The sequence below is a fragment of the Mustela lutreola genome, chromosome 1 (genome assembly GCF_030435805.1).
Source record: "Mustela lutreola isolate mMusLut2 chromosome 1, mMusLut2.pri, whole genome shotgun sequence".
NCBI lineage: Eukaryota > Metazoa > Chordata > Mammalia > Carnivora > Mustelidae > Mustela > Mustela lutreola.
In genome coordinates this window covers 83,812,706-83,884,794 of record NC_081290.1, presented here as the reverse complement: position 1 = coordinate 83,884,794, position 72,089 = coordinate 83,812,706, and the positions used below count along the sequence as shown (strand labels likewise).

General features: G+C 35.8%; 1 protein-coding gene and 1 long non-coding RNA gene across 2 annotated transcripts; one reads left to right on the top strand and one right to left on the bottom strand.

Moving 5' to 3' along the window:
- Positions 1-11,243: 11,243 nt before the first annotated feature.
- Positions 11,244-11,582, top strand: LOC131819485 (protein Churchill-like). Its single transcript, XM_059154634.1, has one exon. It carries the CDS (start codon positions 11,244-11,246, stop codon positions 11,580-11,582), a length of 339 nt encoding a protein of 112 aa, XP_059010617.1.
- Positions 11,583-15,280: 3,698 nt separating this feature from the next.
- LOC131819480 (uncharacterized) lies at positions 15,281-61,412 on the bottom strand. The gene is made up of 3 exons (XR_009349200.1): positions 61,306-61,412; positions 58,405-58,495; positions 15,281-17,104 (listed from the first exon to the last, which is right to left on the bottom strand). It is a non-coding gene; the product is annotated as an uncharacterized LOC131819480 (long non-coding RNA).
- Between the last annotated feature and the right edge of the window lie 10,677 nt (positions 61,413-72,089).

The following is a 72,089-nucleotide window of genomic DNA, read 5'->3' as shown; positions in this document are numbered from 1 at the left end:
TTTCCTGCATTTGCACGTTACCAGATAAGTGGCTTCAAAGGGCTTGTTTTTCCTTCCTTCGCACAGTAAAATTCTGAAATCATCAGCTCTGTGTTTGCTTTCTGAGAAAGAAGCTGACTTTGGCTTGTATTTAATTTAAGTGTCCTGCCCACAGCTATTAAGGCTGATTTGTAGTATATACTTTGCCAAAAATGCTTTCTATAGCATATTCTTTGAAAATATTACTACCAAAATATTTAAAACAATTGTAATATATTGATTGTTGTCTCTCTGTTTTTAGTGAATTAAATGCAAAATATTTATGATCAACCCTTTCAATAATTATAGATGAAACAATCTCAGATTTAATAACTATCCTTTTTAAATATTCTCTATGTTTGGCCTTTTCTCATGTATGCATAATACAGTCAGTCAGCCATGCCATCATTCAACAGAAATTAATGAGCATTACTTTGTTCTAGACATGGGCACACAGGACACTCATGGAAAAACAGGACACAGAAAGAAAGAAAAAGAAAGAAGCTTACAACCTTCTAAGGGAGAAAGAGAAGTAACTTATTAAAACACAGCACAGTAAGGGCTAGCGTTGAGTACGATGGGAGTTCAGGAAACTGCAAATCTCTTAGTACGACCACGGCTCAGACTTAACATAAAGTGGAATAAAGCTATCCATGAAGCAGTATAAGGATTAAGAGACATTACTGAAAGCCCAATTCTAAAGCATGACTCTGTATAGGTAGAAATCTATATAATAAATATAGACTATTCTTGTTTAATCTTACCATATCATGTCATTCTGATTATAACCATTCTGATTGTAATCAATGTTGTAACTGGGGCTCAGAGACATTTAACCAGCCAATTTTGTCGAGTACTGTGGTAGACAGAATAATTGCTCCCCAAAGATATCCACATCCTAATCCCTAGAATTTGTGAATATGTCACCTTCATGGCAAAGAGAATTTGCAGATGTGATTAAGTTAAAGATCTTGACATGGGGAGATTATCCTGGATTATCCTGGTAAACCCAATAAAAGGGAAGCAGGAAAGTCAGATTCATAGGAGACAATAGAAGAGTTGGGAGGAAGGGGCGCTGAGGTGAGGAATGTGGGCAGCCTCTAGAAGCTGTAAGAGCAAGGAAACAGATTCTCCCCTGGAACCTCTAGAAGGAACACTGCACTCTGGAACCTTGACCTCCTAACTGTAAGATAATGTGCATTATTTTAAACCACTAATATGCCTGGCATTATTATAAGTGCTTTGCATGAATGAAATCATTGCAGACTCACTGACTATGAATCAGGTACTGCTAAGGAATTTGTATTATATTTAATCATCACAACAATCCTTATAACATAGGCATTGACTTTATAGACATTTTACATGTATGAAAGCCAGGGCATGAAGAATTAAAGTAATTGCCTAAGGTCTGACAGCTAGTCACTAGCAAGCCTTGAGCCTGAACCCAAGCAATCTAGGCTATCTCTTGATTTTAAATGAGTTTGTTTTGTTTTGTTTTGTTTTGTTTTGTTTTTGTTTTTGTTTTGTTTTATCAGGTCCACACACTTAGTAAATCTCTAAAACAGTGTCCTACACTGTATTTCCCAAAGAAGGCAGAACCTGAGGGGAAAATTTGGGTGCAGGTAATTCATTTTAGGTATAGATCCTAAGAGACAGGAATAGAAAATGTCATAGTAGTGAGGGAGAGAAGAAGCTAAAAGTAATTTCAAGGATGCTTTATAAAGCTGGTCTAAATGATAACAACTGGGGTTTTATCCCACTGGTACCTCTGAGGAGTGTAAAGAATGCATTTCAGAATTGACTACTCTAGGGACAGCAGAACCAAATATTTACCCACATTCCCTATTGATCAAAGGTTTCCCACTTAGTTTTAACTCCTCACATTTTGAGGGCTGCACACCCATCAGGGTAGTTGAATGGGTTTCCATATCTCCCACATGGAGGCATCTGAGAAGCTGCATGGTGACAGATACTCAATGAAATTGAGATGAAGTTCTGTCAGGTTACTCCTGCCTCAGTTAGTTGCTATAGCAACGAATGGGGGAGGCATGGAACATTGGTTGAAAGAAGGTAACCTCAGTCAGATCTGGAATCTGATAGTCTTTTGATTCCTATTTCTAGATTCTTCCTAGTGTATCATCATGCATCTCCTCAAGTAGTCACTTGTTTTTGCATTGATATGATCTGATATTTTGAAAGATTAGGTTTCTGTGACAACAGCTGACCAAACAAAATGTATTCTTACAATATATTCCATGAAAGGTGTGTTATACAGTTTTATATGGATTATTTCTGCCTCACTCAATGAGTGTTAAATTCCCACAGGCAGATATAATAATATATAACACTCTTGTTTTTTCTGCTATGTCCAGTTCAACAAAAGACTCAAAATAGGAATTCAAAAAATATGTACTAATTAATGTTTATTTGAATTTCAACTTCTAGGATAGTTTTATTAATAATGGCAGGAATTTAAGTGAGCCCACTAAGGATTTTTGTAAAATGCTTTCTTCATTTTCTCATGATCCTTTCAAACCTGTTGCCATTCTTTCATCTTCTAATTTTAATAGCTTTATGTTTTCATCCAAACATAGCATATAGTTTGCTTTACATAACTGGACAGCAGAATCACCAAGGACCAAGCCTGCAAATCCTGAAAAATGTTTCTTTCCAGATGGACCACAATCAAAATTTAACAAAATAAAGGTTCAAAAAATTCCCAAGTATGATTCTATTTTTATAACTTTGTCATTTCTATAAAGAACATTTCTTCTCAATTAGACAAAGTGTACACTACAGCAGACCATTTCAAAAATGGCAGCATTAGAATATAAGATAATATGATTGAGGCTATCAGTTATTAATTTGAGTCCAGTTAAATAGCTATAATGGAAACTAATTAGTTGTGATATATTATTATGTAACATATCTGGCCAGTTAGTGAAAGACAGCCAAGTATTTTGTACATTAGCATCACAGGAACATTTCTTAGGATACAGCATTCTCTCTCTCTCTCTCTCTTTTTTTTTTAAAGTACTCTGCATTTACCTTACTTCCAAGACAAAAATAGTCCCATGAAGAAATACACATATTAACTTAATTAAGAGAAATACAGAAAGTAAGTTTAGTTATAAATAATCAAATTTGCTTGAGATTTTTCAATCTCTTCTTGGTTATTACACCTATCAGAATAGCATTAGGTTTAGAATAAAATAAAACAAAAAAGTGCCACTGAGAATCACTGGTATTTGGGACCACAAAAAGTTAAATGAAATTTTATGCCAAAGACTTTTATCAGTTGGAATACACTAATCTACATAATTGGCTAATTACTTTGAAAATTTATTCTTGAGTATAATTGAATTTAATGGTTAGTTACATGTAATTTTCTATACATATACATCAGTCATGAGTTATTTCTGTACATTTATTTTAAAATCATTTAAAGTTATTTAAATAAAAGACACTTATCTTTAATTTTGTCTACATGTAATAGAACTGTTTTCTAGAATACAACTATATACAAGTTTTAAAAATTAAGGTTTCATTAGTTTTTTTTAAGTAATTAACACTTGTTAAGGATAAGCCACACACTTAGTATTTTGGAGACTCTAGGATTTTGTGAGCCTCATTAATCATGATCAAGTACACCTTGAAAAAAAATCCTATGCCAATGAAAAGAACTATTCAACTATGGTAATAAATCATCAATTCACAAGGAAATGTGGGGCCTCAGTTTTTATAGGTTCATCGGAAAGACCTGCACACCATAAACACATATACTTGGTATTTGGTGTTACTGCTTTTAAAATATGGGGAATGGAAAAAAAAAAAAAAAACCTATCTTCCAAGTAAAAAGATGATTAATCCAAAATTCCAAAGTTTGAGAATCATAGACTCAGTTTCTTAATAACAAGCATGTATCTTTAAGAAGGGCTCTTTGGAAGCCTGATGCATTTGTTCAAACGACAGAGAACAGAAATCTTAAACCAATTTTTCAAAGGTAAAAACACAATCTTTGAAGAGCAATACTTTTTTAAAACTAAACAAATATTTTCTCATGTTTCATTAGGAAAAAAAGAGGCTCTCAAACTGCAGTTTCAAGTTGCAATTTTACATGAAGTTTTCTTTTTTTTTTTTTTAAGATTTTTTATTTACTTTTTGACAGAGATCACAAGTGGGCAGAGGGGCAGGCAAAGAGAGAAGAGGGGAAGCAAGCTCCCCGCCCAGCAGAAAGCCCAACGTAGGGCTCAATCCCAGGACCCTGGGATCATGACCTGAGCTAAGAGCAGAGGCTTTAACCCACTGAGCCACGCAGGCACCCCAAGAAGTTTTTCATTCATAATGATGTTATGTTTCTCCACTCACCTGTTAGGGTCCCACATTCTTCCTATTCCTACAGTGAGATTTCATAGAATGGCTCCAATTTCTGTACATATCAGTGAGCATTTACTAGAGAGTAAGGCTCAGTACAGCTTCTGTAATGCTGGGAACACCAGGGAAAATGTATGAAACATAACATATAGCAACTTATCCTGCCTCAGCCCACTTCTGGCTGGTTAAAATTATTACTACTATATGTGTCAATTCAATTATCTAACAGTTCTAAAAGGTATGTGAGTAATATCAGGCATGATATTAGATGCTGAAGAACCTAAGGTCTACTACACTGGGAAAAGAACAATGGAGAAGATCGAAACCCAAAGAAATGTAAAACAGAAACTCTCCCATAAAATAAAGACTTAGCCATCCAACATCCCATCAATAATAAAAATAAATGAAGTATTCGTATGTCATGGTAGAGTGTCTGAATTCTTAGTAGAAGAGTTTCTGACAGTATTCTGTGAAATTAACTCTGATCACTCACACTAAAAATCTCAAACCAGATGCATGATAATCAGCCAGGTTTAGATGGAAGATTTTTATTCTCATTAACCGGTTAACAAATAAAAATGTCAGTAATGCCATGTGATGTAAGGGAATAGAAGGCTATATTCCTCCAGTTTCAATAATTTCCTAATACATATTATTTGTTTTTCCTTCTTCCTACACTTTTCATTTCAAACAAATATGCTTTCATCACATACTTTTTTTCTTGAATCTACTGGAGTTTTCATTGTTTTAAAATTTTTCTATTATAATTATATATGTCCTCAGCTGAGTGGTATGCTAAAACCCCAAAAAGAGAAAAAGTAGAAAAAAAAGGTAGAAACTAGAAACAGGGCCAAGCACAGGAGGTAAATGCTGCTTCCATGCAGACTTATAATTTCAATTAATAAAGAGATATAAATCAAATGAAATATTGAAAAATACTTAATTTTTTGCCAATTTTATATAAAATGCTGACATTCAGATAATGTAAAATATTCTAATATGATGTCATTAGTGACAAACTGGTTATGAAGATTATGAAATCAGAGGATTTAAGATTAAACACTGTACCAAAAAAAAGTTGTTATGTTCTGAGAAAGCTTATTCAATGAAATAAAACTTGATGGAGGTTTTGAAAAGCAACCTTAAACCCTGTCAAAAGATTACCAATGATGATTTGTAAAGATGAAAGTTTTTCTAAACTGTCAATAATGCATCTGTAATCAATCCTGCTAGAGAAAAGATTGAATTACCCTACTATTTTCCTCTATGAAAAGTACTAAAAAATTGTTTTATTTTAAAAAGTGATCAAAGTGTATGCAAGCATAAAATGTAAGAAAACAGTATTATAGAGATCTGACAATTAATACAAATATAATATTATACTTCTGAATTTGGAAGATGATTATACTATTTGTAAGGTTTCTTAAGTTAATAACTTTTTGTGATTTTTTAATTATAAATAAATAATCACTTTATACATAATTCTTTATTTGTAATTTGGAATTCTTTTTCTTAGAATTCTCTGACTTGTAAGCACTTTAGGCTGCACAGCTCCTGGAGCCACTCCTATTTCAAAACTGAACATCAGTCCACAACTTGGAAGGAACAGAAACTAACACAGACACCAGGAAGAAACATCCAGCAGAGGAGACAAGAGTAAGCCAATGACTGAAGCTTAGAATTCTAGAAAGCGGCAGGGGGCTCAGGAACCTGGATTCCTTCCTGATTCTCAGAATGGCCTTTAACTTGAGAAGAAAATGCAGAATACTGTGGTGTAAAGGTGCCAAAGTCACCAAAGGCAAAAGATATCCACTTTTAGGGTAGTAAGATTACTTCTAAACCCTTTCCAGATGGCTCGAGAGGAGACTCTTAGGGCTATAGATGCCCTCTTATCAGAAGGATTAGGAATAGCAATTTCATTTTAACTTGAAATGTCCCAAGAGTACATCCTTGACCATTTGTTTGATGTAAGGTCACAGGATTTCCTCTGATTTTAAGTCACTGATTGATATATCACATCTTTTCAATAAACTATACTCATGCCACTGAGTCGATAATTTTTAGTTTCATTTTCTGTTAAGTAAAATTAAAACTGGAAGAATCTCTCAAAATTACTTGCTTGTGGAATCCTATATTTCTGACATTTTCCAACCTTTTATATTAGTGTTTTCCATATAGAATGTTCAATTTTTAGCCATTTTGACCAAAATGGTCATATATATATATGTATATATACATATACATATATATGTATATGTATATATACATATATATATATAACATACAACGATAGCAATATTTATATATTTTGCAACTAATTTGATTTTTAACACTTTAATTTTTGACTCTTTAAAACATAATCAATTTAACTCCCATAGGGGAAAAAAATAACTTTTTCTGAATGTCTCTTATATAGATTTAAATAATGCTTAACTAAACACATGTGCTTGCAATAACTACAATCTCTATAACAGGTTTAGTGAAATCTATAATGTGCTACCCAGACTAAAGACTAAAGGTCTCATTCTTCCAGTGTTTGGGAGTATGTAGGAACAGCCCCCAGCTGCCAGCCCTCCTCAGGAACTGTCTCTGCTAAAAAGAAAGCCACTTTCTGGGGTAGCCCACAGCAAATGATCCATCAACAAGCAGGAAATAAGGTCTGGCTTGGCCTGCTGGCCCCCAACTAGAGAAATCTCTCAAGAGCCATTTCAGACTCACCTTTCTCTGGAAGTGGACCACAGGTTTTTTTGAGACTTATATATGTAAGCAGCCCAGCTTCTCCATCTGCTTGAAGCCTGCTTCCTTCCCTCACCTTCTACAGGTGTTAATTGAATAACATTCCCTAACAAACTTCTGGTAGGCCAATCTCCATCTCAGAACCTGCTTCCCAAGCACCTTAACTGTGGATAAAACAATTGTTTATTATAATAACTTAAAATATATAGGAACAAAGGTACATAAGAACATCACAGAGGAGCTAGCATGCAGGAAGTTTGCACATGCTCTGGGCCATGATCAGTATGTTTTACAGAGAAGCTGAAGGAATTGGCAGGTCAGTTAAAAGATCCCTGAAGAGATCTACTGTCCTCTACTGAGCTTGGTCAGGATTGCTTCTAGCACTGTAGGAGAGGGAGTCTGGATGACAAATGTTTTCTAGTTATAATTCATCATATGAACACCAAGGCCGAGCAATGGAATCAATTAATTTGACTCTTTCAATGAGTGAGTCAGATCATCCACACAATAATCTAATTTACCATTGAGGTATGTCCATTATGTGGACAGGAAACTCCCAAATGGTGCAAGGACAGCATATCTCATTTTGATGTGACTCTCAACACAAACTGTCTCAGCAAAGAATGTTTCAAATGTTTCTTTGACCTTTTTATTTCCCATAGTACTCTTGTTTATAAGTAAACAATTGAAAAGTATAAAACATTATAGTGGAAAACCACCATAATTCAAAAAAGTGAGGAAGATCAAGATGTTTATATTCAAGAAGAAATGCATATAATTTTCATGAATAGTCCATTTAATTATGTATGTAGTAATTCATATTAGTAAGAAGAAACCAGGTATAAGGCACAGTTTTGGTATTTCCACATATTTCTAGGTCTATTGCCTGTTCCACACTCTTTGAAGAGATAGCGTAACAATCCCAACAGAATATTTTGGCTATCTACTTTAGCAAGGGTAAAAAACAAACAAACAAACCAAAAAAAACCCACTAAATCTGAAGGCTGGAATGTCATCTGATGACAGACTTTATTGAATGGACAAATCAGTTCAGTATATATTTTACTACAGGATCAAAGTAGGAAGTCACTGTTAAACAAATTCTCAAACTAGTCTTTTCTGTTTTTGCCAGCATGTATGTGTGTGTATATTTCTCTAGATAGATAGATAAATAGATATAATATATATCTAGAGTCTATCTGCCTGGGTATAAGCACATTATAATCTAAAGGTATATCTGAATTTCTATTCTTCTGTAAGTTAAAAATAAGCCTTAGAAACCAAGTAAATAACCCTATAGTGTTACATCATATCTTTGACTTTTGTGTAGACTGCAGGCATGACCATCATTCTCTGTGTCTATTAAAGTAGGGGAGTACCTGGGTGGCGCAGTCAGTTATGTATCCAACTCTTGGTTTCAGCTCAGGTCATGATCCCAGAGTGGGGAGAAAGAGCCCCACATCAGGCTCCACACTAAGTGTGGAGCCTGCTTGGGATTCTCTCCCTCTCCCTCCACCCCTCCTCCCGCCAACTCATGCACACACAAAATCATTCTCTCAAAAAAGAAAAACAAAACACTAAAGTACAAGTCCTAAAGAAACCATATAATCACCACATATATGTATTTAGATGAACAAGACAGCCTGCATAAGCAAAATAATGAGACACATAAGGACTAGTATACATTTTGGAAAGAAATTCCCAGTGGGTTCAGCTAATTACTACTTTAAAGCAACTGCCTATATTCAGATGCCAACTGAAAGACTAAACCCGGGGCTATGTCCATATTATTTGCCTCTTTAACACCACAGACAACGTGTCTATGATGGCACTCGCAGCAGGACATCAAATATTCAGCAAAGAATGATTTTGAGGAAATACAGTGGCTTTGGGGGGAAAAAACTGAGGAGTAAAATCTCAGAATGTTTTTTCTTTAGGCTATTTTGTACTTGTGAATGAAAAGCCCACTGTCTTATGCCCTCCCTCAACACATATACGCACACAAACACACATACACGCACACTTCATACTGATGAAATTATTGCCAAACCATGATGATTGTGGTTTCTGAAAGTCAGATGTTGTCTTGACTCATGACTAATTGAGATGACTAAAATAAATTTAGACAAACACTTTACACTATAAAATGAAAAAGAAAAGCTTTTTATATATGTTCCTCTAAGCCAAGTGTATGTGTGGAATATGCATGGATCAAGAGAGAAACTTTTCCACAAAGTAGCCTTTAATTTTCACTTTACTTCAAAACAAGAATGAGACTCTCTCATGCAGAAAAGGGGAGAAGGACATTTGAAGCAGATGGAACAGGGAATGTAATACACAGAAATGCAAAAGAGCAATGGACATACAAGGAACAGCACATTGGCTCTTCCAAAGGCCATAGCTCTGATCCAACAATCACATACATTCTCTGTCATCATCTGTTGTCTGCAGCATATGCACCCCTGTGCTTGGCATGTGCCCCTACAAACACTCAGGTCAACCTTTCACCAAGACCAACCTATCATGCATAGCAGCTCAAACCTGATGCTGAACTCCAAAGACAAAATCTCAGAGGGAAGTTTCAAAGATGAATTAAGAAAAATATATCAGGGGTGGCTGAGTGGCTCAGCCAGTTAAGCCTCTGCTTTCAGCTCAGGTCATGATCCCAGGGTCCTGGGCCTGAACCCAGCATTGGGCTCCCAGCTCAGTGGAGAGTCTGCTTCTCCCTCTGCCACTCCCTCCTACTCATGCTTCCTCTCTCTTTCTCTCTTTCTCAAATAAAATATTTTTTAAAAAGAAAGAAAAATATATCAAACATTCTAAATTAATGAGTGCTACAGACTATAGCAAAATGGAAAAAACATTTCTGTATTTCATATTTCCTATTTGAAGTTCCCCAACATAACCCTGCTTTGTTGTACCTTGCTGCCTTTCTGTAACCTGTTTCCTCTGGAAAACTGTTCCTCTCCATGCTTCTACCCAGTCAGATGTAATTTTCTTTTTATGCCTAACTCAAAATGTTACCTGCTCTGTAAAACCTTTCTCCAATCCTGTTCTTTAATGTTTGAACGACCTAGACATCACTTTATATGTTTATTGTGATTTGTAATACTAGTTTTCAATTTTTCCCTCATCCTGCCCCTCATTCTCTCCTCTGCCCCAAATTATGACATTCTAAAGGACAGAGAGTGTGATTTATTCTTTTTCTATTTCTTGTACTTGGTATAGTACTTTACAAACAGAAGGTTCCCAGTAGATGTATGACAGATAAATAATTTCTAGACTTGTACTTGTTGTTGTGATTTCTTTTACTTAAATTTTAAAAAACAGGTATCTCACTTGGTAAGGATGATAGTGCTGGCTGACATAGAACACCTCACCTGCTGCTCCAACAAGGATTAATTTATGAATGATTGGACTTAATTCTCTAATTAAGAGCTAGCAGAAGTCTCTGAAATTCCACAAGGAGTGCCATTGGAATCACATTTTTGCACTATGGACAAAAAGTTCACTCTCACCTGTATCACTTACCATCCCTCTGGATGACAGGACAGAGCTGTAGTCTTAATTTCACCATATATTACTTCAGAAAATATATTTATAGTTTAAATGGTTCATATAACCTCCTCAAAATTGCATACAAAGACAAACACATACATTTAAAAAAACAAAAACAAAACAAGAGAAAACAAAAACCTCTTTGCTCTTCAAGTTATTTAAAGACCCTACCTCAATAGTAATTCAGTTTCAGAACATAAGCTGGCTCCATTAAAAATTATCAGAACAATAAAGTATCTTCTCTTTCTCAATTAGGAAATCTCTCCCTGTAACATGAAGAGAAACAAGTCCAGGGATTATAAGTCCAGGGATAAATAATATATCCCACCAAATAAACAAACAAACAAACAAAACATGTGAGTAGATACCAAGTCTCTCAGCTAAAAATTATTTTAACTGAAATGTACAGATTGACCATTCCAGGATCAATGGCATCCCTGAATAGTCAACTATCAAAAGCAGGCCATGTTTCATCTTTAAGGCTAGGTATCATGAATTTTAAAGTAAGAAGAAAAACAATCATGGATAGATGTATGTCTCATATAAATGAGGGGATGTGTGGGGGCTGTGTGGAGAAGGAGTATCCAAATCGGGGTAACATCTGCCTGGAAAATGGATCTTTCTTGCTGAACTTTACAGGCTGTGCAGTGTGTAGTAAGCGGGATTTTATGCTGATCACCAACAAATCTTTGAAAGAGGAAGATGGAGAAGAAATAGTTACCTATGATCATCTGTGTAAGAATTGTCATCATGTAATAGCCAGGCACGAGTACACAATCAGTATCATGGATGAATTTCAGGAGTACACCATGCTCTGTCTGTTATGTGGCAAAGCTGAAGATACTATCAGTATTCTCCCCGGTGACCCTCGACAAATGACTCTGTTATTCTAAGGATCATGCTTCTAAAATGGCAGCTTTTAAAATGGCAGCTAGTCTATCTAAGAACTACATATGATACATCTGCCATTACACCAAAAGCTATCCATAAAGAACAATGCAGTATAATACATGGTCACTCTTCTCACCAAATTTTGGTGAGAAAAAAAAGTCAGCTCATAGAAAGAAATTTGTCATTAAGTCATAGACACTAACTCAAAATTCAATGGGAATTCTGAAAAAGAAGCTGATCAGTCCAGAGAGAAAGGCTCTGAGGATGATAGAACAGGGTCTGAGTTCAACCTTGATAAATGCAGAAAGTTTAAGAATTAAGTAAGAAAGGAAGAGAAGCATGCCTTCCAGGCAGAGTAGATAACTTGTGCAGTAAGTTAGCACACACAGCTATGTTCTTATTGGCTAGAAATGAGTGACAAAGTTAAAAATAACATTGGGGGGACTAGTGGTGTGAATATATACCCAGATCCTGTGACTGAGGTTAGATTTTATGTTCCTCCATGTTTCCCTTCCAAATGGAAATGTGTTTTCACTTTATATGAAAGGGAAAGAAATGCTTTGATAGATGACACTCTTAGAGAGATGTCAAGGCTTCAGACAACAACATCGAATACCATCTAGTTCTCTTGATATCTTGTACCCTGGTTTCTTTTCTTCCTTCATGTTAAATTACTATGGACATTTGCATGAAAAGGGGACCTTTGTTCCTCAGAGTTCATCTGCTCCAGTAGCCATTTACTCCTCACTTCATTGTCACTCTTCTTCTCAGCAAAGAGAGGGTGACAACTCAAAGTACAGAACAGTAGCAAGGGCACACATACTCCCAAGGACCAGAGACTCTGTTGTCATGTAAATCAGCTCATAAATAAAAGGGAAGAGAAGCACAGAGAAAAGATTTTTAGAAGCAACTAAATAAAATGGTTTCCATGGGGGCAAGAGTGGCTCTTTAATATTTATCAGTGTCACTGAGTCCTTTTTGCAACAGTAATTCATCATCATAAATAAAGCCTATTTCCATAAAGTTTCTTGGGTATTGCATCACAGTAAGGGTACTCCCCTAAAAAAAGCCACTAGTAATGGCTCTCCTGGTTTCAAAATGCTAGATTCCTGCTGATGGAGAAGATGAACAAAACAAAAGACGATAGATGCAAAGAGAAACATAACTTTTTCACAAGAAGAACTCAAGTTGAGCTGTGGAACATAATAAGGACACTTAATCTTTAAAATGGAAACTTAAAATCACACTAACCCTGGATGTCATGGATTTATAGGAAACCAGACCCATATGGACAAAATGGTAAAGACTGAAATTTGATCCATTTCACTGAAATTCTCTTCGTACAACATGAATTTCATTATACTGAAATGTGCAGCAAGGAAACATGCACAACAGACTGTGAGAAAACGTTTGCTTATCTCTTTTCAAAGTGTTTAATGTGTTATGGATAAGAGAAAAGCGTCTTAAAAAGTTGCTGTCAGCGGCTACCCATTGACTGACAGATCCTTTAGCAAAAGCTGAAGGAGTGAGTAACCCTGGAAGCAGTTCATGCATGCATGCAGCAGCGTCAGTTTTAAGTGAGACCTGGGTCCATTTCACCCACTGAACTCCTTCTAATGGTAAACAATTTCACCATTGTATAATAAAAGAACCACTAAGGGAACCTAAAAACTATTGAGAAGACAAAGGAAGCTGAAAAAACAAGGCTAAGCGCTTTAAAGTTATATAAGGCACCCTTTCCTTCAGAAAGGAGCTCAACTTCTCTCTGAGTCAAAGAATCCAGACAAGATGGAAAATAAAGACCATTATCTTACCTTTAGAGTCAGTGAGAGAGCAACAAGAGGAAATTAAAAACCAAAAGAAGTTTTTGTGTGCTATTGTTTGGGTTCCTCCCGCCCTCCATTATTGCCCACCATTGTATGGCCCTGCATAGTGTAGGATGGCATTCAACAGGGAGATGTACCTTGAAACAAGTGTGCCCCAACCAGCTGCCTTCCAGAGTCACCTTGAAGGCAAAGAACTACAAAATCAGAAATCCCTTCAGAGACTCTCCTTCACTGCTTTAAATTTACACTGAGAGAGCCCCATAATTAAAGAGTGATAATTAAGAAAAAATAGGGCAATGCCAGATTCATTTGGAACCTAAAATAATTTGTTTCCGTATCATCTTGCTTTATCCAAGGTCTTCCATCATTAGTTTAGCCCTTGTAATCAAAAGATAACACATTTTTATATCTCAAATCCAAAAGAACTAAAACTGGATTTATGGTCATTATCCATCAAATTTTTTTCTCCCCTGTTCTCTTGCTCAAGAAACCATTACCTTGACCATTACCAATCACCTAGAACAAAACCCCTAGTTCCTTCTCACCCAGTCAATTACTGATTCTTATTCATTCTGCTTTAGAATCTCTTTCAGAATGAAATGTGGAAATGCCACACACACACCTTCACACACAGTTTATGCCCTAATTAATTACTGAGAGCTCATCTACACCACTGAAACAACACAGTCACTTACTTTTATCCCCCAGATTTATTCCTAGCTAATAAATCCTGCACATGTTACCAAGGTACTTGTTCAAAATTTCCCACAGTCACTTCCCACTACCTACACTATAAAATGCAGTATTCGATCCTCATCTGATAGTCCATTCTCATATCCTACCCTCACACAGTTCCTCTGCACCAGCCATACTAAACTACTACTTGTTCCTTGAACTTGACTTGCTCTCTCTTATCTCCCTATACAATTGCATAATTGATCTCCCATTCTCCCCTAACCCTAACCCTACATGCCAATCACGTATCATATGAAACATATTCTCTTCTATGATGTCCTTCCTGATGTAGTCAGGACTCTCTCTTTCATCATCTCACTGTACCTTTGTGTCCTGTACTTCATAATGCTAAAAACAAAGACTCAGTCCACAAATAAATGGGCATTTGTTGTAAGAAGAGGAATATAAAAAGAAAGAGGGGCCCCAAAGGAATGCCAGAATACTGGTCAGGCTTCAAGGAGACAGCATTTGCTGTCCAGGAAAGAGAACAGCACTGAGAACCCAGGGCAGCTCCTTGACTTGTCATCTCTTCATCCCCAGAAACAAGAATATATTAAAGCCCCTTCTTCATATCCTGTCTTTATTATACCACAGTATATTCCAGCTTCTGTTCCCATTAACAATGGCCTTACCTCTTCTATATACTGAGTTCAAACTATTTGGAAAAGAATAACTAACTTATCAATGCAATTAGGCACCATGATCTCTACTGAGGACTTCTTTCCTACCACCCTGCCCCACAGGACACTGTCCAGCTTGTAGATATGCTGTTAGGGGTAGTTCAAGCCAGCTGAAGCCAGAGTTGCAAATCCAGTGGACAGCAGCATGGGATCCATGGTGAACAAATCTCATAAAGGGGCTGTGGAGTGACAGCATTCTGAGACTAGCCATATCCAATATAACCTCGTATATAGTTTACAAGAAACTTACCACACTGTGACTTAACACACTTATTATTACACTTGCTTGCTTGACTGCATGATATCTTCCTAAAAGATTGTGAGCTCTTTGTGAAAATTCTTATCCTCTATGCTCCAAATCTACTCTAAGAATATAGCAGGTACATAATAAATGTTTGTTGAATAAATGAATGATTTAAGGATGTTAAATGTTAAAGAATTTTATTTTGACATATTTGACATTGACATTTTATTAATAAGATTGTTTTAAGTGTCTGCTTTTATACCCCATTAGCTGAAGCATGTTATCCAAACCTGCATTGTAAATCTCCTGGATTACTATCGAGTGGAAACTCCCTTAAGTCACAGGCACAGAAACCCTACACCAAAAACAGCAGTTCCAGTCAGCCTGGAAGATGATGAAATCATAGACTATCAGGGCTGGAAAGGATCTGAGATCCATGTCCTCAACCTCTATCCATCAGTACACACACAGCAGGTATTATTTACATGAGGAACACACTTCTCCATAGGTAAAAGGGACCACAAGCTCTCCTCAGTTCACTGTACGTACAACACAAGTCCACTTCTTTCTTTCCCATAGATCCTTTTCACAGTTGACACACTTGATAATGCCTTGAGATCAGGAAACTTACACCTTTAGAAGATAAATAGTTTGTTCAAGGTCATGCAGCTCTCTAATGGCAAAGCAAGATTCCAGTCCTCTTCATCTGGCCATCATTCTTTACTAGTTCTCCGTTTAGCATTCCTCAGTGCCAAAGGCCCAAACTAATGTTTTAGTCTAATATTCTAATGCAAATGTCCAACTTAACCCTTTGTCACCAGACACAGGGCAAACATAAGTGTACACAGAGAATTCAGCAAATTGCATTTAAGGGAAAACACCCATTTGCATATAATGTAGAGGCAAGGGCAAGAGCAGAGACATTGGAAAAAGTACAACTCTAAGAAATTCGTATAATTCAGTGAATTAGTCATTCAGTAAATTGACTTCTGGCAAACTGACCTACAACCACTACCTAAATACACAGCTGTCAAACACACATAGTTATAGCTATGAGCTAACTCAGAAGTCTCCAATAAGCCGTTATCTGTTCATATAAAATAGTGCATGATACAAAGCACAATAATTGTTCTTTCCCAACCTAGTTAACATTCAGTTGTTTTATAATATAAAAAATACCAGATATCCAATTAATTTAAGCCCATTGTTTTCCAGGCTTTTAAGTTACAAATTAGCAAGTTTCTGCTATACATACATTTAGCGTATCTGTGTAATTGAGAACAGCATTTGGAGGCTTACTAATAGCAAGCACATGAAGGGGAATATGATATGCTGGTTACATTCATGGATTAAAACAAGAATCTGTAGTGTGTGAAGTATTTGGTATTTAAACTAAGAGCTAATGAAGATCAACATCAAAAGAAAATTTAAATTGATTACTATGAATTATATGTTTGCAGACTCCAGAGTAAAAAAACAAGGAAATGCAACTGAGAAATAAAAATGACCAAAATATTGGCCTATGCATACAACATTTTTCACTAATCTTACAGTTATTACTTAAATCGCCGAGCTAAAAGCTACATTTACACTACTTCTAACTATATGAGTACACATATGTTTATATAAATACACATGAATGCAGAGAAAATAATTGAGAAAAAATAAACCCCAGACTCTCTCCCATTCACTCTTACTTGCTGAGTTGAGGAAATCTAGTCTCACCCACTTCTCCCTTTGTTCTCCAGGAAAGCCCATGGAATAGAGACTTAACCTGGAGATTCATTACTAACCATGGTGGACATTTTTATGATTTCTGCCTCATCCTCCACATCATTGGATTGTTATTATTGTTTTTTCCTTTCTAAAACGTTCATTTCTGGCGTGCCTGGGTGGCTCAGTTGGTTAAGCTGCTGCCTTCCGCTCAGGTCAGGCTCTCAGGGTCCTTGGGATCAAACGCCACGGTTGGGCTCACTGCTCAGCGGGAAGTCTGCATCTCCCTTTCCCTCTGCTGCTTTCCCTGCTTGTGCTCTCTCTCTCTGTCAAATAAATAGATAAAATCTTTAAAAATAAAATAAAATAGTCATTTCTTTTTTGTGTTATTTACAATTAGCCAGAATATAGTACATCATTAGTTTTTGATGTAGTGTTCATTCTAAAATGTTCATTTCTAAGAATCAACCCCTGCTTTTCTACTAATTAATCCACTTACTTTTTTCTCTCAAGTGAGAATCCAGAGAAATTCCTTCAAAGCAGGAAATAACTAGGATACTAGGCCTCATCCATACTCCTCTCCAGGACACAGGATTTTCTTAAATTTGTCCCAGGACTGGACACTATTTCTGGACCCTGCATCTGACTTCTCTGAGAAAGCCACTTCCCCTCTTCTTCAAAAGAGTATCTACAAAACATGCTTACTTTGTACTATAGTTGCTGGATAAAACATAGATTTCCATTAAATCTGAAATTCAAATAAATGATGAATACTTTTTTTACTATAGCTATGTTCCATGCAAAACTTGAGACATACTTACATTTTTAAAATATACATTATTTACCTGTAATTCCAATTTAACTTTTATTTGATAAAGTTAACAATCCTAACTTATAGCCCTCCCTTCTTTTGAAAGCTTCCTCTAGGTTTTTCTCTCTTGAGTAACTCAAGAGTTACTCAAGAAAGAAGCCCTATGCTCCTTATTGTTTTATATTTCTTTGGGGGATTTCTTATGACAGATACAAATGTATGTGCATCATTACACATGAGCAAACACATGTAATCAAAACAGTTTAATGTCAATAACCACAAAAACATAGGGCTGAAGGAGAAGCCACTGTCAAGTGCCCCTCAAAAATTTTCTAATAATTTCCCATGTCATCCAACAGAAAGTTCTTCCAAAATGGTCCTTCATTCTCTAATTTATGTCACCATAGCTCTTGGGAAGATGGTACTAGGGATAAGACCTTCTTTAGTAAGGCTTACTGTGCAATCCGATTCGGTAGCTAGATACAGGCACATATTGTCAATCAGTAAATAGAAATTGCCCAGATTTTGACTTGACATAGTAAAGTCCTAAATATCTTGTTATAACATTTTGGCCTATCTAAAACTGTACACATTTTGTCAACACTCTAAATATAAAAAAGAAAAAAAGCCAATCATTCCTGTCTGACTCAATTTTTATTTTTCCCTTTGGCTTTCATTAAAGCTGTAAGAAAGGAGAAGAGGCAGAAAGAAAATGTTATAACACACACACACACACACACACACACACACACACACACTTCAGCTTAAAAGAAAAAATATATTGGAAAATCAGTAAATCATGGATTTTCTTAGTGAATATATGGAATAAAAATTATTTCCTAAAAAAACAAATTCTCTTTAAAGAGATAAGCCAAAATGGCCTAGAAATAATGCCTGCTTTCTTCTACATTTTTCTAAAGATTATTGCTCCAAGATGATGGCTTCAATGATGGCAGATGCTCCCACCGCTGGCTTTCCTACACCCAGAATGGTAGAGAAATTATTCAGGACAGGAAAGAAAGGTAGCTTTCTTTCCTATTTTCTCCTAAAGAAAACGAAATGCCTAATGTGTAAATAGGACATAATTGCAATACTTGATGTCCTTTAAGAGTCCAGGTTATGGGGATGCCTGGGTGGCTCAGTTGGTTGTACGACTGCCTTCGGCTCAGGTCATGATCCCGGAATCGCAGGATCGAATCCCACATCGGGCTCCCAGCTCCATGGGGAGTCTGCTTCTCCCTCTGACCTTCTCGCTCATGCTCTCTCTCACTGTCTCTCTCTCTCAAATAAATAAATAAATCTTTAAAAAAAAAAAAAAAAGACTCCAGGTTATGTATTTATAAGTTTTAAACTGATTCTTCTTACGGGAGTAGTGACTTAAGGGAACACTATACATACATGTAGAGAATATAAATCTTAGGCATGTGACAAATTCAAATATGTGAGAAATAATCAACATTTCTATAAAGCAACTTAATTTACATTTCAAGCTGTCATCCCCATAAACCGGAGGAAATTTATGGTCAGGCAATAAATAAGTTCTGTGGCCGATGCCAATGTTTAGAGTTACTATACCAAAGGGCTGATGTAGCACCAAGGTATTGGGGAGCTGTGGTTTCCTACAGCACCTGTTAAACAAATTAGTGGGTCTGATACACGAAGATTATTACTGAGATGGATTTCTTGTGACTCTCTCAGCCTAGCCTCTTCATGTCCAGCAGCCTCTGATAATTTTTGCCATGCTTGGAAAGCTTTTGCAAGGTTGCCTGTTGTCTCGCCAAAGTGGATACCCCAGGAATCTCTATTCCCTAGATCCAACCCATATGCAATAAAAAATCAAGACAGTTCTGCTATGTTCTTGGGCCATACACCCCTTCTATTTTCCTTCTCTAAGTAAATGTTAAAGATACTTCAGAGAGAAATCATTTTCATCTCATGATCCTTTAAGAGAATTATTTTATAACCAGTAATTGCCACCCATTAAGTCCTTAAAAACATATGGACTATTTCTATTGTCTTGCCACAGGCCTCCCTGAGGTCAGGCATTACATAATCACAGTCTACAAGAAGGTGCAGGTAATGGGATGATGAGGGAAATGCAGAAGACAGAACCCTCAGACTAGTATCTCAAAATATCACAGAACCAGATATCTAAACTCAAACTCAACCAAAAGTTCTTAGTTTCAAAAAAAGAGAAAACAAACCATTAATGGTCTAAAGTCCAGACTTAAGTTGTTATGTTTTTTTAAATGTTTCACATCCAAAAGTTCCACTACAAAGAATATTTTCAAAGACTCAGTGTTCACCAAAAGATAAGTTTCAAGAACACACAAGAATAGGATATTTAATCCATATCATCACCTTTTTCATAAGGTGATGATATGGATTAAAAAAAAAGATAAGTATATCAAAATATTGTCTTACATAATTAGCCAAAATTAAATGCAGAAGTTCCTGTTGTTATAGGTACTAATGAGCAGAAATAACATTTCTCTTTTTTGTTAAGGACAGAAATGATGGTCAACTTGAAAGCAACACTTCATTCTTTACTTTCTGACAGATTTACAAACCGATAAACATCACACCAATGTTCTTTTTAGTGCACTTGAACTGATGAATTTTTATTCCAAGAGACATAGCTCTTTTGAATAGAATATAAAAGTTATCTAAGCAAATAAAGTTGGCCAGGATGAAGCTATAGATTTTTAAGTGTGTGATGTTTTATACTTACCTAAAAATAGAGAAATTGACCCTACTTCATAAATAGCTTCATTTTGGCTACCCATGATAGAACAGCTTTCTAAAGAGTAGTTCCAGGGGATGCATTTGCTGAGGAAGAATGTGAATGAGTAGTCTTGCTCTGGATGTGCAGGTGAACAGGAGAGACGCAGAAGGCTTTTAAGTAGCTCTGAAGGACCATCTAGTATAATATACTGATCCAATGGACCAGATCCTATGATCATCTAGCAAATGGAACTTTTCAAAGGCAAACTCCTTCAACATGCTTTGCTGGAAATAGCAATAGTTTGTCTTTGCCTAAGCCTCAGATATGCCAAAATATAAAAGAATTAGATTAAATTCTATATAAGGAGTATGAAGAAGAAAACTGAAAATGAAAAATCCTAAAAGAATAAAGAATGAAAAAAAATGTCCATAAGCTTCAGTTATGATAAAGAGAGACACTAAAAGGAGGGAAGAGCTGTTTCACATGACCTGTTTAAATACCAACTAGGATAGGAGGTTAAAGCTCTTTTCTAAGGAACAATGCAACCCTGGCAGCAAAATGCTCAAAATGACCTAATGAGCCTCTTGAATTACTCCATGATTTGAAAGTCTTGTGCATCTGGTGTGTGTCCACCAAGGCTGGGGCACATGTGATGGGACAACTCATCACGGCATTGCCTGGTACCACATGTGAGTATGACAAAGCATGTTTGAAGATAATGAGTCTATTTTTAAAATGTGAGATTTACTATGACTCCTAATCCTACTTTGGAAGTCTGCTTCTTTATTCGTACCAACATGTTTATTTTAATTTTTGTTGTATTTTAGAAACATGACATTATTCCAAGGGAATAAAGAGAAAGAAAATATTGAGTCAAAAGAGTTTCTGATCATTTGCTAAAGCTTATAAAGAAAGGAACAGAGACACAATGATTAGTGTAAGCACACATTACCTGATGGGAACAAATGTGTTTGTTTCTTCCAAACTCTGTCAAGATGACTTTTTTTTTTCAGCATAACAGTATTCATTATTTTTGCACCACACCCAGTGCTCCATGCAATCCATGCCCTTTCCAATACCCACCACCTGGATCCCCCAACCTCCCAACCCCTGCCCCTTCAAAACCCTCAGATTGTTTTTCAGAGTCCATAGTCTCTCCCCTTCCAATTTCCCTTAACTCCCTTCTCCTCTCCATCTCCCCTTGTCCTCCATGCTATTTGTTATGCTCCACAAATAAGTGAAACCATATGATAATTGACTCTCTCTGCTTGACTTATTTCACTCAGCATAATCTTTTCCAGTCCTGTCCATGTTGCTACAAAAGTTGGATATTCATCCTTTCTGATGGAGGCATAATACTCCATAGTGTATATGGACCATATCTTCCTTATCCATTCGTCCATTGAAGGGCATCTTGGTTCTTTCCACAGTTTGGCGACCGTGGCCATTGCTGCTATAAACACTGAGGTACAGATGGCCCTTCTTTTCACTACATCTGTATCTTTGGGGTAAATACCCAGTAGTGCAATTGCAGGGTCATAGGGAAGTTCTATTTTTAATTTCTTGAGGAATCTCCACACTGTTCTCCAAAGAGGCTGCACCAGCTTGCATTCCCACCAACAGTGTAAGAGGGTTCCCCTTTCTCCACATCCTCTCCAACACACATTGTTTCTTGTCTGGCTAATTTTGGCCATTCTAAGTGGTGTAAGGTGGTATCTCAATGTGGTTTTAATTTGAATCTCCCTGATGGCTAGTGATGATGAACATTTTTTGTACTCAGCTTGGCCTTAGAGAAATGTGACATTGCCTTAGCAGCCTGCAGGTTAAGTCATACTCTTCCTTGGTCACAAGAAGGTAGAATCAAGTAGGTGTTGTGTTTTGCCTTTCTGTGAAACTCCCCTACATATCTATATTGGCACTGCATTATTACTATACCCATTTTATCTCCTCCAAACTTTTCTTCACATTGCAACCAGAATGCTTTTTCAAAATTGCAAGCCTAGTGAACACTCAAAACATGATCATGAAACAAATAATCAATAAGCAGGACTTAATTAAAATTTAAAACTTCTGTTCTGCAAAGATACTATCAGAAACATGAGAAGAAGACAAGAAACAGACTACAGGAACATATTTTGCAAAAGACACATTTTATAAAGGACTATTATCCAAAATATACAAAATGTCCTTAAAACTTAACAATTAAAAAAAAAACCTGATTCAAAAATGGATGGAAGACCTAAACACATACTCACCAAATATACATATAACAAGCATATGAAAAGATGCACCATACAATACGTCCTCAGGAAAATGCAAATTAAAACAACAGTGAGATACCACTACACACCTATTAGAATGTCCAAAATCCAAAACACTCACACCACCAAATGCTGGGGAAGATAAGAAACAATAAGAACACTCATCCACTGGTGTAAACACTAAATAGTATAACACTTTGGAAAGTAATTAGGTGATTACTCACAATATTAAACATATTCCTACCATACAATCCAGCCCCCTAGTAGGTACCTAAAGGAGCTGACAACATATGTCTACACAAAAAGCTGTGCATGAATGTTCATAGCAGCTTTATTCATAATTGCCAAAACTTAGAAGCAATCAAGATGTCCTTTAGTAGGTAAATGAATCAACTGTGGTATATCCAGACAGTGGAATGTTATTCAGTAATAAAATGAAATAAGCTATCAAGCCATGAAATGATACGGAGAAACTTTAAATGTATATCACTAAGTGAAGGAAGCTAATCTGAGAAGGCCATATACTATATGGTTCAAACTATATGATATTCTGGAAAAGGGGAACTGTGGAGACAGTAAAAATATCAGTGGTTGCCACTGATTGGGAATTGGGGAGGAAGGAATAAATAGGCAGAACACATAGGATTTATATGATAGTGAAAATACTCTGTTTAGTACTATAATGATGGATACATGTCATTATCCATTTGTCCAAACCCATGGACTATACAACACACCAATAGCAAGTCTTTTTTTTTTTTTTTAAGATTTTATTTATTTATTTGACAGAGAGAGATCACAGTAGGAGAGAGGAAGGGAAGAGATCACAGAGAGAGAGGAAGGGAAGCAGGCCCCCTGCTGAGCAGAGAGCCCGATGTGGGACTCGATCCCAGGACCCTGAGATCATGACCTGAGCCGAAGGCAGCGGCTTAACCCACTGAGCCACCCAGGCGCCCAATAGCAAATCTTTAACGTAAACTATGAACTTAGAGTGATTATGATGTGTCAATGCAGGTTCACCAATTGTAACTGATGCCTCACTCTGGTGGGGAATGTTGAAACGGAGGTGGCTATGCATGTGTAGGGGCAGGGAGTGTATGGGAAATCTCTTTACCTTCTACTCAATTTTGCTGTAAAAATCTAAAACCTCTCTAATAATGGAGTTTTAATGACAATGACAAAATGCGAACCTAAACAGATCACCCATTGTTAATGTAAAGAAAATGTCTTTTCTGTACTCTTAGCAGGAAAGTCCCTGTATGTAACATGATTCTGCCCAAGGCCTACCTCCTCAGTCTCATGCTGCCGTTCCCTGCTCATTGTGCTTCAAATTCACCTTCTTTTTGTCCTTAAGACTTTATCATAATTTTAAATATGCACTTATCTGAGAATGTGTTGTTTTCATATGTGTTTGCCACTAGTCTTGAGACTAGTCTTGAGATCCATAACAATAACGATCCTATATTCTTAATCATTAAAGCCACTTGAAGGCAAAACAAAGGGGATACCTGGGTAGCTCAGCTGGTTGGGCATCAGATTCCTGGTTTCAGTTCAGGTCATGATCTCTAGATCATGAGTTTATGCCCTGTGATAGGCTTTCTTCTCAGTGCAGAGTCTGCTTCAGAGATTCTCTCTCCCTTTCCCTCTCCTTTCCTTTTGCCCCTCCCCCTCTTCGGGAGTATGAGAGTATGTGTGTGTGCTTGCTCTCTCTCCAAAATAAAAAAATAATAATGAGAATAAAAATAAAGGCAGAACAAAAACTGGATCCTGGGTTTCCTGCCTTCCAACACCATTGTACGTTTCACTCCATCCTCTCTCCTCTTCATGTATTTCTAAATCAATTCTGAAACCTTATGTAACTCTCAAGATATACTCTCCAGATAAATTTCCCTAGGTTCCCAGCCATGTTCTAGTTACTCTGATCTGCTCACTCTTTTTACAAAGCAAGCTCTTCCCCACTTCCCTAACATTACTCAAGATCTTCCCATAATTTGAAACATTTTGGATTGTTCAAAGCTAAACTGATACTTCATTTCTCTCTCAAATCTTCATTGTATACTTTGGTGAATTTTTACAGCACATTTGCTTAGTCTGACAAGTATTACATCATAGTTTTGCATGTTTATTATTTTAACTTCTAGGATCTATTGGAAACTACTTAAAGATGGAGTCCATGAAGTCTCATGATTCTGTACACCCCACAGATCCCAGCCCAGTGTTGAGGAGTACATGACTGGCTGATTTCATAAAAAGCGTTTCCAGAGGTAACCTTGCTCTTATCACATCTTATCCCAGGAAGAAAAGCTTCATAAATCTTGGGCAAATCTTCTGTCCTCTGAAAAATTAGGTAGTTTCTTCCAAAATTGCATTGTCTGTGTGAATCTTCCCCTGAGTTCAAAGAAGATTCAGCATGTTGGGCTTTTAGTGGCTCCTTTTGAGCAAAAACATTCTACATTTTGAATTTATAGTATATATTGCTTAGAGCTCAATTTAAAGAAAAAGATGGAGAGAAAAATTCAACACTGTTAAGGAATCTGACAAAATTTTACATATTCCAGTTGTGAAAACAGTACATGCTTCCTTTCAAAGGATGCATATCTGAGTATATTCTTTGGAATGATGCTGAATAATTATGATAACATAATTTCATGACTGGTCCACTATATAATTCTCCTAATGATAATGTAGTTTCCAAATGATTGTCTCCATAAAAATTATTTTATTGAAAAGTATTTTAAATTTCTTAATTTTAACAACAATAACAATAAGTGGATTGATAGTTCAAAACTTGTGGGTTTGGTTGTCATTATTTGGGCCTGGGTACCACTATACTAAAACAAAACAAAACAAAACAACCTCATCTTACTGTCATCTATTTGAATAGTACATATAGAATACACAAATAGAATAGAATAACCAAGAATTAATCTTCAAAGGGCTGATTATCCAAGAAATTTCTTGGATATGAACAATAACACCAAGGAGAGCAATAACAGTACCAGTAATCTTTTACTGAATACCCAATCATCAGACTTTTAAAAGTACACCTTTTTAAGCCTCTCAGATATCCAAAGAAGTATAGATATTATCCTCCCCATTTTACTGTTAAGAAAACAGATTCAAAGAGTTCAAACAATTTAACAGGAAAAAAAGAGGTCAGAATTTGGATACTCAAAAACCAGTCCTCTTTCTATGACAGAAATCAAGCAATTGATAGATCCTAAGAATTCAGAAAGCTTTTAAAGGCCAAATAGGCACACTGAGGATTTTACTTTTAATTTTCAATCCCCAAGCATTCAACATAATGGGGAACATGCCATGATACATGTTGCAAGTATATGAAAAGTTGAAGTTATTTCATTATAACAATCATTTTCTCTATTAATCACAATAATAACGAACATGTTTTTATACCAACTGACAAAATCTATGCAGAAGTGACACAAGTGTATTTGGCACAACAATAAGCTTTTCTTTTTTTTTTTTTTTTTAACTTGTTATTAACCTGTTATGGTAGATCTTCTCTGAGAGGATTACACATTTCCCCACTATTGACCTTAAGAGTCATATGAATCCTGTGGCAAGGAAATATGAACAGCATTGTCACTGGTTACTGTTGGCTGGAAGCTTTGAGAATTAGCACATGCTCTGCCATCCTCATTTTCTCCTCTTAGCCATGAGACTACAAATGTTCCAGACTGAAACTGCTCTATCAGCCTGGATCTATCAGCCAATGGATCCAATCCTCAATGGATATGCAGCATGAGTAACATACAAACCTTTATGGACATAAGCCACTGAAATATTACTTGTTGCTTGTTGCAGCAAAACTGAGCCCATCTTAACAGATACGCCTTTAGTTACTCTTTCTAAACCAATCCCCATTGTATTTGCTTTCTGTTGCAATAATGTTGTACAATAACCAACCCCAAAACTCAGCACCCTTCAATAACCAGCTCTCATTTCTCACTCAAATGTCTGAAGTTTGGCTGTAGATCTCTGTTCTTGGCTGGGATATTCTCAACCCACAGGACTATAGTCTGGGCTCAAAGGCCATTCTGTATGGCTCATTCTAGGACCAGCACCTGCCTAAGCCACTCTCTTCTCATGGTAGATGGAATAAATGTAAGAAGCCATTTAAACAATACAAGCACATTTAATCCCTCTGTTTTTATCACACTGCTAACAAAGCACTAAGTCTGTGACTGAGTCCAAAGTCAATGACTGTTCCTCAGGGAAGACTGCAAGGTAGCATGGTACAAAGGAGTGAAGATTGATTGCACTTTTCCAGTGTACCACAGCCCACCCACTTGGCGACAAATGTTCACTTTCACACATAAAAAACCTTATCCCTCTAAGGCCACAAAGTCTCAAAAACAGAATTAGACATAAAGTTCCCAAAATCTTGTTATCTACATTGGATCCACATGTAGTTGCTCTCCACGTAAAGAGCCCTGAAGCTATAAAGACAGTATATCTACTCTCCTACTCCATACACCCAACATAAATGGTGGGAATAGGACAAAATAACTGCAATAAACATTACCATTTCAAAAGGGGAGAGATGGGAGGCAAATACCAGCCACTGGTCGAGAGCTATTCTAAGTCACTCTGGACAGTTCCCCCTACCCTGGCACAGAAAATGTGTCTTAATTAGGCCCAAGTCCTACTTATTAGGAAAAATTTCCAAGTCCATTATTTTCCTTGGCTATGGGATCCATTCTTAGGATGTCCTTCCTCTTCCTTAGCCATATCTGAAGAAGGCATTGGGGAATATCGTCTCCGTTGATATGCAGCTTTCTCAGGCTGCTTCCTGATTGTAGAATTTGGAGGATCAAACAGTCCTTTTATTCTTTTTTTTATATTCTGTTATGTTAGTCACCATACAGTACATCATTAGCTTTTTGGTGTAGTATCCTATGATTCATTGTTTGTGTGTAACGTCCAGTGCTCATACAATCTGTGCCTTTCTTAATACCCATCACCAGGCTCACACATCCCTCCACCTCCCTCCCTTCTAAAAGGCCCTTTTAAATACTGAAGGGTCACTCTCTTTAATCCATGCTGATGATAATTTTTAGCTCTCTCAAAAACTTTTTTTGGTTTCTCTATGGATCTCTGTATATTGGATTACACTCTATTCCATCTGGCAAAAGCCCGCACTACAATTCTTTTTGAGACATCCTTCTTTCTCCGGACTCACAAAGGCAGTACCAGTGAGTTAGTACAGAGATAAGTGGTGTATTCAAAGGGAAGGAAACAGCTGAGTGACTGCAGAAGAATACAAAATTGTCAGATATATCTAATAACCTGACTTTTTAAATCAAATCAAATCAAAGCCTTTGCCTTTAAGTGGGAGAATTATAATCTTTTAATGCAATTGTAACTTTAATGTGATTATGACTATATATTTCAGTATATTTGGACTTATTCCTTCCATCTTGTTTTTTTTTACTGTTGTTGTTTTTTAGTAAACCATGCCTCTGGATGCTTCCCATGTACCTTTCTTACTCTTGCTGGATTGATTAAATCTCATTTTGTTCTGTTCTTCTGGTGATTTGGAGGATATACATATTAATGTTAGTACACCAATATTCCTCCTTATATTTGTAACATGAATGCTTAAACATTCTATTAAGTATTAATTCTAAAACTACCTTGACTGGGTGGCACAGTCGAGTTCAGTGACTGACTCTTGGTTTTGACTTAGGTCAGTAGGGTCATGAGATCGAGCCCTGCATCGGGCTCCACATGCTCTGTGCAGAGTCAGCTTGAGATTCTCCATTCTTCTTTCTCTGACCCTCCCACTAGTGCTCTCTCTCTCTCTCTTGCGCTCTCAAATAAATAAATCTTAATAAATAAATAAATAAATAAAACAGTATCTGAAAAATAGTATGTGCTAAGTAAATCTTTTTTTTTAATTTTTAATTTTTTATTTTTTATAAACATATATTTTTATCCCCAGGGGTACAGGTCTGTGAATCGCCAGGTTTATACACTTCACAGCACTCACCATAGCACAAACCCTCCCCAATGTCCATAACCCCGCCCCCCTTCTCCTAACCCCCCTCCCTCCAGCAACCCTCAGTTTGTTTTGTGAGATTAAGAGTCACTTATGGTTTGTTTCCCTCCCAATCCCATCTTGTTTCATTTATTCTTTTCCTACCCCCTTAATGACCCATATCTCCTCATATTAGGGAGATCATATGATAGTTGTCTTTCTCTGCTTGACTTATTTCGCTAAGCATGATACGCTCTAGTTCCATCCACATTGTCACAAATGGCAAGATTTCATTTCTTTTGATGGCTGCATAGTATTCCATTGTGTATATATACCACATCTTCTTGATCCATTCATCTGTTGATGGACATCTAGGTTCTTTCCATAGTTTGGCTATTGTGGACATTGCTGCTATAAACATTCGGGTGCACGTGCTCCTTCGGATCACTACGTTTGTATCTTTAGGGTAAATACCCAGTAGTGAGATTGCTGGGTCATAGGGCAGTTCTATTTTCAACATTTTGAGGAACCTCCATGCTGTTTTCCAGAGTGGTTGCACCAGCTTGCATTCCCATCAACAGCGTAGGAGGGTTCCCCTTTCTCCGCATCCTCGCCAGCATCTGTCATTTCCTGACTTATTGATTTTAGCCGTTCTGACTGGTGTGAGGTGATATCTCATTGTGGTTTTGATTTGTATTTCCCTGATGCCGAGTGATATGGAACACTTTTTCATGTGTCTGTTGGCCATCTGGATGTCTTCTTTGCAGAAATCTTTAAGTAGTCATGACTACAATTTTAAAACTGTTTAGTTTAATATCACATTTTATCAGTATTCCTTGTGCCCTACATATTCCCTTTGTATTTGTGTTTTTCTTTCACTTTTCTTTGCTACTTAGTACTTCTTTTAGAATGCTTCTGTGTTTACTAAACATCCTGAGCCTTTGCAAATCTGGAAAAAAAAATTAACTCCTTACCCCCACAAATTATAAGCTAGCTTAAGAATTAGAATTATGGATCTGAAATTATTTCCCTTTTAGGGGTGCCTGGGTGGCTCAGTCATTACACACCTGCCTTCAGCTCAGGTCATGATCCCAGAGTCTTGGGATGGAGCCCTGCATTGGGCTCCCTCCCGGTGGGAAGCCTGCTTCTTCCTCTCCCACTCTCCTTGCTTACATTTCCTCTCTCTCTGTCTCTCTCAGTCAAGTAAATAAATAAAATATTTAAAAATTTAAAAATAAAATAAATAAAAATTATTTCCCTTTTATACTCTGAAGATATTTCTTAATTTCCTTCTAATCTCCAATGTTTCCAATGAGAAACTGAACATTAATCTGATTTCCATTTATCATAAGAAATACATTTTTTACTTTCTGAATCTTTAGAATTTTTTATTCCTTAGTTTTGAGATCTCACCACATTAAACCTATTTGCAGGTGGGTCTTTTCTTATTCACTTAGCTCTGTACTTACAGGCCATCTGAAAATTCATATCTATCTTCATCTCTGGAATTTTTTTCTATCATTTCTTTGATTATTTATCACTTTCAGAAACTTCTATAACATTGATATTTAAATTCACACTTATTTCAAGTTTTTTTCCCATAATTTTCATCTATTTTTCCCTTTATACTATATGCTGAAATTATTTTGCTTACTCTCACAGCTCATTCTTATTTGAGTCATGTGGACCTGCTATTAAATCTATCTATATAATTCTTTATCAATTATACTGTTTTACTCTCCAAGATTTCTTGTTTCATGGATGAGATAAAATTTCCCATCCCACTGGGAGTATTATTTATACTTATTTCCAAGCCCTTTACTGCATATATCATTGACTTTCTTTTTTGGGGTATTACATTTATTTAGTTCACTGCCACTAATGCATAATTATTCTTAGATGTATGCTTATGATTTTATTTGATTATCTTTTTTCATCTGTTTATAGATATTATTTCTATTTACTATGATCTCTATGGTGCCACCATAGTAAAGAAGCAAGACAATCTACCTAACAATGAAATATACCAGAAAACAATTTTATAGGAGTGAACGCTATCTTTTTTTTTTTCTTTCTTTTTTTTTAGATTTTATTTATTTTGTGACAGAGAGAGAGATCATGTGGGAGAGAGAGAGAGGGAGAGAATCTCAAGCAAACTCCTTGCTGACCAAGGAGCCCAATGTGGGCTTTGGGCTTGAGACCTTGAGATCATGACCTGAGCCAAAATCAAGAGCCAGACATGTAACCAACTGAGTCACCCAGACACTCCCAGGAATTAAGGCTTTCTGTCCTAACTGGGAATTATAACCCACCAAGGACCAGACCTCATCTGTGACCCAAATCTCACACTCACTATTCTAGGAAAAAATACCAGTGGCTTGGAACTCTGGAATTAGTTGTGAAACAATTCAACTGCTTGTCCCAGGAAGACATCCCAATTAACTGCTTTCACTTTTCCTCAGGGATTCTTCTGTCCCTTAGATCTTAAGTTCTTAAATGTAGAGGCCCCTTAGGAATACCCCCATATATTTTGCATGATCCTATTGTGCAGTTTGAGGACTGTAGTTTCCTTAGTCAAATAATTTCATGTTTTATTATAGCCATTCTCTTTGTTTTATGGTTATTCTCTTTGTATTACATTATTCTCATTATTCTCTTTGTTTTACAAGTCCACAATAAGTCGTTATGGACTTATTATTTTCAAATATCTAAGTATTTTCTAGGAAGTTGAGGTGGAGAAGAATATAAAATCATGTGCTCATTTCTCAGTCTTGATCCAATCTCCTCTACAGTCTCATTTACTTTATGCATACTAATTTTTCTGTCTTTGATAGGTCATACTAAGAAAAACTTTAGATCCACCCAAATCAAAACAACACAAATTATGTATCAGAATTTCAATGGATGAGTTTTATTTCTGATAAATGAGGCTTTGTCTATACACAACCCAAACAAACCTGTCAACTCAAGGGAAAGAGAATCAGTCAAACTCATTTTAAGAGACAATGTTTTGATTTTAGATAGTTGCAATGGTGCCATGTAGACACAGACTGAGTTGTACTCGACCTGTGAAGTAAATGAAGCAGTTAGAGACTATGTGATGTTCTTCAGGTAATATAGCCAAGTAGCCATTTGATCAAGAATAGCTCCCAATAAGTACTTGCCCTCTGAAAATTCTTTTGGATTTCTTTTTCAGCTCATTCAGTCAATTTATGACTTTGTGCAGAGAGCCAAGAGAATGTATCATGCACCACCCTGTGAACTAAGGAACATTTAGTTCACATACCCTCCAGCTCTTGCTTTAACAAGCAGCAGTAACAGCATAGCAGAAATTATCTCCAATCCTATTAATTCTCCTTAATATATAACATGTGGCCAGGCAACATGATCTTTCTAAAGCTGTGTTTTCTAGAACACTGTGCTTATTAAAGTCTTCTTTAAGAACATATTATGAATAATCAATGATAATCTGCTCCTCATCTCCCCTAAAAATGCTCAAAATGTAGAATACCATCTTTGCTGGAAATGTGTCTCCATTTTTAAACTATTATATAAAGAAGAGTTTTGATTTGGGATATCTTCAATTTTGATGCGAGAAATTAAGAAACTATTTGAAAAATAATGCTCCTGGTTTGGTGTAGTGGACATCTGTGGTCTCAACATCTGTGCTGGAGCAGAATCTCAGCATGGACAGAAAGGGAATATCCTTGGAGTCAATTAGATACATCAGGATTTTTGATGAAAAGAAGCAATTCTTTCAATAACAAAGGCTGTTATTCTTCTTTCAAATAACAGCATGAAAGCAATTCTTTCACAGAGAATCAAGCCATATTGCTGAAATACCCACAAAATCTATTATTATCCAGTATCCAAAGAAGAGAGTTCCTTCACCACTAAATAGTAAAACGATATATGGATTCAATCTACAAAGTTTTCTAAATTAGAAATGATTTCTTCAGAGGAAATATAGGAAAGAGAATACATTTCAGAGAAATGAGACAGATCTATAACACATGGGAAGAGCCTTGTGGCACTAATAGCATCAAGCTTGTTTGTTACAGAGGGAACATGTTGCTACCCAAAAGGACAGCAAAGCCAGGGAGAAATGACAGAATGTTGCTTCATGGGCACTGTTTTTTTTGTTGTTTGTTTGTTTGTTTTTTTAATGCTCATATAATGAAACTTTAATCAAGACTTACAGGCTAATTTTCTCATTTGTAACCCTGTGTGGCAATAACAAAACATGTGCAAGATATAGATAATAGATAGATAATCTCAGCAGTATGAGTTTGCATAGACACATGTTCCCACCTGAAATTATTTTCCTTTTATTAATGAATAGCACCACACTCTGATCATAAATCTATTTGTTTTTTAGTGTTAAACCCACTAGGGAGGGACTGTATCCAAATGACTGGTAGACTATACCCTCTATATTGATATACAATATAAGAACAAGAGGGGAAAATGAGAGCCAGATTCTTCCAGCTCCTAAATTACTCCTTCATATAAATTAAGAAGTTTTGCAAGTTCAATCCCATATAGATATTTTCCATTATCTACCAGACCTACTAGAGAAATACCAAGCATTAGAAGTATTTATATCATTATAAGTGTCACCAAATCATATTCAGCATTCAGGTGTTTGGAAATTCTCACTTCAAATTTTGATTTTTTAAACATCTCTTAATGATCCCTTATACAAAATGAAGTGTTTTTATGTTATTGTCCCTCCTTAAATTCAGCCTTCTCTAGTCTATTATTTTTCTGTTCATTCAAATTGCTTCTTCACATGAAAGCTTCCTTTGAAGTTTGTATTTCTTTCTATGAATAGACACTTTAAACCTGATAGCAGGGCTTCTGGATCTACAAGTGCATATAGTTTGTATTACTTTTACTCTAGAGTCTAAAAATATTCTCAACTGAAGCCATATAACCACAATAATCTCTAGAAAAATATCTTTTATCAGTCTCCACTGACAAAAATATATACATATATTAGATACATATTTTGAAGCAAATTCTGTCAGTTTCCATTCTATTTTCCTAAATGCTTAATGTAGTAAATAGGTCACTTTTAGCATTGAGTTATATATTGATGAAATACTCTTGGGACTGCTATGATGACTCTGAGATAGGGGAAATTTGGTACTTAGGAGTTTCAGGAAAAATACCCTAAATGGTACCTTTATGTCCTAAATACACCCAAAGACATAAACATACTATTGAAATGAAAACTTCAAGTGGACAAATAAACATACCTAGGTCAATTAGCACCTACAGCTCATTTCTCAAAAGAATTCTATATGATAGGAGATAAAACCACTACCATTTCATTAGTTAGGGGAAAGGGAATGAGATTTAAAAATTGGCCTAAATGAAAAAAAGAGGTACAGAAAGACCAGAGAGCAAGAAGAATAACAGAAATGGAAGGAAAAGCAAGAGGGGGCTCATGAAAAAACCTGGCCTATAGGTGAGCTTTTCTGCAAATTGGCTAAGTCCACCATGTTGTCTGGATACTTCTTGGCAGGCACAGCAGCCAGCTGCAGTCCTTTCCTCAATTCTTAAAACAGACTAGGTTGACCACAGATTTTAATACACAGCTGAGGACACTATTTTCACTGTATATCTTTTCATTATTGGTAATCTCTAAATTTTGTGAGCAAAGGCAAGGAAGACCTACTTTTGCTCTGATAAGAACTATCTGAAACTACTAGCTCTTAGCTAGTGTACTTCCAAAGTCATTCTTTATACATTCTTCAGCAGTAAAGAAAAGCAACTAGATCTAGCTCCTGGTATTCAAATATTCTTATCTAATAGGTATGCTTAGATTCTTGACTAACCACATTTTTTTACTGTCCATTACAAACTACAGAACTTCATTCTAAAAATGTAAAATGCAGATGTGGCTTCTCCAAGCCAAATCTAAGTAGCATATTGGTGGCAGTCAGTTCAGTCTTCAGGGCATACAGTGCTGACAAAGCTGGCAACTGAATGAAGGGCCTTTTCAATGTGTGTGCTTTCCAGGCTAACTGAAAAATAATACTAGATATGTGAAAACTCCCTCATTATGTATGAATTTATCTCAAAGCATGGGTACCTATGAGACAAAATGGATAAACTGCAGCAAGACTGTTCTGGGGCATTACTAGAACTCTGTAATTCCAAAATCTCGGAAGAACTTCCATGCACCAGATAGCAAAACTGATGTTCAGAAAATATCATTCTCACAGGCATCCAGCTTTAAGCCCTACCAAGCCTGTGTAGATCAGAAGAGAGAGAGGACACTTAAACTATTGAAAATATGTTTGTCTCTCACATGAAAAAACAAGGTTGGAAAAGAACCAAATTTTCATTCTCCAGTAAAAATAAACAGTTTTGTCCACACTTTGTCTCTTCTGCTTGCAAGCCTTGAAAACTTACCCTCCAGCTCTGATTAGAAAAGTAAGAAAAATGAAACTCAGTCTCATAAGAGGTCCTAGATTCAAAGTTAGAAATACTCCAGGGACATCCAGCTCATGAATGCTCACAGAGTACTTCAAGTGCCAAGTAAAAGAGCAGATGACACAAAACACCTTCATTCTCTTTGTCTACTAAGTTAGCAAGTTACTTCTTATTGAGTCTCAGAATTTGGATTATCTCTTTACACTCTCCTTCCTTCCCTCCATACCACCACATGAACCCCATCTCACATCTCAGCCAAAATGGAAATTCTGACAAGGTGATTGTTACATGATAACTCCCTCTATATTGATATGGTAAATATGCATATTTTCCAAAGAGTGCCCCCAAAAGAAAAATCACATATGATACTGCCACAGAAGGTTTTCCTTGAAAGGTTCTTTCTCTTCTCCACTTACTACATTCAATTATATATCAATTCTTGTATCTTTTCTCTAGCAATGACTCTTTTTTTTTCTGTTTGCTCTATCACAAACACAGATGACTTTCACCATTTCAACAAACTAGTGGAATAGTTTCCTAGTTTCTTTCCTTCACTAGTACTTCCTCCGTTTAAATCTACTCCTTCCTATCCTGATCTGCCATTCTACAGGTTAGCTGCATTCCCCTGTTCACAAACCTTCAGAAGTTCTCTACTGCTTTTCAAATAAAGCTCAGATTTTTTTTGCTCAGCACTAAATGCCATCATGCTCTTAATCACTACTTTTTTTTTAAATATTGGAATGGATTTATTTATATGGGTTTTTTTGTTTTTTGGTTTGTTTTTTTTTTTCTTTTCAGCATAACAGTATTCATTGTTTTTGCACCACATCCAGTGCTCCATGCAATCTGTGCCCTCTCTAATACCCACCACCTGGTTCCCCCAACCTCCCACTCCCCGCCCCTTCAAAACCCTCAGATTGTTTTTCAGAGTCCATAGTCTCTCATGGTTCACCTTCCCTTCCAATTTCCTGGAGGACAATGGGAGATGGAGAGAAGAAGGGAGTTGAGGGAAATTGGAAGGGGAGGTGAACCATGAGAGACTATGGACTCTGAATTAATTACTACTTTTCCAGGCTTCTTTACATTTCTTTTACCCTACATTCCAGTAACCCTGGCATGTACACATATCATGAACATGCATCACTTTTCTGGTAATTTTTTCATAGTGGTGGGGCAAGATGAAGGGGTGAATTGCTCACTAACTCTTGGACTTCCTCTTAGAAATGTCTTAGTGGCCAGCACAAGCCGTATCTTCAAAGAAGCATTGAAAGACAAACATGGGATAAGCCCAATAAAAGAAAAAACTGAAGTAGTAGTGAGCATAGCTGATGATCACCACACTCTAAAATCATGAGCATTTGTTAAATGGAAATAGTTCATGAGAAATACTTAGAGATGAATCTAACAAAATAAGTGTGAAATTTTTGTGCTGAGTACTATTAGAAAATCCCATGAGAAATTTTAAAAAGCTTAAATAAATGGAGAAATATTGTGTTCATTCAGTGGAAAACTCAATATTGTTTAGAGATCAATTTTCTCTAAATTTACCAACAGATTTATCATATTCCCAAACAAAATTGCAACAAATTTTTTTGTAAAAATTTACAAGTTGGTTTTAAACTTATACAACAGCAATGGACATAGCATAGGTAAAAAACAATTTTGAAAAAGAAAACCAAATTTGTTGAATCCACACTACCTGACTTTAATATTTATATAAGGCGATAGAAATCAAGGTGGTATGATACTGTCATAAAGATTAGATCTACAGTTCAACAAAATGGAATGGAGAACCTAAATATAGATGTACACAAATATGGTCACTTTATTTTTGTACCAAGATAATTCACTGCAGATAGGATACTCTTTCTAAAAACTACGCCATAACAACTAGATATTTATATACCACAAGGGAAAAAAAGAATTTCCATGTTTACCTGAACCTTATGTAAGAATTGACTACAGATGAATTATAGACCTAAATTATTTTTTAAAAACCTGAACCATAAAGGGAAAAAATTGATAATTTAGACGCCTCACAAAAATTATGAACTTAAGCTCTTCAAAAGATAATTTAAAAATTAAAACATAAGCAACAGTCAGGAAGAAAATATTTTCAATACCCACACTGGATAAAAGACCTGAATTTAGAAACTATTCTAAAATATAGAATATATTTTGGGGCGCCTGGGTGGCTCAGTGGGTTAGGCCGCTGCCTTCAGCTCAGTTCATGATCTCAGGGTCCTGGGATCAAGTCCCGCATCGGGCTCAGCCTGCTTCCCTCTCTCTCTCTGCCTGCCTCTCCATCTACTTGTGATTTCTCTCTGTCAAATAAATACATAAAATCTTTAAAAAAAAAAGAATATATTTTGGACATATTTATATTTATATTTGTATTTGTATTTGTATTAGATATAAAATCTAGAATATATTCTAAAACTTTTGGAGTGACATCACCAAGATGGTGACATAGGTTGTTCCCAACTTCACTCTCCCTCATAAAAAGAACTAACAACTATTCAAGAACAAACCCCCACAGAGAATCCTAGGATATAGGGATGATGCTTACTTACCCCTCTGCACCACACAGACCAAGACTGCATTAGAATAAGAGAAACAGCTACATACTGACCACACTGCTCCTCCCCTAGGCCAGTGTACCATCATGGGGAGAGGTCTCCCCTGAGCCTCCAGTGGAAAAAACAAGCCAGTGGGTACAGCAAGTCCACCCCCCATGACTGTGTGCCACTTGCCAGAGTCCCTAATCTGATCTTGCACTACAGGGATTGCAAAAGAATCTGTCATGCTTAACTGCTGCAAATCTATGATAAAGAAGGAAGGGAGGCACCTGAGATAATCAGCAAATGGATCTTGTAAGATAGAATTAATATTTTCAGTACCCAACTTAATAATTCCAACCAGCAATTTTGCTTATCTGTAGAACCAAGTCAAGGGCACACTCTGACCAGAGAATTTGGCACATATGGGTCTGCCAGATGCACATCTTCAAATAAGTAGTTTTGTAGGCCTGAGAGCCTGGTTTGCCCAAGAAGCTTAAACATAGGGGCGCCTGGGTGGCTCAGTGGATTACAGCCTCTGCCTTCAGCTGAGGTCATGATCCCAGGGTCCTGGGATCGAGCCCCGCATCAGACTCTCTGCTCAGTGAGGAGCCTGCTTCCCCTCTCTCTCTGCCTGCCTCTCTGCCTACTTGTGATCTCTGTCTGTCAAGTAAATGAATAAAATCTTTAAAAAAAAAAAAAAAAAAGAAGAAGAAGAAGAAGCTTAAATATAGACTAATTCCACCTCAGAGAGTGTCTTCTAGCTCCATATGATCAAAACGGCTGGAAACAACTTTTGGAAGTTGTGCTGGCCCAGCTCTGCTTGAAACAAGAGTGAGGCAAGGAGTGACTGCCACCCCCCTACAGTGAGAAAAGCCAGTATGAGACATAGAGTATTACTGTGCTACCCATAGGCAAGGGCATAAATTTAGCCAAGGTTGAAGGTAACTCCCAGCTCCTCCTAACTGGAAAGCCTGTTTGGAAAATTAAGAGTAACCTAAAGGAGCCTCTCTCCCCTCCATGCAGGCAAGGGAGCTGAGACACATCTCCACTCACTGTAGAGTCTTCTGACCCCATCTGACCTGAAAAGCAGGAGATAATTTCTGCAAAGCAAAGTAAGTGATCCTGTTTCATCAGCTAAATTGGGGTACAGGTTGGTTTGAGTTAAGATAACAAAGAACTTTATTGACTTTAGAACTGCTTCTCTCACTGCTCAGGCAGGAAATTTAATTCATAGCCTTGCTTACTGAAAAATATAACCTTCAGCATGTTAAACCAAGGGAACTAAAACACATTGGAAAAAACAGCCCATTCAGTAGTCTTATGTTCACTGGTACTTGGACAGAGAGCAGAGCTTATGGCTTCCCGAATCTGCAGGGCAAAACTGGTGGCCTCACATGACCAGGAAATTCAGTAAACACACTGGACTGATTCAGGTGCCCAGGCAATGAGCTGTACAAGCTCTGGATCCCATCCTGATCCCCTGCCAGAACAGGGAAGCTATTCATACCCCCATCTAATAGTGAGTATAGTACCCAGTCCTAACATCTAGTAAGGTTTAGCATAGAATCCTAGCAACTGTGAAGTCCATCTTACAGTCTCACATGGGCAGGGAAACAAGCCAGCAATCCTATCCAACTGTTCTCAGTGATAGACATAACCCCCATCCCTAACCTGAGAACCTGAACAGCTGCCTCACCCCCAAAATAGACCATAATAGCAGGCCCCATGAGCCCAAGGACATTACTAGCAGCCACATCCAGAAACCCAAATTGAGCTGACTGGTGAAAAACTATCTCTGTCAAAGCAAATCTGTAAAGTCTAAAAAAGGATCCCAATTACTCAAATTCACAGATACCAATGTAAGGATTAGGGATCATGGAAAATCTGGTAAATATGACATCACCAAAGGAAACAACTGATAAAACTCCAATTTGATCTTAAAAAAAAAAAAATGGAGCTCTATGAACTGTCAAAGAATTCAGAATGATAAATCCTCTTAATAAAGTTTAGTTAACTATAAGAAGACACAGATAGACAACCAAACAAATTAGGAAAACAATGCATGAACAAAATGAGAATGTCAACAAGGAACAAGCAACCATCAAGAAAGAAAGAAATCTTAGAGGTGAAAAATATAGTAACTGCTGAAAAATACAATAACTGAAGAATTCAACAGAGGGTTTCAAAAATAGACTCAATCATGTTGAAGAAAGATTCAGTGACGTGGATGATAGGACATTGGAAATTACCCAGTCAGAAGAATAAAGAGAAAAAAGAATGAAAAGGGGTAAAGAAAGGCTATGGAATATATATATGACACAAAAAATAGCAATAATGGCTGAAAACTCCCCAAACCTGAAGAGAATGGATATCCAGATTCACAAGGCCCAAAAGATGCCAAATAGGTTAAACCTGAATAAGGGTATATACCTATACACCAAGACATATACTTATATTGTCAAAAATCAGGAAAAGGAAGAATTTTAAGGCCTTAAAGAAGAAGTACAGAAGTTACATACAAGAGAACCTCCATAGCTAAAGTAGATTTCTCAACAGAAAACTTTTCAGAAATTCTTTCAGGAAAAAAAGGAATGACATATTCAAAATACTGAATGAAAGTAACTGTCCATCAATAATTCTATACCTGGCAAAGCTGTCCTTCAGAACTGAAATTAGGGATAAAGACTTTCCCAAACAAACAAAAGCTGAGAGAGTTCATTACCACTATACTTGCCTTACAACAAATGTTAAAGGAGGTAAAATAATGTTAATTTACATCATAAAAATACAAAAAGTTAGCATATATCTCACTGGTAATGGCAAATATATAGTCATAGTTAGATTCTGCAAAATAGTAATTCATTTGAAACTCTAAAAAATAGTAAAAATAATGATAACTATAATAGTCTGCTACTATTCACACAATATTAAAAACATGTAAATTTTAACAGCAGTAACCTAAAATAAAAGTGTCAAGTTTACTACTTCTAATGAAGCCAACTTGCTTCAGTTAAAACAGGGTGTTATAAATTTAAGATATTTTAGGTAAGCCTCATGGTAACTATAAGTGATAATCTTACAGTAATTACACAAAAGAACATGATAAAGAAATTATAGTATACTGATACCAAAAAGCATCAAAACCCAAAAAAGCAGGATAAGAAGGAACAATGGAGCTACAAAATAACCAGAGAATAATTAACAAAATGCAATAGTAAGTACTTCCCCATCAATAATTACTTTAAATCCAAACCTCTTAAGGTGTGGGGCCATACATGACTCATTTTGTCCTTATTTCCTACCTTCCCTCCACCCTCATCCCTTGTGCATCACTTTTCCTTCTTTGCGCACACAATAAATATTTGTTGAATAAAATAAATAAATTAAATATTAAATTATCTAATTAAAGACAGAGAATGGCTGAATGGATTAAAAATGAGATCAAACAATAGGCTGCCTACAAGAGACACATTTCAGCCTTAAAGGCATATAGAATAAGAGTGAAGGCAAGGAAAAAGGTATTTTAAGCAAATGGTAAACCCCCAAAAAACAGTGGTAGCTACACTGGTATCAGACAAAATAAAATTTAAACTAAAAATGGTAAAAAGATACAAAGAAGCTCATTAAGTAACAATAAGGGGACCAATACATTAAGAAGATATAAGAATTGCAAATATTTATATGCACAATAGTGGAACACCTAAATATATAAAGCAAAAACTAATAGAACTAAATGGAGAAATAAAAAGTAATACAATAATAGTTGGAGAACTTAATATTTTGTTCTCAGTAATGGATCTATTATCCAGACAGGGAATCAATAAGAATACAAAATATTTTAACAGCCCTATAAACTAAATGGATATAACAGACATATACAAAACATTCCATCCAACAACAGACAAATATACATTTGTCCCAAACACAAATCGAATATTTTCTAGAATCAACAATAAGTTAGGTAAGAAAACAAATGTAAGCAAACTTGAAAAGACTGAAATCATACGAAGTATCTTCCCTGACCACAATGACGTGAATCCAAAATCAGTAACAAAAGGAAAACTACAGGGTCACCTGGGTGGCTCAGTGGGTTAAAGCCTCTGCCTTCAGCTTGGATCATGATCCCAGGGTCATGGGATCGAGCCCCTCATTGGGCTCTCTGCTTCACAGGAAGCCTGCTTTCTCCTCTCTTTCTGCCTGCCTCTCTGCCTACTTGTGACCTCTGTCAAATAAATAAATAAAATATTTTTTAAAAAAGGAAAACTAGAAAATTCATAAACATATTAAAATAAACAACACTCTACTGAACCACCCAATGGATCCAAGAAGAAATTAAAAAGGAAACTAAAAAGTTGCTTGAGACAAACAAAAATAAAACACAACATACCAGAATTTGTGGGATGCAGCAAAAGCAGTTTTAAGCAGCAAGTTCACAGCATCAAGTGCTTATATTAAGAAGCAAGAAAGATCCCAAATAAACAACCTAACTCTATGACATAACTAATGAGAAAAAGAAGACCAAACTGAACCAAAATTAGCAAAGTAAAGTAAATCATAAAGATTACAGCTGAGGGACGCCTGGGTGGCTCAGTTGGTTAAGCAGCTGCCTTCAGCTCAGGTCATGATCCCAGCATCCTGGGATTGAGTCCCACATCGGGCTCCTTGCTCAGCGGGGAACCTGCTTCTCCCTCTGCCTCTGCCTGCCATTCTGTCTGCCTGTGCTCGCTCTCTCCCCCCCCCCCCTCTGATAAATAAATAAAAAAAATCTTAAAAAAAATTTAAAAAAAAAAGATTACAGCTGAAATAAGTAAAAGAGAGGGGAAAAAAGACAAAAGATTAACCAAACTAAGAGTTGTTTCTTTTAAAAGATAAACAAAATCGACAAACCCTTATCTACACTAAATAATGTAAAAAGAGAAAGGACCGCAATTAACAAAATTATAAATGAAAAAGGAGAAATCACAACTGATACCATAGAAATTTAAAGGAATATAATAGAAGCAACTATATGCCAACAAACTGACAACCTAGAAAAAAATGAAAATATTCTTAGGAACCTGCAACTTGACAAGGCCAAATCAGGAAGAAATAGAAAATCTAAATAGAGGGGCATCTGGGTGGCTCAGACTGAATCAATAATCAAAAATCTTTCAACAAAGAAGAGCCCTGCACTAGATGACTTCACCAATAAATTTTACCAAGTAGTTAATGAAGAATTAACACCAATCCTTCTCAAACTCCTTCAAAATATCAGCACAGAGGAAACACTCCCAAACTCATTTTATGAGACTAGTATTGATCTGTTACTATAACTAGAGAAGGATGCTCCTAGAAAACTGTAGTTTTCTAATATGTCTGATAAAAAGATACAAAAATTCTCAATAAAATACGAGCAAACTGAATTCGGTAGCAGAGTAAAAGGATCACTCACCATAATAACATGAGATATATCCATAGAATGCAAAGATGGTTCAACACATGATAATCAATCAATGTGCTACATCACATTAATAGAATAAAAAAATCATGTGATCATCTAAATAGACACAGAAAAAAACATTTGACAAAATTCAACATCCATTCATAATAAAAACTTGTAACAAATTAGTCAAAGAAGGAACATATTCACTTAGAGTTCACACTAGAAGTTCTAGGTAGAGCAATAAGGTAAGAAAAAGAAATTAAAAGTATCAGAATTGGAAAGGAAGAATTAAAACTGCCTCTATTTGCAGATCACATAATTTAAAAAAATAGAAAACCCTAAATCTCAATCAAAAAGCCCTTAGATCTCATTAATTCAATAAAGTTGCAAGATACAAAATTAACATACAAACTCAGTAGAATTTCTATACACTAACAGTGAATTTTTGGAAAAAGAAGTTTAAAAATTGATAACATTTACAATAACATCAAAAACAATAATATACTTAAGAATAAATTTAACTAAGGAAAAAAAACTCTAAAAACTATAAAATATTGATGAAAGAAAACAAAGAAAATACAAGATAAACTCAATAGCAAAAAACAAATAACCCAATTTAAAAACGAGCATGAATCTGAATAGACATTTCTCCAAAGGGGTTTTACAAAAGACTAAAGGTACATCAAAATTCCAAAATCACTAGTCATTAGCGAAATACAAATTAAAACCACAATGAGATATCACCACACTCCTGTTAGAAAGGCCATCATCAAAAAGACAAAAGAGATCAAATGCAGGTGTAGATGAGGAGAAAGAGAGAATCCTGCATTGCTAAGGGGATAGTGACTTGGTATAGCCACTATAGAAAACAACACAAAGTAGTTCTACTTTTAAGTTCAAAAAGTTAAAAGTAGAACTACTATATTATCCAGTAATTCCACTTCTGGGAATATATCCAAAAGAAATGAAAACACTAACAAACAAAGGTATCTGCACCTTGTGTTCACAACAGCATTATTTAAAATAACCAAGACATGGAAATAACCTAAGTGTACATAAATGGATGACTGAATGAAGAAGTTGAGATACATATATATCATGAAACACAGCCACACACATGCAATGGAACATTATTCAGTCATAAAAATGAGGAAAGACTACCATTTGTGATAAACATGGATGGACCTTGATGGAAATATGCTAAGTGAAATAAGTCAGGCAGAAAGGTAAATGCCATATGATCTCATTTACATGTGGCATCTTTAAAAAAAAAATTATCAAAAAAGGGATCAGACTTGTGGTTGCCAGAGGCAGAGGGTGAGATAGGGGAACTGGAGGAAGGTGGTCAAAGATACAAACTTCCACTTAAAAGATAAATAATTACTGTTAATGTAATGCGTCAACATGATCACTACAACTAACACCACTATAGGATATATAGAAAGTTGTTAAAAGAATAAGTCCTGAGAGTTCCCATCACAAGATTTTCTTTCTTTTTTTTCTTTTTTCTTTCCTTTCTTTTTATTGTATCTATGTGAGAAGATGGATGTTTGTTGAGCCTATTATGGTAGGCATTTCATAATATATGTAAATGAAATAATGACACTATAAATACCTTAAACTTATACAGTGATGTATGTAAATTATTTCACAATAAAAATGAAAAGAAAAACTTTTACAACTTATTAAAGACCGAAAAAATATAGAGATGAGCAAAAACTTTCAGAAAGAATTCACCAAAGAAAGATATACAAAAAAGAAAAGAAAAACATAAAATGTTGCTCAATATATTAATCCTTACAGAAATGGCAGTTCAAACCACAATAAGACACCATTAACTTTCACTAGAATAGCTTTAAAAAAATGATAGTTAAAAGAAGGGTCATCTGTACCCCAATGTTTATAGCAGCAATGGCCACGGTCGCCAAACTGTGGAAAGAACCAAGATGCCCTTCAACAGATGAATGGATAAGGAAGATGTGGTCCATATACACTATGGAGTATTGTGCCTCCATCAGAAAGGATGAATACCCAACTTTTGTAGCAACATGGATGGGACTGGAAGAGATTATGCTGAGTGAAATAAGTTAAGCAGAGAGAGTCAATTATCATATGGTTTCACTTATTTGTGGAGCATAACAAATAGCATGGAGGACAAGGGGAGATGGAGAGGAGAAGGGAGTTGAGGGAAATTGGAAGGGGAGGTGAACCATGAGAAACTATGGACTCTGAAAAACAATCTGAGGGTTTTGAAGAGGTGGTGGGTGGGAGGTTGGGGTACCAGGTGGTGGGTATTATAGAGGGCACGGATTGCATGGAGCACTGGGTGTGGTGCAAAAACAATGAATACTGTTACACTGGAAAGAAATAAAACAAAACAAAAGAAAAATGATAAAACTAAGTGCTAGTGTGGATGTGGAGCTATTGGAACTCATATTCATGACATTAATTAAAGGAAATTTACACCTTCAGTCCTATAAAAATGTGTTTTATTAACCCAAATGAAGAAAAATAACTCCCATTTTTGAGTTTTACTATGTGTTAGCCAACTATCATTCTAAGTACTTTAATATAGTCTTCATAAAAATCTATGAGACACATAGAACAGTGGAACAGAGTAGAGAGCCCAGATATGGACCCTCAACTCTATGGTCAAATAATCTTCGACAAAACGGGAAAAAATATCCAGTGGATAAAAGACAGTCTCTTCAATAAATGGTGCTGGGAAAACTGGGCAGCTATATGTAGAAGAATGAAACTCGACCATTCTCTTACACCGTACACAAAAATAAACTCAAAATGGATAAAAGACCTCAATGTGAGACAGGAATCCATCAGAATCCTAGAGGAGAACATAGGCAGTAATCTCTTCGATATCAGCCACAGCAACTTCTTTCAAGATATGTCTCCAAAGGCAAAGGAAACAAAAGCGAAGATGAACTTTTGGGACTTCATCAAAATCAAAAGCTTCTGCACAGCCAAGGAAACAGTCAAGAAAACAAAGAGGCAATCCATGGAATGGGAGAAGATATTTGCAAATGACAGTACAGACAAAAGGTTGATATCCAGGATCTATAATGAACTCCTCAAACTCAACACACACAAAACAGACAATCATATCCAAAAAATGGGCAGAATATATGGACAAACACTTCTCCAATGAAGACATACAAATGGCTATCAGACACATGAAAAAATGATCATCATCACTAGCCATCAGGGAGATTCAGATTAAAACTACATTGAGATACCATCTTACACCAGTTAGAATGGCCAAAATTAGCAAGACAGGAAAAACATGTGTTGGAGGGGATATGGAGAAAGGGGAACACTCTTCCAACTGTTGGTGGGAATGCAAGTTGGTGCAGCCTCTTTGGAGAACAGTGTGGAGATTCCTCAAGAAATTAAAAATAGAACTGGCCTATGACCCTGCCATTGCACTCCTGGGTATTTACCCCAAAGATACAGATGTAGTGAAAAGAAGGGCCATCTGTACCCCAATGATTATAGCAACAATGGCTCGGTCACCAAACTGTGGAAAGAACCAAGATGCCCTTCAACGGATGAATGGATAAGGAAGATGTGGTCCATATACACTATGGAATATTGTGCCTCCATCAGAAAGGATCAATACCCAACTTTTGTAGCAACATGGATGGGACTGGAAGAGATTATGCTGAGTGAAATAAGTTAAGCAGAGAGAGTCAATTATCATATGGTTTCACTTATTTGTGGAGCATAACAAATAGCATGGAGGACAAGGGGAGATGGAGAGGAGAAGGGAGTTGAGGGAAATTGGAAGGGGAGGTGAACCATGAGAGACTATGGACTCTGAAAAACAATCTGAGGGTTTTGAAGGGGTGGTGGGTGGGAGGTTGGGGTACCAGGTGGTGGGTATTATAGAGGGCACGGATTGCATGGAGCACTGGGTGTGGTGCAAAAACAATGAATACTATTATGCTGAAAATAAAAAATAAATTTAAAAAAAATCTATGAGGCAGATATTATTATTATCATCCTCATTTTGCAGAAATTTGGGAAATGGAAGCACAGAATATTTAGTTCATTTGCCCAAGATAACACAGCTGTTGAGTGAAGGAGCCAGAATTTGAACCTAGATAGTAATCGCACCTGAACCATCTATACCTTGTGCTTCAATAGTGCTTCATAAAGAGAAAGCTGTTAGTAAAAGAGAAGCATTTGGTTAAAAGGAAATATATAATGAACACATACCATGTACTGGAAACCTTCCTAGGAACTGGGATAAAGATTGTTATCAATTCTCTTAACATCAATTTTGAAATTAAAATTTTAAGCAATTGGGAAAAAAGTGTGCTTTCCCTTTTGGATCTGCCAACAACCAGTTTGCATATCCTTAAGTAAATCACTGGATTTATCAGAACTTCAGTTTTTTCACCCATGAATGAAGCAGTTAGGTAAATCTTTAGGGTCATATTTGTTTTCTCCTATAACATTAAATGGAAAGCCCATACAGTTTGCAAAATTCTCAGAATTCATAGAAAATTTCTTAGTTTTCTGTATCTTTCATGGATTTCCCACTCTACATAAATCATGGAGGTGTAAAGGAAACTATAAACTCAATTAATTTTAGATTATTTTATGCAATTGATTATTTCATCTTTGTCATTGACTATACACACTTGCAGAGAAGAGTATTACAGTATAATTTTCCAGCTTTTGAATCAGATTTTAAATTATGAATTGAATTCTTCAATCAGTTTAAACTACAAAACACTATTTTCAGAAGAAAGAGGGAGGGAGACATTAAGAGATAGGAAGGAGAAAAATAACAGGAAGAAATAAACTCAGAGCTACCTCGACTTTGTTTTTATTTTCTCTGAGAGTGGGTGAAGAGAGGATGGATTTGGACAGAACAATGCAATACTTTCCTGTAAAGCTTAACACAAGATTAAGTAAATTATCATTTCTTCTTTTCAAACGGGAATGGCTCCATTCCAGGAAGTGCCAACATCTGTTTGAAGAGAACACTTGTTAGGCAAGTGGAAATATATGGAGATAAACTGCTTACTCAGACTGTTAGGACATAATGAAGAAATCATAATAAACTGGAAAATTAAGATTAGAATCTGGGCGTAATTAGCAGTTCTTAAGGTGCCAAGTGCTATATATTTGAACACAAACTTGGAAGTTCTTAGTTATTGTCAGCAAGTCCAGCTGGTGGTAGTTCAATAATCTGTTCAGAAACATTTACCAGGTAGAGAAAAACAAGTTTACTTAGGGTTAGTGCTTACAAGTGAGCACACACTGAAATTTCATCAGCATGTATAATTTCCAGGAATAATCCACTATAAATCAAGTCACTGTGAGAAGAATATGAGGATTTTTATATTACTTATTCATAATAGGAGGTGACTACTTTAAATATATGTAAACCTGTGTGAGTCATAAGTGCAAAGACAGTAATGACAACAAAAGCATTGTTATTTACCTCTTTATCATTTTCTAAAATTATGCATGTATTATCTTCCCTGTTTCCAACAAACTGAGACAGATTAGCCATTCAATCTCTCCATTTTAGAATGAAGAAATATCTCAAAGTAATTAAAGTTATTTGAGTCAACTGTAAGGCTTAAGGTCATTGTAAAATTAAAATTTTAACACTGGGAGGAAATTAGAGGTGTTATCCAACGTATTTCCCAACCATATTCCCACAAAATACACACACACACACACACACAAAATTTATTTAAGGCTACGTCTCTTTTCTGTATTTTCTAGAAAACCTCAAGTTCTGCTATGCCAACACACTAATTTCTCCTTTTCAATCAACTTGAAAAGAGACAAATTTATTCAGTCATAAGTTCTTTTCAAATGGTTAGTTTTCCAAATTCCAAATTGGAAAAAAAATACATTTTCTTAAAATATTAATAATTAAAATTTCATAATGATGAAAGATATTTGTTTATAAAAAGAAAAGAGTAAATTTCAAGACAACAGACTATAAGCCTTACTAAGGCTAAAATTCTAGGTTTTCAATAATTTCAAAAAACTGCTCCTTTTAGTCTTTCCAACAAAAGACTAAAGTACAGACAAGTCCAAATATCAGTAAGAAAATATCCAATTTCTCCCCTATAATGGCCCAATGTCGGTACAAAGGAATGGCCTAACTGGTCCAGCTTTAGGCACTGCTTCCTGCATTGATATGATGTCATTTTATAATCTAAATCCAGGTTGACCTGATAACGTGTCCATCTAAAATGATAGCAGCTTCTACCCAGAGTTACTGCTGCAAGCATTTTAGTGTTTTGTCAGAAATGTCTGTACCACAAGGAAGAGCCCCTGCTGAGTTCCCTATGGACCTTGTCCAGAAGATGAAGCTATTCATTGGAAACCTGCCCAAGGAGGCCACAAACCAGATCTGCTCACTCTTTGAGCAGTATGGGAAGGTGCTGGAATGTGAATCATTAAAAACTACCACTTTTGGAGAGGGGTGTGCCTGGATGGCTTAATCAGTTAAGCCCCTGACTTTTCCTTTCTGCTCAGGTCATGTTCTCAAGGTCTTAAGATGGAGCCCCACCTCCATTGCACACTGGAGTCTGCTTGGCATTCTCTCTCTCTCTCCTTCTGCCCTCCTCCACTCCTACGTGCACTCTCTCACTTTCTCTCTCTCTCTTTCTCAAATAAATAAATAAATAAATAGGAACTACAGCTTTGGGCACATAGAGGACAAGGTGGCAGCTGAAGAACCATAAGCAACCTGAGCCCTACAAGCTGAACAGGGGGAACATCAACGTGAAAGCCAATAAGAATGAGAGTAAGACCTCCACAGAGTTGCATGTGAGCAACACTGGTCCCACCTGTATTAAAAGTAGCTTCAGGGGCACCTGGGTGGCTCAGTGGGTTAAAGCCTCTGCCTTCAGCTCAGGTCGTGATCTCAGGGTCCTGGGATGGAGCCCCACATTTGGCTCTCTGCTCAGCGGGGAGCCTGCTTCTCACTCTCTCTCTGCCTGCCTCTCTGCCTACTTGTGATCTCTGTCTGTCAAATAAATAAATAAAATCTTTAAGAAAAAAAATAGCTGCAGGCAAAATCTGATGCATATGGTCCAGGTCAAATGGACCATATGGCTCAAGTCAAATACAACATTGTGATAGATTTTGCCTTTCCACACAGATAGAGGATGCAGTGGAGGCCATCACCGGCCTTGACAACACAGAGTTTCAAGGTGGGATGTGTGCGGGCTAAAATTTGGAGCTGAAGTTGTATATAAGAATACACACACCCTTCATGGTATTCTGTCTCTTGGACATTCTTGGCTCTATAAGTTCAGTCCCTCTGCAGCTGTGGACCTTAATACACCTTGCTAAACTCAGACCACCTCTTCCTTTCCTCCCTTCTGCCCATTTTTCTGGTCTTCATGTTCTTCAGTACTTCTGTAATTTCCCATTTATGTTCTGTTCTCCCAGCAGGCGTCATTGTGTACAGAAACTGTGTTGGGGGTTGTGCTGGCTCCCGTCTCCTGCTGCCATTGGACGTTGGACTTGGGAATGACTTTGGTGAGAGTATCACTGCTCTTGAGTCTTTTTGGTCCAAAGGCTTGGCTTGTGGTGGGTAAACACACAGAGTTGGATCACTTTATTTTTTTCCAGTGAAATAAATGGTTTTTCAACATAGAAAAAAAAATGATAGCAAACATCTGCAAAAGAATTTTAGTTGATAAGTTTGTTAACCACTTACTAGGTGTCTTAGGATGTTAAAAATATCAGGGACACAAAAGAAGTATACGATGTGGTAAATGTTCTCTGGTACCTTACACTGTAGTTGGGGAAAAAATGGCATATGTAAATCAAAAAGTAGACAATAATTAAATCCTCAACAGATTGGAAATAATCACAAATGTAATCTGAGTTCATATAAAGACATAGCTGTTTGACAATCCTCATTGTTTATTAAGTACCACATGTAAATTTCAAATCAGTTTCTTCCTAACACTTTCAGAGTAATCAGGGTTTAGAGACCAATGTTTTACAAGCAGAAGACTTCAAGCACAGCTACTCTTCTCTTAACTGTATTACACTTTTTGTAATCTGTTGTTACAGTTAGTTCAAATTATTTGAGAGAATTTGAAAGCTTTATTGATTTCTCCTCAGCCTTGGATCATTTGTGGTATATTCTGTATGAGACAAAGATTTTTGGTTACTGATGTTCATACAAAATATCTTATTTAACACCACTGCCAGAGTCCGATCAGGTCACAAATTCTGAAAAATCAGACACAATTTGGAAAAGCACATATTTCTTAATAACTTTTGTATAATTTAGATATTTGGCTTATACCACAGAAAATAGGATATACCCCAAACTGCTGTTAATATAGTGCAATCATCATAAATCACAAGTGACATTGAAAGAAAACTGATTTTTTGTAATAATAAATAGAGATTTTTATTTTTAGTGAAGGTGGGAAACTGCTTACTACTTCTTTAAAATATTTTCAGATCACAATCATATTAGCCTCAATCTAGGGGGTGGAACTTTGGAGATTTAAGCAAAATTTCATTAAAATTCTGAAACACATTCATAAATACTTCTTAAGAAATATCCTTGCCTTGCTCACAGGTCATGATGCAGTGGCTTTCTCTATCTCATGGACAAAAAAATATATGCTGAGCCTTGTCTTAGATCCTTAATTTTCACAAAGAAATGTCAACTGCATTGTGTATTTCTTGGATTCTGAGGTATTTGTAGACAATCATTCATCTGTGACTATAAAGACAGACTTGACTCATAAATATATAAAAAAGTTAAAATGCAGATGAAAAACAAAATGTATAACATATATGAAACACATTGACTATATTAAGAATTTTTAAATACTGTATGAAGAATTTTTTTAAGATAAAGCTTTTATACACCAAAGGAAACTGTCAACAAAACAAAAAGGCAATCTTCTGAATGAGAGAAGATACTTGCAAATGATATATCCAATAAGGAGTTAATATTCAACATATATAAAGAACTCCTACAACTCAACACCAAGAAAACAAACAATACAATTAAAAAATGGGCAAGAGGGCCTGAATAGAGATTTTTCCAAAGAAGACCTACAGATGGCCAACAGACACATGAAAAGATGTTCAACCTCACTAGTCAACAGGGAAATGCAAATTAAAACCACAATGAGATATCACCCCATACTTGTCAGAATGACTAATATCAAAAAATAATAAAAATAAATAAGACATAACAAGCATTGGCAAGGATGTGGAGAAAAGGGAATTCTTGTGCAAATGTAAATTTGTGCAGCCTCTATAGAAAACAGTATGAAGTTTCCTTAAAAAAAATTAAAAATAGAACTACCATATGACCTAGCATCTCTACTAGTTATTCATCTGAAGAAAACAAAGATATTAATTTAAAAAGATACAGGCACCCCTATGTTCACTGAAACATTATTTATAAGAGCCAAGATATGGAAACAATGGGACACCTGGGTGGCTCAGTGGGTTAAGCCTCTGCCTTCAGTTCAGGTCATGATCTCAGGGTCCTGGGATCGAGCCCCGCATTGGGCTCTCTGCTCAGCGGGGAGCCTGCTTCTCTCTCTCTTTCTGCCTGCCTCTCTGCCTACTTGTGATCTCTCTCTCTGTGTCTAATAAATAAATTTAAAAAAACCTAAGTGTTCAATGATAGATGAATGGATAAAGATGTGGTGTGTATATATTATATATGTATATAATATATTTATATATATATAATATATAAATAAATTATATATATAAATATGATTTACACAGACACACTGAAACATTATTCAGCCATAAAAAAGAATGAAATCTTGCTGTTTGCAATGACATGGATGGAACCAGACACTTATAATGCTAAGTGAAATAAGTCAATCAGAGAAAGATGAATACCATATGATTTCACCTATGTGAAATTTAAGGGGAAAAAATTTAAGTTAAAAAAAAAAGGAAAGGGAGAGAGAGAAAAAGAGAGAGAGACAAACCAAGAAACATACACTTAACTATAGAGAACAAACTTATGGTTACCAGAGAGGAGGTGGGTGGGGGATAGATTAAATAGGTGATGGGGATTAACGAGTGCACTTGTGATGAACCTTGTGTGAAGTATAGAATTGTTAAATCACTATATTGTACACCTGAAACTAATATAACATTTTATATTAACTGTATTAGAATTAAAGTTTAAAAATTAATTTTAAAAAAAGGTGTTATACACATACACACACACACACACACACACACACACACACACAAACAGTGGAGTATTATTCAGCCATATAAAAGAATTAAATCTTTGCCGTTCATGACAACGTGGATGGACCTAGAGAGCACTGTGCTGAGTGAAATAAATCAGACAAATAGACAAATACTACATGATTTCACTTACATGAGGAATCTTAAAAAATAAACAAATGAACAAACAAAACAAAACAGAAACAAATTCATAAATACAGAGAATTAGTGGTTACCAGAGAGGGGGAAGAATGGGCCAAATAGGTGAAAAGGATTAAGAGATACAAACTTCCATTTATGAAATATGTGAGTCACAAGGATGTAAACCACAGCATAGTGAATATAGCCAAAAATATTATAATAACCTTGTATGATGACAAATGGTAACTAGACATCATGGTGATGATTTTATAATGTATATAAATGTCAAATCACTATGTTGTAAACGAAACTAATATAATATTGTATGTCAACTATGCTTCAATAACAGAAAAAAGAATTTTTAAAATGTGTGTTACAAAATCAATGATAAGTGTTTACAAGTGACAAAACATTTCTAACAGGCAATTTGGAAATATATAATTATAATAACTACTAACATACATTAATTGCCACAAACAGTATTTAGCACTCTTAATTAATCAAATGCAATTCTTAACAGCAAACATATAAGGGAAGTATTATTATAATCCCTAATTTTCAGATCAAAAAACTGAAGCACAAAAATGTCAAGTAACCTATTTAAAATTAGAGACATGAAACTGAAGACCCTACATTTAAGTTTATGCAATTGAACATCGCGGCCTTAAAATTAGTTTTGACCTGTAACCCAGTAAAAATGTCTACTGTCTTTAGTACTATCTTCAGAATTTTTTTCCAGCAAATTATTAAGGTTTGACATAAAGATTTATATGCCAGTATTGTTAAGGGCCATTTATAATAGCAAAATCTTAGAGACAAAATATATTTTCAGTATCAGGATGCTGGTTGAGTAAAATATGGTTATCTATGTAATGGTTATGCAGGCAAAAAAAATCATTTCTCAAAGAATTTTCAAGGGAATGGAAAATGGTCAGATATATTCTAGTGTAAAGAAAACAATATGTGAAATATGATCCCAAATTTGTATATATAAAAGTTAGGTTTGTATTAATAAAGAGCAAAATTGCTGAGATGATACATATCAAAATGTTAATGGTTACCTCTGGCTGGAAAAATTATGGGAGATTTTTATTTTTCATTTTATATAGTTTTCTATGTTTTCATATTTTCTATTAAAAAAGATTCATAAAATTTTTAAGTTGAAAAAACTATGTAACAATTGTGGCATAGCCATAACAACTCTATAAGCCCTAACTATATTCATTTATCTTCTCCTTTGGTTTCTACTTTTAATTTAATTTTTCTTGAGTATAATTTTTTCAACATCTTATTTGTAGTTTACCATATACTGTTTGTACTTTCATTATAAAATGTCTGAAATCCTAATAGAATCCAGGATAAACATTCAAAATGTAAATAGTAGCCTCTTCTGAAACTCCCTTTACATCCATTACCAGATCTAAAACACATGACTAAAATAACACACAATCTTGAATAAATGGTTCTTTTTAACCAAAAGCAAAACCACTATACTATCCTTTCATGTTTAATCCTCCATCAGCTTAACATTTTACATAAATTTTCACAAAAACATCATTTGATCTAAGAACATCTGCCAGATCCTGGAACACATCTTTCCAGTCTTTGACCTTAAGTTTAGAATAACTACTATATATATGCTCTCCCAGAGATTCTGATATATCATAATATCCTTAGACACAACTTTTATTTGTGCTATGCATTTGCATAGGAATCTATGCAAGCACTTTTATATGCATTATTTCAATTAATCCTCATAACAAGCCTATAAAACAAGTATCACTGGATCAATTTAACAAATTAAAATGGCATGATAGGCACTGACATCTGATTCTTGAGGCTATTATTTTCTAGAAGATTTGTAAATACTGACTCTACTATATATATCATCAATCAGTGCTTTCTGAGAAGTACTTTGGGGACCACTGAATTTTTGGTTCCATCTAACTCAATATTATTTATTATAACCATGACCTAAGATTAAAAACATCCCTGGAAGCACACATAACATCATCTACATATATGTATATGTATGTCATGCCAGACAGAACTGTACTGAAACATGTGTGTTTAGTGTATACTAAGCATACAAAAGACAAAAAGAAAGAGGCTTTCTCTGTGGAGAATAATTAAGTTGAAGATGTGTTCTTCCTTTAAGATGAAATGCAGACTTCTCATTAAAAGTAAAATCTATCCTTTCAAAATACAGAATTAAATGTTCCTTTTTTTAAAACTCCAGATGGCTAAATGTATGCTTTTTAGATTTTTTGCTTGAGAGTATTCTTTCGTCTAACAATTCCCCTGAGACTCCTCTCTCCCTCAGTTCTCATAAGAATCTCTTCCTAGATCTCAAGCACTGCTACCTTTAAGGAGGATGGCCATGTCCTTTTCCTTCAAAGTTCCTCTTCCATTCCATAATGACTTACCCTTCTCTCTAAGGGCTCCCGTAACTGCTTACATTCTAGAACGTCAGCTGATTTAGTCCCTGTCTTCTCTCTGCATTTGCACCACCTGCATATCTTTGAAGACACTAGTGATACAGCTTCTAACTACGTTTTGTTCATGATGATATTTTCCCGAGTCAGATTTTAGTTTCTCTCTTAATTTTTCTGTTCTTAGGTACAATCAAGAATTAGAAACACAAGTATGAATCTTCCCAATACCCTAGACTTTGCTTACCACAAGAAAGAAGGCACCACTGCATTTTTTTTTTTTTTTTTTTATTTTTTATTTTTTATAAACATATATTTTTTATATACATATATTTTTATCCCCAGGTCTGTGAATGTAGTGATCCAAAGGGACACATGCACCCGAATGTTTATGGCACCACTGCATTTTAATGGCCATAATTCATGAATAATGACCACAGAACCAGAGAGCTCTTTTAACAGCAAGAAAATCAGTATGATGAAAAATGAAGTGTTTCTGGAGAGGGAAAGACCTAGCCCTATGTGCAACGTTATTACAAATCCTAAAACCTGCAACAAATGAGACTTCTCTACATGCTTTCAACCCCTTTTCCTCCGCCAAATAATTTTATTATAGGAATTTTTTTTTTTTTTTTTTTTTTTTTTTTTTTTTTTTTTTTTTTTTTTTACTGAAGACATCAAGTTAAAGATTCTTGAACAAACATATAATGCCAACTAAGGTGTTGGCATTATGGATGTATTTAATGCATCATATTTGAGTTCAGAGTTTCCAAGACATGTAGAAATGTCTAAGTCTGCCTGAATAAGTGTCTATCTTAAGAAAGCGGTCAGAAATGTTGCTGCTTTCGACCATCACTTTGAATTTGTGCAAAGCATTAACCATCATATTGAAAGATCCATAGTTGAGCCTTCTTTGCTCTCACATGTGCTTAGCCTTGACTATGCCAAAAAAGTGGGCATTTTGCCTCCAAAAACAAGTGGTTGCATTCTGCATATTCTCATCTCCTCTTGATGACACCCCTGATTGCATCTAACCTGCCAGCAGAACTGGACTGAAAAACAAGAGCTTTCATTTGGCTAGAAGAACAAAGAACAATTGTTTCTGTTAAGCAGTGAAGTTTCTAATGCAGCCAGAGGTTACAAAAAAGAATTCTCATAAGGGAAAGAGAAAAAAAATCCCCATCATGTCAGCACTGTCAGTGACCAAAGCCATACTCCAATGTACGACCTATGGCCCTCAAAGCAGAGGAATATTTCTTCCTCTATAAAGTGAGTGTTATTTGATTAAATGAATGTTTCTCTAATAAATAGCATACTAAAGGTCTTTTGAAAAGCTCTGAACAATCCTCTCATCTGGAGCCAAATAAAAGATATACTGGCAAAAACAAAACTTTCATCCAAATTAATAATGTCTTTATATATCCCTGTCCAGATCTGCATTGGCTCAAGACTAGGAGGCATTTCTCCAGTAATCATTCTCTAACCATTGTTTTCGAGCAAAGCCAGCATCCTTTGTATTGAGGTTAACAGGTTTTATTTCTAAGGGTGTCTTTGTCTTCCTGACAATTACCACTGTGTGATATTAATTAGTCAATCACAAAAGAGCAGATTATTTTATATGTTGGTACAAAGACACTTAGGATCCCATTTAAAATTCAAAAATAAAGTATAACCTAACTTCACTAAAGGATATAAATTCTCTCTCCCCACACTCTTTTTTTGTCTTCACTATTCTTTTGTTCTTGAAATCTGATTTGTTGGAAGGAATAGAATATCTGCACATTTTGAAAATGGCATTAGTAATAAGAAAACTAGTGATACATCAGGAACATGAATGAGTTTATCATCTTGGACCATGACATTTTAGGTACCATTCCAGACATAAAATCACTTGAGCATTTGGGCAATAATCTGTATACTTCTTGGTGGCTGTTGGAGAATTAAGCAGGCATATCATTCTCTCATCTCCCAATGTGAGGTCTGCCCATATTTCAAGATCTCTGGCAAGGTAGTAAATGAATACATGTATTCTTTCTCATAATATATACCACAACAACTTGAAAGATGAACACAAAATAAATAGCACAATTGTTTAGTCTTCAAAATGAACTAATTTCTCTCTGAGACCAAGATATAATGAGATGTGGAATCTAGTATTGCCTCTAACACATATTTTGTACATTATATGATTTACTATACTCTCACAGTAAAGTACGCCGAAAAAAGGAAAATGTTATTAAAATCATAAGGAAGAGAAAATACATTTACAGAACTGCATTATATAAGTAAACCCATGAAATTTAAATCCCTACTTTTGAAGGGTTAACTGTACTTTTGATTGTCTAAGTGGGGAAAGAAAAAGAATTAGACTAGGGAAAGTAGAGAATGCTTATAAGGAATACGAAATGTCACATGGAACCTAAGGTCAGGAATGTGACTAGATTCAGAAGCAGCTAGATCTAAGGACACAAATGCTCTTAGGATATATTCTCTTTTCCTCCTTCCTGCTTAATTCTACTCTTCCTTAATAAAATCCAGTCTCCTTTCACTTCTACATGGTGGGAGGGAAGGCTACAAAGAGTTATAATTTACCTGAAGTCCAGGAACCCAAGCAAGATTGGCTCCATTCTCTTCCAGAAATCCTGGAACAAATACTCACTGGCCCTCCTGAGTCAAGTTCTCCCTTAGACCAAGCAACAGAAGTAAGAGTCACACTGTAACATGGCCACTCCTTTACATGTAAGAAGTTATTCCTGGAGAGAGTTCTGGGCCCATAATCTCACAGAGGTACACTACACAAATTTAGATAATGCTGCCTAGCTACAGATCTTTCTTAAAGAGTCACAAAGCATACTAGCAAAATTAAAGCTATAAAAATACCAAACTATTGAAGTTCATTTTCCTCAACAAATTTTATGAAATTGAAAAGATGTTTATATACTATATGTATATAATATATTTCAAAATTATTCCCTGGAAATTAAAATTTCACTTATTCCATTTGAGTTTACTTCATAATAGTTACTCTGTGGTTCATCAATATTATCAAATAACTTTCATGTCTCCATAGTAACACTCTGGGTATGCTGGAAACCCAATAAGAGATGAGCTAACCTTCTGAATATTTTAAATCTGGAAGAAATAAAGACAACACAAAGCACTTAGGTTTTTTATATATAGTTATATTGTGATAAATAAATAGTTCACAGAAGCAATAAGGTTAGAGGATGGTATGGTCTCTCCTCTGAATTTTGCTGAGAAAGGACACCATTTTTACATTGGCAATAACATTAATTATCAAACCAAATCACAATAAAGCACTGCCCCCTCCCAAAACAACATGCAGTTTAGCACAGTGTGATAATGATACATGATTTGTATTAACCAATGTTATAGTAGTCCTGTAAAAGAAAGACATAATCACTGCTGGTTTGAGCATGAAGGAAAGGTCTTGAAAGATGAGCAGTACTTTATTAGGGCAAACACTGATGGTACCTCTCTAGCAGAATTCTCAGATTAGGAAAAAGCATGTACAAAGATATGAAAATGAAGAGCGCAGCACACATTCTGGCAATGGTAAAATTATGTATATAAGTCAGTCATAAGCTACAGTATATGCCTGAAAGTAGTAGGAAGTAAGAAACAAAAGGGATTATGTCAAATTCTGGAGGCTTTTGAATGGTAAGGTAAATAATTTGGACCTCATTCAATAAGCAGCAAGGTGACTTTGATAGTTTCATGTTCTGTTCAGTTTTTGTTTTTCAAGTAACTGCTTTGTTTAAGGCACTGTTTTAAGAAAATTAATATACCATGGATATTCTGGAAAAGGCAGAATGCACAGACAAGAGATGTAGTTAGTCTTTTCCCTAAAATGGCAGATTGTATTTCTCAGATAGCTACACTATCTCACATCCTCTATGGTCTTTTTACATGTGACATCAACATAACTCTCATCAATTGGTAGAGTCTGTATTCTTTCTCCCTTGAAGCAGAGCAGACTTTTGTGACCTTCTTGACCACTACAGTACAGCAGAATTGATGGTATGCAACTTTTAAAACTAGATCATAAAATGCCAAGCACTTCATCATTCTCTTGGGATAGTAACTCTTGAAACCATTTTACCCAGCTGTGAAGTTCAAACTAGAGGAATTCAAGAAATCAGATGAAAAGGCCACAGTGTAGATTTTCTTGTTCTTTTTCTTTATTTTCCAGCTGATAGTACATCTAAGATCTCAGCCAACAACTAGCATCAACTTCCAGACATAGGAGAGTAGATGCCTCCAAATCTCCCCAGACCCCAGCCATGGAATCATCCCCAGAATTCAAGTCTTCCTAGCTGAGGCTCAAACATTATTAAGTAGAAACAAACCAAATTTTCTGTACAATAGCCTTGGACTAGGTAGTCCTCTGGGGCTGGGTGAAATTTTCAGTGAGGAATGACAGAGTTGTGAACCATCAGCTTGGAAATCTGGGTAGAAAACAACAGAATCCACTACACTCAACCACTGCACTCTTCAGATTGATTCTCTCTTATTCTAACTTCACCCCATTTGGAAGGAATTTCCACCTTGTTCTTTTTCTTTATTTTTTTTTAAGATTTTATGTATTTGTTTGTCAGAATGAGAAAGAGAGAGAGAGAGAGAGCACCCTAGCTCAAGCAAGGGGAGTGGCAGGCAGAGGGAGAGGGAGAATCAGGCTCCCCACAGAGTGGGGGAAGCCCCATGTGGGACTCGAGCCCTGGGATCATGACCTAAGCTGAAGGCAGTTGCTTAACCAACTGAGTCACCCAGATGCCCCTCCACCATGTTCTTTAAAAAAATAAATTATTTATTTATCTGTCAGAGAGAGAGAGCAAGAGAGCATAAGCTTGGAAGCAGTAGGTAGAGGGAGAAGCAGGCTCCCCACTAAGAAAGGAGCCCAGTGTGGACCCTGGCATTATGACCGAAACTGAAGGCAGACACTTAACTAACTGAGCCACCCAGGGGACCCTCCACCATATTCTGACTGGTTTTGTTTTCTGAGAAAACTTACCAGAGAAATGTTTTAGTGGAATCACCTGCAGCCCCCACCATTACAACACTCCAAGTTGTAACTATTAATCAGCATCTCCCTCTCCATCTCCCTTTCTAGATTCCCCTCATCCATGGCTAGTAGCTCTAATTTATGCTAATCTAGTTACAGACAATCCCCTGTTTTCCAAAAAATGAACACACAGAACAAAGAGTCTGTTCTCTTGCCTCTAAAATTTAGAATGAAATCACATTTTTCCTCCACAATCCCCTGGTCATTTTCATTGAGACACTGAGAGCATGGAGTAGGCAGACTGCACGGTAGAAGGACTCAGACCTTCATCTATGTGGGTCTGGATTTCTAGTTACCATGCTTTCCTCAAGCTATGGCTGAGGGGTATGGGAGCAAAAAGAGATATCCAAATGGATCACCTAATACCAAACACATTATTCCCTTCCCACATTGTCTAGCAGCAACCTTACCTCTTCCCGAAGAACAAGGTCATTTACCACTGCCTATGTGAGGACTCCATTCTTGTTTACTGCTTCCTTGCTACAGGAGCCTAAAATGATCAAGGGGTTTATGAAACACTGTAGTTTTTCTTAGAGAAAGACAAGCTGCAAGTGATCTGTCCTTTACTTTGGAAGGAATGTTGCAACATGCTCCAGTCTGTTAGATTCCAAAAAACTTCACTAATGTTATGGGTGCTTGAATCTTTACAGGGCTCCTCCCCTTCCTCTGCCTACCAAGCCTTCCAATACACTTGCCTTTACTTGCTCATTTGGTTCAACTGCAATGATACCATCAGTGTAGTAGACCAATAAGACATAGTAAGATGTTCTGTGGAATGTCTAGACACCCCAAACCCTTTGGACTAAATTATAACAAAAGGCAGGAGATATAGCCCTGGGAAAAGATCAGAAAAGTATGCTGCTGTCCCTAAATGGAAACTACCTCTGATCTTCCTTCTTAATAAGTACGACCATGGAAAATTTTTTATGCTTTCAATTTGTCTTCTATAAAAGAATGATTAATTATAGTACCTATTTTCTAAGTTGTTAAAAGAATTTTTAAAATTTAACAGAAAATGTCTAACTAGCTTCTGATACGGGGTAAGCATTCAATAATATTATCTTTGAAAATTAGTCATTATCAAGGTTCTTCATTATCTTCTAATCCTAAATATCCTTGCTTTTTAAATTTGCAGACAAATTCGAGAGGTTGATATCCATCTGAAGAGAAACTTTCACTCTATTTGAAGTAATCAAATAGAGCCTCTGGTCAGAGCCTCTTAACAGTCAAAAAAGCCCAAGAGTATATCTTATGGACAGTTATAACCCATTTTTTCTATCAACTGCTCCACCTTAACTCTTGGTCTTTTAGAAAAATCACTTTTTAAAAAGCACTAATCATAACATATTTCACAAAGTCTAATAGAGTTCTATTGCTCAATAAGCAGTTATACAATCTATACAATTAGTCTCAATCCTGACATGACTAGGATTAATTTTATGATAATCCTCCAACAACATTTACTAAATACATTCGACAAGTCAAGTTTCTCCTTGATATATTACACATACTATAGAAATTAAGTGACCAGCTTCAAACACAAGAGCAGAGCATTCAGTCTTCTGGAGTCATCTGTTCTACATCTTACAGTAAAACATAGAAAAAGTTCACAAAAATTTGTCCAGTTCAGAAAACAACACTACGTAAAAGGAAAGCAGGATTATGTGGTCTGGTTAAGTCCCAAATCCACCAGTTAAGTATGAGATCTTGGGAAAGTTAATCATCGTTACCTTCAGTTCCCTCAATGTAAAGTGAGGACATTAATAGGGTTGCTTTGCAAAATTACAAACAATAGCTAATCCTTAGTAACTATAATCATAAATGTTAGCTATCATTATGACAGTATATACAGTGAGAGTTACTGTTTATTCTCATTTCTATAGTTTTAAACTACTTCGATTTTGGATCTTTAAAAGACTGCTTCACTAAAAATCTGTTTTCCTTATTATAGAATTTAATATAACCAACTAATGTATAAGGAGGAAAAAATTCATTTTCAAAATCCTACTTTATAAACTGAGATGCAATTATGATACAACATTCATTTAATGATTTTTTAAAAAACAGCAAATCAATTCCATTTATACAGAAAACCCATCCAACTCATTATTTTTTTCCCTGTGTTTCCCACATAAAGTGTACCTCAACTGAATGTACATTGGCAGAGGTGAAAAAAGTCTCCCTCTTCTTACAGACTTTGCTATTTCATCCCTGTTTACATTTTTCAAATGCTAGGTCTATAGCTCTTCTGAAATATTTACCCATCTTTCTTGGGACTAAATTTGGCCCACTGTATCTTTATATCATGAGGGCTCCGATGGGAAGTAAGCAGCACTAATTCATGTTAATATTAATGACAAACAGACCATCCTCTGCTTTCCAAAGAGTGAACACATGGAACAAACATTCTCTCCTCCTCCCTCTAAAACTCAGAATGAAATCTCATTTCTCCTCCATATTCCCCTGGCCCTTCTATTGAGCTGCTATTAGGTGAACTGAACACATTTGTGGAAACTCTACAACTGAGAAGCAATGTTTTTATCTTCCTTTGTTGAGTTCTTAATCTCACAAGGCTTATCTAGAGTTGGTATGTACCCAGGGAAAAAAACAGTGTATTTTCTCTTCATGGGGAAAAAAAAAAGAAAGAAAGAAAGAAAGAGAAAAAGAGAGAAGAAGGGAGTAAAGAAGGAAAAAAAGAAAGAAAAGAAAAGAAAGCTCTTTAATCTCTTGCCTAGTTCCAATGAAACCTAGCCAAGAAAATACTTCAGTCAGTAAAAATCAGTGTGTGAAAGTAGTATACAGAAAAAAAATAAATAACCTTGTTTCCAATTATACTTCTCAAGGTTTGATCAACAATTAGTGGAAAAGTCAGGATTGTTTTTTGGAATTTCTAACTAAAAGGTAAGTTGATTTTTGTTTTCTTAATTGACCTAGAAAATTTTTTGAATAAAAATCATTGCCAAGTGAGGAAGTTTTATTAAAGTACTTGAATTTTTTAACTGTGGAACTACTGTGTTCAAAATAAAGTTTTACTGGATCTATGAAACATAATAAAACCAAAGTAAAACAAGGATGTAACGCATGATAAGGTTGCACACTGAAGCATATTAAGGAAGTATTCATTATTCCATAAGTATCTTTTTTTTTAAATTTCCACTTTATTTTTGTCACTTAGAGCATGTCTTCTTTTTTATTATTATTTTTTTAAATTTCTTTTCAGCGTAACAGTGTCCATTGTTTTTGCACCACACCCAGTGCTCCATGCAATACGTGCCCGCAATACATGCCCTCCCCAATACCCACCACCTGGTTCCCCCAACCTCCCACCCCCACCCCTTCAAAACCCTCAGGTTGTTTTTCAGAGTCTGTTGGAAGGGGAGGTAAACCATAAATATCTTTTTAAGTTTACCTTTGTGATTTCCTAATATCAGACTTATACATTGTACATTAATGTTGTATTAATTCATAAACGCTGGTCCACCAAAGCAAAAAATACATAGATATATATGAAGTTTGCATCATCCTAGGACCAATTCATATTTTACCAATATATGAGTGTCTATCTAGTGGTAGATACTTTAATAAGTATTTCTCACATAAACTATCTTATTTAACTTAGACAATTAATACAGAGGGATATATGTAAGAGCATAGTTTCTAGAATCAAACTGCCTCAGCTCATAATCTCAGCCCTATTACTTACTAGTTGTGTAACCTTGAACATAAAACGTACTTAACGTGGGGAACCTGGGTGGTTCAGTGGGTTAAAGCTTCTGCCTTCGGCTCAGGTCATGATCCCAGGGTCCTGGGATCAAGCCCCACATCAGGCTCTCTGCTTGGTGGGGAACCTGTTTCCCCCTCTCTCTCTGTCTGTCTCTCTGCCTACTGTGATCTCTCTCTCTGTGTCAAGTAAATAAATAAAATCTTAAAAAAAAAAAAAACCTACTTAATGTCACTGTGCCTCAATGTTCTTATCCAAAAAATGGCAATAATAGTTTTAACCACTTCATCAAGTGGTGCGGAGATTAAATGCAAAGGTAGACATGTAAATTCTCAGAGCAGTGTTCAGAAAATATTAACTATTATTTATTACTCACAAAGTGAATATTATTTTGGCCTATTATACATGAACTCACAACTCAGTCATTGACTTGTAAAAGTTTTCTCAGGTACCTATGAAGGAATAAGCAATTTTACATTATCCCATTCAGAGGAATAAATATCAGATGCTTGCAAACTGACCTAAATTGGCAATCCACACTTAACTGTATTACTTTGGGTAGATATTGGTAACTTTAATAGATTTCCTCATTTCTAGCCTTTATGTTGAATATAATAACACCATAAACAAATAGTCTTACCAAATCCTACGACACATACAAAGTTTTAATCACAGGAGGCCACAAAAATACTAATGCAACTACTTTTATTGGTTCAGTGAAGACTAGCTCTCTACAGTTTCAAGTATTCAACAGCATCCTACATAAAGGGATAATACAAGGCAGAAAAGGCAATATCCTAGAGGCAGGATTCAGCTAACCCAGTAGGAGTTGGGCAAAAAAACAAACAAAAACTTTCCAGATGAGTGTACTTAACACAAATGGGGTTTGGGATCCTAAACCGAGGGCCCATGCTCAAGGAATAGATGCTGAAACACTATAGTCTGAAACCCTGTCTATGAAGGCGTCTCAGCCCAATATACCTAGCCAGTCACAGATAAACATCTTGAACAGAACTAATTTTACCAAAGAAACAACATTGCTACATCAAGTGCACTAATCACCACACCATCTGGTGTTGATCTGAGATGAAGAGAACTTAAAGCTTGGTTTAAACACCTCCAAAGTGAGGGAATTTGATTGGAGCTTCTCAAGTGCTTGCCAATACTCCTCCCAAAACATATATACTCCTTATTTCGTTCTTTTAAATTTCAACCACATCTCACCCCACACACATACATACAACACTGCTTATGCTTGTGTTTTAAATTACAGACAATAAAACATATTATTCTTTATTTTCTAGAAATTTCTTCTTCTAAACTAACATCTTGAGTTTATTAGCCTGTTTCAGTTTGGTGGTTCCTCCACTCCAAAGATCTTCAAATTCCCCTGACTTGTATTTAGGCATTATCCATGTGCCTGTTCCAGTCAACATACAAACAACTATTCCTAGTATTAGGTATTATCAAAATGCATGGTCTGCTCTTCCTTCTGTCTCCTAATGCCAGTGTATTTATTATTTAATCTCATGGAGATCTGTAGTCTCTGACCCCATTTTCGACCTTTTCTAAGACAGCGGAAGTGATGGAGCATGTTGAAGCTAGAAAATCAATAACCCAAACTGAACATACTCACAATTAAAACTGGTGAAAAACGCTATCCATAGTTGGTCCCCAGACCCCTCTACCCTATTAAGGGTTTCTCATTCAAACTGCCTGCAACCACAAATGGTGTCAGTTCAATGGGCATTCTTCCCCTTATACTCTCTTATAACTTCTTTTTCTGAGTTCTCCGACTCTATTCTTTTATAGATATCTATCATCTTCTATCACCATTCTTCTCACTTTACTTTGGGAGTTCTAATTTCTCTATTTACCCTAAGCACTCATATTGTCCATGATTTGTCTTCAGTCCAAGTTTTGCTCTCCATTCTTTTGATAAACTCATCTGTTACTATCTATACCCTGAAAATACCTATATCTCTATCTCCAACCTGACTTCCTCCCTCAGTTCTAAACCTGCGCCACCTATCAACTGATTTGACTCTCCACTCAGATATCTTACTGACAACTCATACTTATGAAGAAGGCTGAACCCAACATCTGTTTCCCCTGATACTCCTCTACCACCACAAACCAACATCTTCCCTTCTATTTCTTGTTTCTGAAATTGAAATTCCATAAAAGTGACATTTACTATGATTTTGCCTCTACTGATTATTTAATACATTTACATTTTGTAACCGATTCATTTAAGGTATTATTGATGAAGTCCCCAAAGTTCACTTTTTGAATGCACTGCCTCATTAAGTTAACCCACAACTATAAACCAGTAACTTCATGAAAATATCCTTATTGGGTTCGTATCTCAAAGGTCCCTAGGGGTGCCTGGGTGGCTCAGTGGGTTAGACCCTCTGCCTTCGGCTGCGGTCATGGTCCCAGGGTCCTGGGATCAAGTCCTGAATCAGGCTCTCTGCTCAGCGGGGAGCCTTCTTCCCTTCCTCTCTCTCTGCCTGCCTCTCTGCCTACTTGTGATCTCTGTCTGTCAAGTAAATAAATAAAATCTTTAAAAATAAATAAATTATTATCAAAGCTCCCTAAATTAGATGACTCGGCTAACTCTATCAATCTCTAATGAAGTCTTTAATGTCAAAGTTTATGAGTGATTGCTCAGCTGAAAAGGAGTAATAGTTATTACTTGAGTGTTCACTCAGTTTTATGCAAGGTGTACTACATAACATAGTTCTCAACTGGGGGGAAACTCTGCCCTCCCAGAGAAGTTGGTCAATGTCTTCAGAAACTTTTGGTTGTCACAACCATGGGAGAGGTACAACTGGAATCCAGTGGGTAGATACCAGGAATGTTGCTGAACATCCTACAATGAATATAGGACAGCCCCCACAACAATTCCCCCAATGAAGAATTATTCAGCCCCAAATATTAATAGCACTAAGGTTGAGAAATACTATTTATCCCATAGCAACCTTGTACAGTAAGATGGTACTAACCCTATGTTACAAACGAGAAAAATAAGACCTTGAGAATTCAGTATTCCAGATTACTTAGTAAGTGTTGTGACCAGAATTTGAACCCAAATTTGTGGAACCCTAAACACATACTTTCTTCAGTACAGTATGATACCTCCCCCAAAATACTAGTAACTATGATTTTTTAAATATGGTAACTATCTCACATGTGATTTATGATATAGTGTACAATCATATCTTCCAAAATAAAATACAGAAAACTTAAAAGTCACTGCAGATCAACTCTTTTACATATGACTATGAGAAATATGTAGACTCATTGTTTTTTAAAATTATGATTGGAGATGATACAGTAGTTCTGTGTTTCTAGTTAGTTTTATTTGTTCCTCAATTACCTAGCTCAGCAATTAAGTTTTTAATCTGTGTAGTCTAAGGTTATTTAAATTGATATACATTTACATTCATTACCACTAATTCTCAAAACAATCTTTCAAGGTAGGTGTTACTTTCTCCACACTACAAATAAGGAAACATTTGGCTCCAAACATTTGGCTCCAAACTACTATTTAGAAAGGCTTAGGGAACAGGATGTTAAAAACAGCTTCTATAGGTTTTAAATTATCAGTAACTGACAAAGAACTTTCTAAAAAACACAAATAATCCAGTTATATTTCTTACTGAGATCCTATTCATTCTTTGATAGTCATGCCAGCTTTCTCTACACAAGTATTTTTGTTTTTTTAGTTTCAGAGGTAGAGTTTAGTGATTCATCAGTTGCATATAACACCCAGTGTTTATTACATCAAGTGCCCTCCTTAATGCCCATCACCCAGTTACTCCAACCCCCTACCCACCAACCCTCCAGCAACCCTGTTTGTTTCCTACAGTTAAAGCCTCTTATGGTTTGTCTCCCTCTCTGATTTCATCTTATTTTATTTTTCCACTCTCTTCCTTTATGATCATCTGTTCTTTTTCTTAAATTCCACATATGAGAGAAATCATGACAGTTGTCTTTCTCTGACTGACTTATTTCGTTTAGCATAATACCCTCTAGTTCCATCCATATCACTGCAAATGGTTAAGAGTTCTTTTTTTTTTTTTTTGATGGATGAGTAATATTCTTTTTAGCATGACCTGTTATAGGATTCATTTTTATAGTTTTTCTCCACTGAATTTGAGAAATTGTTCAGTGGTGAATCATTGGCTACCCCATGGTTTTAACATGTATAATGTTCCCTACGAATCCGTAGAATTTCTATAACTAAGTCCAATGGTACTCATGTAATCAGTACTAGCTTTGAATCCTAATATTCAGTATTTACTAAATATATTTTCCTGTTCATACATTGTCATTTTTCCATTAAAGGAAATAATAAACTAACCTCATGTTTAATAAACACAATACATATGGAATTTCCTGGGATACATGTATTCACTACAAGCTGAGAAAAAATAGAAATTACATAACACTAATGTCTATGGTTACATGTTTTCTCTTAGAAAAGCATTTCTCATAATTTGACTCTATTTAGTCAGTCACATAATTAAAACAGTAAGTTGAGTCACATGCATGTTTATACACACCATGGTGTGCATTATCTCCACATTTCCTGGAACAGCACATGTTTAATTCATCATAAAGATAACATATACATATATAAGTACACACATAAACAAACATATATATTATTATACATATAGCATGTATATGTGTGTTTTCTATGACAAATTAAAGAAAAGAAATAAAAGCACTACTCAACCAGTAACTTTTTAAGCATTTGCTTTCAAGCTTAGAGAATTTTACCTCACATCACCCAGTTCTGAAAATGCAAGGATAAAGCTCAAAACAACAATAGAAAAGTTAATAGAAAAGAACATACAAGATTATCTTAAAATGTTGCTCTTTTTAACCCTAAGAATTCTTTAACAACAGGTCAAGTTGGAGGGCTGGACTCTCCTTGATCCATTTGTATCTCTCCTGTGCCATCTAGCGTTTTTAGACAATTATTATGAATCCGGAGTCTAGAATAACCTGTTAACACTTTAGCTGACCACTCAGCTTATCTGCATAATCAACTGCAGGCAAACAAAAAGTAACTTAAATTTGGGCTTCAAAAGAGTGTTTTTATTGGGTCATGAAAAAATTGCAAATGAATAGGACTTTAATAGCAAAGGAGAAAGCTTTAAAGTTAAGTTCAGGAACTATAGCTAACAGATGGGGAGAAAATAATGCACAATGGAGCTATTGAGTCTCATTTAACTTGTACACAGTATAATAGAAGTAGAATTTTGATCTGAGGTTGCACATCTATATGGGAGAAAGTAATAGGAAAAGGATAGAATGAAACAGAACTACACTTTTTTACTCATAGGCAAACATTTTTTCCTCTCTTGTGATCCGGCTATTGTACAGATTTGGTCATAATACACACTATTAGAAGTAGCTGCCATGGATACTTCATCCTTTCAGAGTAAAATCCTACTTTACAACTTTTATCTAAATGTGTCATTAAAAACACAAGTTCTCTGCATGATGCCAGGTAAGAGATCTTTTCTTTCAAGTCCTTGGATTTTAATTCTTTCTCAGTAGGATACTATATACCATCAGACATAAAGTGCTTAATACAATCAATATACGGAAAATATTTCTCAATTTATGCCTAAAATTCCTAATTCAAGAAATGAATCAAATAATTGAACCCTATTTAGATAATAGGATGAATAAAATAAAACCTAAGTAATTCACTACATCTTGTATCAATTTAGTATTGTACACAAGATAAGCCCTTTAATGTTCAATCTAATTAAAACATACTTAACCAAAAGTAATTGATTGTTCACCCCAAAAGGTGAATGTATGCTGCTGTTTCTCATCTGAATTCCACTTCAGGTGCTTTCTTAATTTTATAGAAGTCTTTATTGTAGAAAAAGATGGGGAAAATGTACATTTCTACTTTTGTTCCCTGGCCTCCTGAGAAAGTAGAGTCAAGGGTCATGACTAACCATTAGTAGGAAGAAAGGGAAAGTTAGCAAGTCAGCAGTGAAGTTTGTAGAATAAAACTAGGCTTGATGGTGTTTTTTAAACTCTTTCCAATCTTAATGGTCAATAATTACATTGATGAAGTAATTATCAGTGTGATAATGGGTATTATTTGTAGAACTTAAATGTGCCAAGTCTTAATACTCACCTCTTTCTTTACATTTTGTCAACCAATCTTCACAAGCACTAAGGTAGGAAACTGAAGCTTAACTAAATAAGTTCATGTAACTTGCTCAAGGACATAATAGCTTATAAATGGCAGAGCCAAATTCATTCCTGAACTGTCTGACACTAGGGTTCATACACTGAAGCACTCCCTCCCCAGTGATGGAAACTTGCAAGAAAATCTGTCAGAAAACCAAAACCTGGATTTGCATTTCTTAGACTGGTGCCTTTCCAATCTTACAGAAAATATCTCCATAAAAGAAAAGTGCTAAAATTGTTATCATATTTTAAAACCATTCTTCTGAGATGCAACGGAATGCCTTACTTTGGATCATCCCAGTGTGTTTTCTAGTCTGTCACTGTCTTTGAGATTATTTTCCATCAACAACTTTGTGATAATAAGCAAAAAAGTCATCACAATGATAGCTCAACTCAGGGTCAGACTTTTCAGCAGCATGAACTCTCCTGCTACCCAGTGAAGTCTAAGACTCACACAAGGACAGTCTAAGAAAACTCATTAAATAAGTATACCCAGGAGGTAATTCCAAGGCACTAAGCATATCATGCTAGGATAAATTATAGGCAAATTGCACCTTGGTAGATTGTTCTAAGTTTAAAATATTAAACAAACCTTATTAAGTATCATTTGTGTTCACCACTCTTTGTTAGTTCAGTAGCACTCAAGGCCAATGCTTAGAATTGTTCTCCTACCTTTCATCTTAAATGCAAACTGAGCAACTTACTAAAACAAAATACATTTTTCATCTCTAGAGGAACAGAGCTTTTCCTTAGTTGGGTCTCCAATCTGTTCACTTTGGATTATGATAAAGATTGTTTTTCAAATAGATATGAGTGTTCAATAAAAGTCTACCCCCAAGAAATCCTGTTTTATTTCTTGATTTGCTCCCATCTGTGATTTTTACCTGTTTTCTTCCCTACACTTCTAAGCACACAAATCATAGCTAAAGGACAAGTCTTCCTTGAACAGTTGGTCACTAGATGCCTTTAGCTATTTTCTTCTCTCAGAGATGTTGCTTTGGACTGTACTATGTCCCCCTAAAATTCATATGTTGGAGCTCTAACCCCCAATGTGATAGTATGTGGAGTTGAAACTTTTGGGAGATAATTTGATTTAGATGAGTTACGAGGGTGGGGTCCTCATGATAGGATTAGTGCCCTTGTAAGAAGAGACATCAGGGAACTTGCTGCCTCTCTCTTTTTTTGCTATGTGAGGACACAGTAAGAGGCAGGTATGCAAGCCTGTCTGCAAATCAGAACCAG

Bases quoted from the DNA above. Each gene is read 5' to 3' on its own strand.
- LOC131819485 (XM_059154634.1), top strand. From the start codon at position 11,244: ATGTGTGGGGGCTGTGTGGAGAAGGAGTATCCAAATCGGGGTAACATC.